Genomic DNA, 72,089 nt, shown 5'->3' with positions numbered 1-72,089 from the left:
GAGTATAGTTACGCTGGGTCTAAATTACTCAAAATCACCACACTGTGCCCCCCCTCTCCCTGAGTTTTTCTATCCTCTCATCTGCTGTCAGAGATTCCCTTCTTTGTTTCACAGATATTGCGCGGGGCTGAAATCAGCCCATAGTCAATATAGCCTTAAGCAAGACATAGGTTTGAAGTATGATTTTAAAATTTTTTATTAATTACAATAATTACAAAAGATGTTTGTTTGAAGTTTGCATGATACACAATGTTTAGGGATTTCCACAAAAATAATTGTAACCATTGGTATAGTCATAGAAAGAGCAATGGATTATGCAGCTTACATTAGGGGCTAAGACCCACGCACCACACCGCTCTGACATGATATCTACTATCACAGTTTACTTTTGATTGCTTATTACTGATTGCTAAATTGCCAGTAAGTTGTATGTAGGTCTCGAAAGAGGGATCCCATTATTTTGTTTTACCAATATTAGGATTATGTTCCACAGCGTGTTGCTGTGGAAAAAGAGGGTGTAGAAATATATTGGGTTTAGAATAAGAATGTCCTGTAGCCCGGGATGGCCTCGCTGTCTCCTCCTGTCTGGCATGTGTAAGATAAGACGGGTTCAAATTTAGTGGAGCAAAAGGGCTCCTGATTAGTTTAATAAACAATTGGAACAGAATGCCCCTAATAAAATCTCTTAAAGGAACAGACAATCTCTAGCGCGCAACTTCTCTATCTTCTGGGAGACAGAAAGTCTGAGTGATATCCAACCAATTGGCGGCCCACACGCAATGGCGGAAGGAGGAACCTGAAGATGATTAAAAGAATAGGGAAAAGGAAGGTCCGGTGTCAGACCCGGAAAGACTTTGTTGGTGGTTAGGGAGAGGAAGTCTCAAAGGAGCGGCTGATCCATATGCATATGAAATATCTGTTCGCAATATCATTTTACTAAAGATTGTTATAGTTTAACTGAACGAATCCTGAGTATTCATTTCTTGGTCTGCCTTTCAACGAACACGATAAGTAAAGGGGAAACTTTGAGAAGTGACCGGTGGTTCTTAAAAGACTCTGGCTTTTGAAGCCTGAGTAGAATCGGTCGCTTTTTTTCCTACAATTACAACACCGAAAAGAGATGCAACAAAAATATTTATTAATTTAACTTATTTTTTAAAGTAAGTGCTGTAGAATAACTAGCAGGAGACAAGTAATAATTGAGGTAAGTTTGGAAACATTACCTTATTTAATCATTAAATTAATAAATATTTTTGTTGCATCTCTTTTCGGTGTTGTAATTTGTAGACAACCCTAAGCACTCGTCTTACAGCAGCAACAACAACAGCAGAGAGCAGAAGCCAGCAGGCAAGTGTTATTTACATCAACTTCTGGTGTACTTACAAACTTTACAATCCATCGTTTTATGAATCTATAACCTATTTGTACTACTGTAGACGTTTGGTATTATTTCGGGCATTATTAGTGGGATAATGTTAAGAGACACTCTCCCAATGTTCGACCCAGGTGAAAAAAGCTTCTGGGGGAGCGTTTGGCTCGAGGTCATGGTGCAAAGGACCCTAGGGTGAAATTACTCTGAACCATCACTTTAAAGCCATCTGAGCAACAATCCAGAATGTATGATAGCATCAGACAGTGTGGAATAAGATGGTTTGACAAGCATTAGGCTTCTCAAGGGGAAACATGTGAAAGGTTTGGAGGTTAAGTCTATACCTGACTCTCCTATTATCTGCTCTGTGCTCTGACGTTACGCTGACTGTCCACAGAGGGGAAGTGTTGCTCAGCAGAGACTCTACCACTCGCTCCACAGCTTGATTTGCTGTGGCTGTTTGGATCGAAATGTCTGTGCAATAACACAATCTTAATGCTGACAACGTATTCCAATTAGTATAGTAGTATGTTTTGGTAAAACAATTGGAAGTTGTAAAAAAAATCTGTAAAATGTGTTTCTGATGCAGGAGAAATAAAAGCTACACTACCAACTAAATGGGTCACTATGAACAGTTATGGTATCTCAATGTTGTCTTCATAACTTGTTTCTGTTGCTTAGACAATATCAATGATTCTGTACAAAAGGTGAAACATACAATACAGAACATTTTCTGTTAGGCCTATATACAATTATGTCATACAAAGCTGCTCAGTTATAAAAATCTGAAAATGTTGAAAACTTCAAAAATGGCTAAAGCGACAAACATTAAAAAAGCAGCTATGTGTTAATCCATGTGCACACTTTAGAAAACAGATCTGAAACATGTTTTGTTATTTCTTTGAGCTATGTAACTTAGCACAATAATTTGAACACAGCAATAGCGACAGACTCACTCAGTTTCATGATCCACGATAAATAGTTATTTTTCACAAGCCCAAAAAGCATAATGGTGTATGATTAGTTACAGCCTCACAATAGCTTACACAGCCTATAATAAGTTGGTTTACAGAATTTACATTTTGAAAAAAAAAAAAGAGTACTAGTGTAGGCATAACATAATCCTAGGAGTTATTTGAACCACTTCTGTATCAGAAACTATCACGGTTAATAAATAGGATTGTGTTAAGTCCCTAAAGTAAGGTTTGTCCAGGAAGATGCTGGGGTGGTCATTGGTGTTAGGCCCATCAGCAGACCAGCCATTCCAGTGATGGCTCAGAGGCCCCATGAGGGCCCTGCGACTCAAAACAGGCGACTCAAAACAGGGGTTGGAGGTAACGGAACAAAAAAAATGACACTGCCTAGTAGCTTCTCTGACTAAAAAAACCTAAACAACGCTGTGTGTACATCAGGACAATACTTATTTTTATTTTAGAACACGCACGGTGCGAAATGTAAAAATAAAATAAAAATACACTGCAAAAATCATTTTCACAAACAGCAAATATCCATCGGACTATTAAATTAACCAAAAAACCCACCGTGGTCTCCACATTTTAGATCGGCAGAAACGGTTTTTGCTTGTTTGGGATCCGACTGGCCAGCATATTTGAACAAGTTAAAAGCTAACTTTGTTGTCTTTTTGACATTTCCCCCCTGAGTGAAACGAGGCTCTAACAGCATCTCAAGCAGCACCAGCGCCTGTGTCACCTGAAGTGCAGCGCCGTGCTGTTGAAGTGTCTCCCCTCCCTCCCTCCCTCCCTCTACCCCCTTCGTCTTACCCTGATAATTCACCTCAAAACGCATCGAAAATGCAAACACAAGATTTTTGTGGAACTTTAATGAGGAATAAAGACTAAAAAGACAGATAACAACATTGAAAACTACACAAACAGAAATTGAATTTTTTCATTTAGGCGATTCATTTTTTATGGTGACACAGAAGGTGCCGGATCCAATAAAAAGGTTCCGGATCCAATGTCGGAGGTGCCGGAACATGTTCCGGTGTGTTCCGGCTCAGATTAAGCCCTGTTTGTACCACCGTCCCAACCTCCAGCACAGGGCTTGATCAGTATTCTGCAGCTCTCAGTAGGTGTAAACACTAGGTGTGTACTTTACACTTGTTTGTAATTGGAGTGCGCCTGCTGGCGGAGGATTTACTGCTGTGCCGATAGCGGATGATGGAAGATCAATCAGGGCTGGCAGAGCGGCAGCAGGTTGTTGTTGGGCCTGGATGACGGAGCTGTTCATTATCCACTGACCACTAGCCAAACCTGGCACCATGCCGGCGAGGAAATGTGAGCGAACAGTGATGAAGTGCACGCAAGAAAGATGTTAAAGTAGCTGCAGCAGGAAGATGCTGGGGGAATGAAGAGAACCAAAAGGGGGTTTGCAAGTTGTCCATCAGTTATGGTGATTTTTATGTTAACATTCAAACAAAAAAATGGCAAAAGTTTCCCTTTCTAAAAAAGGAAAAGACAACGTTTATTACTTTACTTTCAATGATGAAGTCTAGACAACATGCCGATCTTTTTGTCGGCCCAGTGTAATGAAAGGATTCGTTTTTTTGGTTGTTTTTATTAGGGCTTTCACCCAGCGTTGTATGTTGCTACAGTAACATGTCAGTTACTAGCTGTGACAAAAGCGTGTATCAATGGTTCAGAATGGAGATACAGCCATACTGTCTAATTTAATAGCTGCAAATGCATTTCCTTGAGAGGAACCTAGAAAACAATGCAGAGAAGGCGGGACATAGAGTTCCTGCCTGACTTGATCACCTCTATATCTGAAAGCAGTGAACTGATGTTGACACAGCTGATGAATTGACAGTGCACAGCGGCACTCTCACGTTAAGTCAATCTAGCTCAGACTAGACTCAACATACATGACAGCTCAGCATGATAGATAGATAGAAAGGATACTATGTTTCCTTTTCTTACCATTAAAGCAACATTCCTGCATGTGTCACTTATAATAAATACAAACCGTTGGGGTAAATAAGAAGATATCTTGGCATTGAAAATGTTTTAGAAAATGTTAAAGTGAAGATAAAGTTTAAAGTGTCATATTTAACCTAGTCTTGCATTGCCAGACCAATCTCCAAAGTGCTGGCTCAGTATTGGAGAATAAACACTTTGGGTTGTTAGTACTTTTCTAAACCAATCACAGCCGTCCTGGGCAGGGTGGTGGTGACCTTGCAGAATAGATTGCAGAAATAGCAGGAGGGGAGGGATTTCTGGCGCGTCAGGCTTGTTGAGAAAAATTTAGCTTTCTGAGTTTATTTAATTCATGGTTTACAGGATCAAAGGCTTTTTCAGGTCTAGGAACACTACTTCTACAACTTTGTCATCATCTAATGTATTCTTAATGCTTTCTGTAAAATAACATGTCGCCATTTCTGTTGAGTACCCAGGTCAGAAACCAAATTCTTTAGGGTGGAGAACCTGGTTTCTTTCAAGAAATGTTTAGTGAATGGTTTCAAGTTTGAATGACGTCTGTAGGTGACAGTGTGTAAAAAAGGAAGAAGGCTGAGGAGGATTTGAAGAGGGAGGTGATGAACATCTGGATGAGCGCTACGAAGGACACAGGAAAAAGGGGCCACTTCGAACACTCCTTAAAAACCAGCTGTGGTTATATAAAAAGCAGTCTAAAAAGGACCCAGATGTTAAAAGAACCAGTGGACATGACTGTTAGCAGGAGTATACAACTTTAAATGTACAATATGTAATATGTAACCAGGTTATAGGACGCCACTGACAGGTGACTAAAGGAAACGCTCCATGTCTGAAAATAAAATAACAGATTTCTCTGGGTTTGAACATTGTTGTAAACATTTGGGATAGTGTAAGTAGACAAGTAGACAACTCAACAAAATATATAACCTAGGTAAAGTCGTTTTTAGACATTTTAATGCAGAAATGTTACATATTGTATCTTTAAATAAAGGTTACCGGTACCTCCACACCAGCCCTAGACATAAATACCCTGGTGTCACAATATGGAAATCTATTCTAACCTTTAATCATAATTAATATTTTTTTAAAACAAAAATATTGTAAAGTAATAATTGAATTACTTGCCACTGGTTAAAAACAAATACAAATCCCATTAAAGGGTTAGTACAGTAAGTGCCAAAGTTAAGTGCTTGAAACATTAATTTAAAGCAATCCATAGAGTAAAACCACATTGTTAATCATGCATAAAAAGGGTGGTCTGTTATTACCATATTTAAGCATGAAGGCAAGTTTTTCAATATATAATATTGAAGATAAAAACCAAGACAATGAAAATAATTAATTAATATAGTCAGAATAAAAAGTCAAAGGACAAAGTCATTACTTAAATGTTTATTTAAAAATGTAAAAGGTCACTAGTTGATTAAATCCCCAAGAAAGTTTTTATTAGATCAGCTTCATGCATCATTTTTGCAACGTCAATCTTTCTCGCTCCTCTTCCTCCTCTTGTTCTCACCGATTTAAATGTATTGATTTTGTAAAAACCCAGTTGGATTTTCCAGGCGGATTTCAATGCATACATTCAAAAGTAGTTTTAGTCGTGCAACAGAAAACTCCGATTGGACAGATAGTCTAGCTAGCTGTCTGGATTTACCCTGCAGAGATCTGAGGAGCAGTTAACCATAGTCCTCACAAATCCACCAGAGGTTACACAGAGAGAGGGAAATTACATACTTTACATTTCTTTATTTGTGGTTGTTAAATACAGCCTTACTAAAAGGTTGTCAAAGACCAAGCAGTTAAACAATGAGGAAAACAGGAGTTTGTTGAAAAAGTGGGTTCTTATTTACCCAAAACAAAATGCACAAAACAATATAAACCAAGAACTTAATATCTAGGCCTCTAAAATAGGTCAACTCAATATAACTTAAGCAAAAATAGATATTACCTCAACAAAACTGACCTGCTGAATGAGACACAAGGGAACATATACACTAACTTGGCCAAACCAAATAACCACACAGGGGAAAACCAAAATAGACATAATTGCAACTAATACAAATAAACCCAACCTAAACCTAAATCCCCCCTCCAGCATGGCATGTGATGGTACGGCCCAATTGGCAGGCCATAGTATATAAGGGTCCTTCACCCTTGGCCCTGTCTTTTCTGCACTGGGAAGGACCTTACCACCAGCATGGTAACACAGACAGAAAATAATGAATATAACAAAAACCTTACAACGTAGAAAAGAGTGCATTCTATTTAAACCATCTAAAGCAAAAGGAAATAAAAGTGGATTATGAATTAACCAAACAGTGTAATGTGTTCGTTTTAATGTCGGAATTGTTTGGGGTGTGGCTGACCGCACAATAAATTAATGTGTACTAAAAAGCATGGGGTGAAATTGTGTACCATGTTACCATTGCTGGCTGTTTAACCTGTGTGGCTTAGGCCATCACAAAAGGTACTCACTGAGTCCTTCAAGTTTTTGTTGCTGTCATCGATCTAAAAATGAAAAATACACATATTGGCTAATAACTTCCTTCAGCAAAGAAAGGGGAGCATTACATACTTTACAGTAGTTTTAATTTTTGGTACTAAAGGTAAAGCCTCAGTAAAGGAAACTCTTTTTAGTTGGTGAATTGACCAACCGTTATGTCTTCTACACTACAAGGAAGTTTTTGAACAAACCATCAGAAGCTTTTGCTTAAGGTACCTTTTTATTCTTCTGGGCCTTTTTATTTCGTAGGACTATCATCCATAAACAACAAGAGTCTTGGGTTACACATGAGCTAGGATTTTGCAAGGGAAGTGGCCATTGCAACTTTGCATTTGGACTATAAACTAATACTCCAGCCAGCCCTAATATGAAATGCTTTAGGTTTTTCCTTAGAACGTTATGTGAAAATAGCTGATTCAACTTCACTGCTCACTTAATATACAGTTTAGAAAAAAACTAAATGCTGAGGGAACATTACGTTTTTTCATGTTTTGAAAAGCATAAAAAAAAAAAAGAAAAAAAAAAGAACAGATGGGGAGGGCCCCATGGCTGTGTTTGCCTTTAGCCCCCAAAATGCTAACGAGAAAAAGTTGTTCAGTCAATGTTAGTCAGGAAACTACATCATTGCCAAGGTTTCCAGACCAGTGGTAAAGTTTATTTATTTGGAAATACCACAGCAATTCAGTTTGTACTTGACTGTCTGTTCTGCACATTTCACAGGTGACTGCTTCACCAATCAGGCCCAGTTCAATGCCGGTTTCTCTAAGAAGCTACTAAAAGATTCTGCTGTCCAGTGACTGACTGGGAACAAAAATGGCATTTCCACCCACCAGCGGTCCACCGGGGGGGAAATCGCAGATAGAATTTTTGACGCACGGAAAGAACACGCACTTTTGATAGCCCCAGTGATGGTGAATGTAAACTCCCATGCTATAAACAACTGCACCAAAACATAGACACACACACACACACACACATATATATAAATGAATAAATCATCAGAGCCAGCTGCTCCATAATAATATAATATTCTGAAGTAGTCAAACTTCCTGTACCTACACTCCCTCCTGCAGCTTTGGTCTCCATCTGTTACTTCTGGTAATCCACATTCAGACCCACAGCACGCTTGTTGTTCTGTGTTGGTTAGTTCCATAGATTTGTTATGCATGTCTATCTCTTCATCCTCCTCTTGCTCGTTTTGTTCTTCCTCTTCCTCATATTCCTCACTGTCCTGTCTTTCTCCCTGGTGTGCTGGGTCAGATGTGTCGCTAACTTGCTAGCAATATTAGCGCTAATGCTAGCTAAAGCTGCACTTGATTTTAAAAACAAATCAGTTTGTAGCATTTTTCAACGTCAGCAAACAGTGCTCTCTTATATTTCTCTCTCTTTTTCTCTGCCCCCTCTCCCTCCCCCTTGTGTCGCTTGATGCCTCGATTCATTTTTTTGTCAACAGTAGGCTATAGCTTCCAACTTCCAACCATAGCTTCCAACTTCCATATTTTCAACTTCCAACAACCACGCTGAAGCAGACGCGGTCTACTCGATTCTGTCTTGAAATTCCCAGAGGGCATTGCTTCATTTTAACTTTTGCAAACAAATATTCAAATAAAAGAAATGCAGGTCGATTTGTTTTATGAACATCTTTTGCTAATTAATTAATTAATAATTTTGCTACAAAACAATAAAGACTAATGTAAAAGTTTGTGACTGTAGAGGGTAAACATAACTGTGATATTGAGAGACTCATATGTCGTATAAATACTGATCAGATTACATTATTGTTAGGTGTGAAGGATTTGGACAAGTTTGGTAATCATTTGGCCAACAAGCTTTGTTATTGATGCTTGAAAGGGGGCCGAGAGAAATTACATGGGCCGCTGTTTACAATTAAGTGGCCGCATGGCTGTGACAATCATGTGGCTCTCTGATTGGCCGGCCGGCCCAAACAGCCCATGAGAGCCCGCGGCCCCTCTGGCATCTGCCCAAATGCCAGATTACCAGTCCGTCACTGCTGCTGTCCCAACATTATTGGGTCCGACCTCTAATCCACAAACCATGAGTAAACTTCTCATAAATTTTAGGTTACATTAATGAGCCTGTATAATCTGAATTTATAACGTTAGCCTGCAAACGGTGCGGTTATGCAATGCTAACGTGTTGCCACTAGCTTTGATGGAATAACGCTAGCCGTTAGCTAGATGTTAACTTGCGTAAACAACTGAACCTTGAACAAACATGTGCAATGTCACACTTTTAGTTCTCGCAATGCGTTGCCTATTGGATTTGTACTAAATTGGCATCTATGAAGATAGTGTTGCTCTGCTAATGTTTGGACGGTTAATGCTGTCTGTAAATTAACAAAACAGAAGACGTTTGTTTTCCTAAATTAGACACCGGCCCTGGTGGTGGCGGTTGCTTTTGTCGAGTTAAAGACGGTGAGATTAAATTAATTCAGTCTCTAGGTCTTTTGTTTTGCTAACAGAAACTAACGTTTAGTGTACATGCATTACTTCAACTGTGAGACCAACACAGCGTTAGTTATCCATTCCAAACAGCAGCAGAGTAAAACTAACCAATCAGTTACTCCGTGTTTCACACAGGACTAGATTAACGTTAGGTTAGCTGACAGATTGAGTAAAGCCATATGTAATACCCCGTTTACACGTACATGGTTATTTTGAAAAACTGAGACATTTCCTCTGAAAATGATTCTTTCTAAAAACTCCGACCAGAGTGGAGATTTTGGAAAACTCTGTTTGCATGTAAACTGAGACAAACAGAGGTTTAGGCAGCCGAGAGACAGAAAGAGGAAGTGATTGGTTGCTGTTGTTGCTATTTTCGGGATTCTGATTGGCTAAAGTGGGCTTGAGCTTCTCATTACACTGCCACCTACAGGTGTGGTGTGCTCTTGACAGCATTGACAGCATGAAAACAGAGGTTGAAATGTCAGTTTATGATAATAGCCGGCCACGTGTAAACGTAGCCTAAAATGCCTTTTACTAGCAAGGCTCCTACATGTTGGATAGTAACTTACTGCAGCAAAGAAAGAGGAACTTGATACTTTACTTTTATTTTTGTTCCAAGGTACACCCTCAGTAACTGAACTTGTTTAATGTCATATAACTGCCTAATTGTCAAGTTTTCTAAAAATGAAAAATACACTTGGTTAAAAACTAAAAACACTCCTGATTATACAAGTATGTTGAAACAACACTACAACAAAGTTTATGTTTTGAACAAACCATGAGAAGCTTTTCCATTAGGTATCATCTCATTGTCCGGAGCCTCAGCGTGCTCATCCATCCTGTGAGCATGCATTACAAGCAGAGTTAATGCAGGTTATCATCATCCATCCATATAAACATCAAGAGTCTTGGGTTACACATGACCTAGGATTTTACAAGGTTGGTGGCCATTGCAACTTTGCATTTGGACTATAAACTAATAGTCCAGCCAGTCCTAATATGAAATGCTTTAGGTTTTTCTTTCACATATGTGACACCACATGAGTAATACTGTGTTATGCAGCGAGGAGGAAGAGACCACCTGTAGATAAAAACAGCTAAAGAGGAGATTAAAAAACCTGTCTTCATTTGCCCATTAAACATTCAGTAAAAGATAAACAAAGAAAAGGAGGGAGATTAAGATAGTTAAAGTCAGTGGTTAGTTAAAATAACTTAAAACTCACAGGGTCAGAGGCCTTGTAGTAACTTAAGATGTTGTCCTAAAAAGGGATCAACAGTCCTCATGTTCTCCAGTGGCCCTGAAAGAAAGCACAGAGACTAAAAACACGAGGTAACGCGGGTAGTAACTAGGGACAGGTGACATGAGGGCTGATCAACAGGTGAGACACATCAGGGCAGAGCAGACAATGGCTGTTTCTCAATCTCAAGAATGCAAAGAAGGACTTGTGTTCTTGGAGAGAATGTTCTTGCTGGTTGTTCTTGGAAGAATGAACTTGCAAGTTCACAAGCACACAAACCGCTGTTTGAGACTTACTTACCTTACTTACCTGCAGTATGCAATAACGGCAGGTTCCCGTTAATATTATGATGGACATGTGTTGTGATATTTAAACAAACGATCCATCACCGGGGAAATAAAAGCCTGTTATTTACGAGACCTGTCTGAGAGAGGTCCAGTTCACAGTGGGGTCTTCGAGCGTGACTGGCCAACCGACGAGCCAGCAGCCCCGGCGGGCGCTAGCTGGCTGTCGCGTCACTTTATGGAGCTTCTAAACTCTGAAAACAGCAGCGCAAATTGTCAATAAGCCATTGATTTTTGTAAGACTATATTCGAAATCTACACAGTTCATTTCTCGCCTAAAAAGTTTAGAATTCAGTTGTTGCAAGAAATGGTAAACAGTAGTGTTCAGATCGGAGCGTATTATCCCACGGGACTTCAGCGTGAGACTACAGCTAGCCTTCAGTAACGCTATTACTGTGAAAGCCACAGGCATCAATCGGAGCGTCAGTGTTCATTGAACGATAGTTCATGAACTCGTTCATATATTTGGGCGAACGTGAACTGAACGTACTGTATTACTGCCTGATGAACGTTACTGTGAACTCCTTCATTCTGGTGTCTGTGAACGGCACGCTCTCTCAGTTTCCCTTTGTCCAATAGGGTGCCAGATTTCTAGAGAGCCTTTCAGGCCAAAACACACCGTAAACAGGCCTTCATATGTAGCGGAAAAAACACCCAATCTGGCAAAACCAGCCACCAGTGTCTCACCGCCGCATGGGTCATCAAAACAGAAAGCAGCGTGGAGGCTTCGTATGATAATTTCAATGGAAAAAAAGGTCTGTGAGGATGCAAAAAATCTGACATTTCTGTTCAAACTTTTCCCGCCGGCTTTCAAAAAGAAAATCCGCACTTCAGTCCCATCTACAGCAAACCTGAAACGGCACACTGAACTGATTGGATATGAAGATGAAATCTGACGCATAGTTTCAGTGATAAAACTGATGAAATAATTGCTGTCTGTGGTTCTATATGGGCTGTGGCAATCATTTTGAAAAATAATAGCTTGCGGCAACATATGGAAAAAAAGAACTATGAACTAGTTCATTTTTGGAACTGTGAACTTAGTTCAAAATTTTTAAGTATGAACTATGAACTGAACTAGTTCATTTTAAAATTTGGGAACTGAACTTTGAACTAGTTCATGTAGAAAGTGAACTTTCCCAACACTGCGGAGCGTTTCCATGTAGTTACATAGTCACTGATGTGGTCATAACCACTAAAGTGTTCAATTACCTATTTTTGAGGAGGAAATAAACTTCAAGTTTTCGTTGCGAAGGTATGACCTCCGTGATCGACTCTTGTGGGCTTTCATTGAAGCGACCGATGGAAAAAGAGGTAGGGGACAGTACAAACTTTGAATTTAAATGGCTTCCTCACAATGTCTGAGTTAAAAACGCATCTTGTTGTCACGTAAGGGCCCTACATTTTAATTGCATTTTGTGACTATTAAGCGGCACAAAGACTCTTTAGAACATGCCCCCACAACTGGCATGTTAGCTAACTGGGACTCTGGCCATTAGCTGCAGCAACTCCATTTTGCTAGCACCAATTTTGGTAGTTTTTTTTCCTATCGACAGCACTCAAATCAAAATTCAGGTAAAAATCTGCCAGATTTCTCCTTTAATTGAATTAATTGGTGCTATTTAAATACACAAGGAACTGATGAAGTTTGGTTTCTGAGCCGGACTGTTTCTCATCCAACCAGTAATGAGGATCATTCTGGGAATGAAGAGTCTTCCCTCAACCGATTCTGTAGACACCAGACCCAGAAGAGACGAGGCAGAGGCTAGTCATGGCCAGTGTACCGGGAACAACATACCAGCTGGTCCCTCCTTTCCTATCTATGTGTGTTTTTTCTCCCCTCCCAGAATAGATAGGCAGTGTAGCCAGACCATTCTCCAGTACTGACACTGGACTGTGGAGAATGATATGGCAATGCAAGACTACTTTCATATAAACTTAAGTCAAGACAAAAAAACTGCATTGATTAGATCCAGAGTTAATTTTGGATCCTCAGCTTTTGTGGTTTAGACAGTTCTATCCCTGGAGCCACACTGCTAAAACCTCTGAGCATTCACAGCATTCTATTCTGTGTTTTCTTTCTGTTTGCTGGAACTTAGCCCACGCTGGGTGTTCAGTGGCAGGGCTGCCACTTATCTTGATTAGACAGGACTAGACAGGGGGTGAAGGAGGGGGCACTCATCATTAGGATTGTAATAAGACCATCATCCAGCCACATGAGGCCAGTAAAGGAGCAGAAGGCCCAGGAGGAAGACGCTGGAAAGTGAAGTGCCCAGTGTGGCTGCTGATTAATGCTGGGGAGCAACACAAACAGGGCTCTGGGCTTATTTGATTGTAGAGGTAGGGGAGAATATTGCATTCTTTAAGCCCTTTGCTTACTGCAGGTTTTCTCTGAAGTCCTGTGGGCCTGCATCCGCTGGTACTTTCTGCAAAGTTAGATAGTTTTTTGTTGCAGTCTGGAAATGTAAAATACACAGTTACAGCATCGACAGTTACTGCTGTCCAGTGAAGGGCTTCAGAGCAGACTGTGGCTCCACGAGAGTGCAGTGTTGCCAACTCTTTTCCAATGAAAGTAGCAAACACCAGCTCCAAAAATTTGGCAAATGTTGCAGGAAGAAGTCATACACTAATTTGCATATCGGTGATTCGGTGATTAATTTGCATAAAGCCAAGTGGTTGCAGTATGAGAGAAGACAAGATGCATGATTAACTTTGTATCACTTGTAAATATAAAATAATGTAGATTGAGTCACAATAGTTGAAGTTATGTGACTGATATTTGAATTAAAATTATTTTTCCAAGCTTAAAGCTTAAATACGCAATAATTATGTATAGCTGGAACAGGGAGGCAAATAGTCTAGCTTAGCATAAACACTGCAGGGGGAAACAGCTAGCCTGGCTGTCTTCTGAAATCATCAGTACAGAAATACATGTATCTGTTCTCAAACACAGTTTGTGGTTTGTGGTAACCCAGTCTCCTGATGTCAAGTTGTCACAATAAGATGCCAGGTTTGGTATTAGTGTGTGTACAGATACAGGGACCTCTACTAAAAGCTCAGAGATGTGTGTGGCATCGTTACACACAAGAATTGTACGGATGGATGAATAGTTTCTTATTTTAAAGCTACTTAAGTGGAAATGTGTTAAAGTGTTATTATGGGCTAAACACAAAAAGAGACACTGGTGCATCTGATGAAACTATCCTTTGTGTTATTTTAAATGTGTACCTATACAGGATCTTTCAATCTGAATTAGATCCATTTTGTGATTGGAGCATGTGATTGGATTTAATGGTGAAAGCTTTTAAGCATTCACATATGAAATTCAAGTCAAGCTTAAACTTGCTTCAAAGAATTGGCAGCACACTGCCCCAGAAGCCTGCAGCAAGTCAGTTAATTGTAATATGACCATGTTTTTCTTTGTCCATCTCTCAGATCAATGCCTAGCTCCTAGACAAAATATCCATGATGGAATTAAGTCATTGTAAAGATTTTATTCTAGATTAATAACCATCATATAACTCTATTAAAGTCTAATATTGTAGATGTTATTAGTTATTGCTTATTAGAACACAAATATGATGATTTGTGTTTAACTGCATTACAATCTATGAAACACATACACACACTTCCATGGACAAAATGAAATGAACTTTTCCAAGACTATCCTTATGAAGCATTGATAAACATTTTGATTGTGTGAATGTGTGATGAACCACTTCCTCATCCAGACAGTGGAAATTCCATTTGAGAAGTAATTTGAGAAGGATTTAAAGCCTGTCCTGTCTGCTCTGTGACCGGCTTGAATGAGAGCTGTCAGTGAAGAGGAGGTCCTGACAGGAGGGTTGAAGGTTAGGGCTGCAGTAAAGTGAGTTGTACTTTACTACAGCCTTTGACAGGGAGTCAACTCCCCCAGTCAGGAAGATACAGTGTAGCCTCCAGCTTCAATCAGAGATATGTGTGGGGAACAAAACACCTTGCAGAGCAAAGGATTTGCTTTGCACATTTCTGGTTGCATATGTCTATAGTCTAGTATATATAGTATATAGTATAGTTACACCACTCACCACACTCTCAATTGGTATAGGAGTTGTGCAGTGTGCTAAATAAATAACTGAATCAGTATTTGTCAGTGTGTAAGTATATGAGAATGTTTCAGATATAAACATGTCGGGAATTACTGTTTAGGCTTGTTACACTAATAGCATTACATTTTATCAGCAGTGGAAAGTAGCCTTACAATACTATTGAGTATTTTCATTTTCTCCTACTTTATACTTCTACTCCACTACAATTCAGAGTCATTAATTTATTATATCATAATATTATGAATAAATGATGATGTAGTCTATTAAAGTGGATAAAGATGAGACTTTAAGTCCCTGTTATGGTTTCAGTGTTTTGCTTTGCGTTTTGTTCAGTTTCTGTTACCTGTTGGTTCATTTCTGTTGTCTGTATCCGGTTTTGTAGATTTTGGTTTAGTTTTCTCCCTGTTTATTATGTTTATCCCCTATTGACTGTGTCCTGTGTTGTGTCACGTTTCTGTGTTTAGTTGTCCTCATGTTTTGTCTGTTTGTCCTGCTTCCTGTTTTATTTTGATAGTCTGGTCTTCTGTCTTGTCATGTCTAGCTTTGCTTTCTGTTCCCACCTTTGTTGATTGTCCTGCCCCGCCCTGATGTGCTTCACCTGTTGTCTCACCTGTTTCTGATTTACCCATCACCTCATGTATTTAGCCTCTGTGTTCCCCTTGTCTTGTGTCAGATCGTTTTGTGTCAGCACCTGTTTAGTTTGTAGCCATGCCCTTGTGTTTCCTCCCTGTGCCTTGTGTTTGTGCCTGCGTCAGTTTGCTTCTGCCTGTGTTTTTCCCATCAGTTTTGTTTTGTGAGTTTTCCAGTCTGTGTACTGCCGCTTTTTGTTTTCATTTAACCCTCCACATCAACGTTTGCCTGCCTGCTCTCTCTGCATTTGGGTCCTCACTCTCCCGCCACACACCACAACAGTCCCATGGTGAAATTCACAAGCCAAGTCAAACTTCTGCGGTTATTTTGGTCAAAGTAACTCAAAGGATCTCAAAAATATTGTAAAGCATTACATTTCAGAGACAGTAATATTGTAATATAACTAATTACTCTGAAATCCTAGTAATCTATAATGTATTACATTTTGGAAGTACCGTGCCCAACTCTGTTCATGTGGCAGTGATTCTTAAGAACTGGAACTGGACTGGTTTGAAATGTGACTTATGAAAAGTCTGGTTATGGCTATCAAGTCATGCTGTGGAAAACATTTTCAGTCACTGTCACAGTTGGGTTATGCAGATAGGGATTGGACCTGTATTCATGCCATCACTCGATCAGTAACACAATAGAAACATGCTGTGTATAGCTAAGGTTTAATGTAAATAAGGAAAGCTTTTTCAAAATGTAATGCTCCGTTAGATGACTTAGAAGTTGATGCAAAGTGAAACAGACGTTACATGAAGACATTATTTTCCCCTCTTTCCAAAATACAACCACAGCCTGACTGGAGATATCAGGGCAATCAATCCATCACCGTCATCACACTCAATCACACTCCCAACTGAGCCCTGGCAACCTTCACGGAAACCAGCGAGAGCAGCGGGGAGGCCACAGCGATGCTTATTAATAATTTCAACAGGGTGTCTCATTGATGACATTTTCATCTGGAAATCTCTTCATTTGTGTAATTTTGCTCTCAGGAAATGGAAATGGCTGCCTCAGTGAGCCAGCATGACGAGTCCAACTCGCTCGCCTAACTCCAATGTTCATGCTAATATGAATACAAGTCATTAAAGAGCCTCTTGACATCTGAGTTATCTCTTTGTGGCTGAGAATTTTCTGCTGTCTCAAAGTTGCCGTCACCCAACAAATTGCCAAGACTGACCTGGTATGACTCTCTGAGGTTAACTCTGCTCAACTCCTTTAATGTTACCCCCTGTTAAAAGTTAACAAATGGCCTACTGATGGTAGGTCTCCTGCTTTCTCCAATGCTCTTCCATCGTAGGGATCAGCACGGAGCTCCCAATGGATCAAATGACTGAGTATTAGAGGGGGAAATATCCCCCACCTCTGTGGTTCCTCTCAGCTGGAGATTTTTAGCCTTTTTTAGCTCATTGTTTTGGTTTTCTGCCAAACAAATTCCACTCCAATTAACCTACGTTCCAGCAAGCAGCTGTAATCTATAGGTATTATTACACTAACACAATACCTTGCACTTTATTCCCTATCATGTACATTTTACAAATATAACCATACAGAACTATTCATACACAGTTATTGCTACAGAAGAAATGTTTGGCATGAAGCAAAATCATGAATGTACAGCAATGACAAAGATTCAATCCTACCTTTAGGCAAAGAGAAATTTGAGGTTCACTGTCACATGATTTAATGTTTGAGAAATATGTCTCAGGGCTACAATGCATGAGCAAAAAGAAAAAGGAATGTTCTCTATGATTTTTACATGAATGGACATTTCCTACCTTTTGAGGTTGGTACAAATGCTAAGAAACAATCAAGATTACAACAAGAGTGGCAGCAGCTACTGGCCAAATGTAATTGTACAAATATAATATAAAACATCATAACATTTCAAATAAAAGCCAGTATTCCAATCAAATCTTGTCTAACATACTGTGTATTGTCTAAGCTGTTAACAGGAATGACCACAGTTAATGTGACAGTAATCTTGTGATATTTGCTAATTTGTGGCACAGCGATGAGTTGACTGCAAAACCAGCACATACCCAAATCATAATTTACAGTAATACAATAATTCACACCCAGAAAAAAAACAACAACAGCCCGCTGTTATAATGCTGAGGACAGTTTTAAAGTTGCCTGGTCCTTCCTCCTCACTTAACAGACTTCAGTCCAAAAACCTAGCCAGTCAGGATAAAACTGTCAGCTTTCATTTGACACAAAGCACACTGTAAAAACATTTGTACTATAAAACAGTGTTCTAAATGCAGTACTATTAGAGCCTATATAATGCTTTTTTGGATTTTCTCCGTCTTTTAGTGTGTTATATACTGTATAGTTGTTTGTTTATGGAACAGATGTATGTATGAAGAACAAAACACATTTCCCTCCAAATGGAACGTTGTCTTCCCCAGACAGCACTTTTTCTCAACTGTCTGAAACATCTCGCCCACATACCTGTTTGAAATTCCTCCAACAGTGATGTCACCGATGGAGAAATCAGGCCAGTTTTACATCTGTTCTGCCCAGAGGTGCTGCCTGAGCACCGCCCGCCCACTGGCTTTTCAGGAGGGCGGGGCCAAGAGCTCAGACAGAGGGCCTGATTTACTAACACTGGCGCAGTTTGCGCTGCGTCTGTTTATGCGAGTTCGGTAAATAGCGCACGCTATGCTTCCACATTTTGCGTAGTATTTATCAACCTTGACACCCATCAGCCAATCAGCGTCTTTCTCCGCCCACTATACCGTAAATTGCGTTGTAGCGAAGCGGTACTTGTGCTATGATACGGCTGAGTGCAGACTGCGATATTCCCACTGCTGATGCTAGGACTGTTTGAAATGATCCTGCTGCCGATATATCTGTAATGTAGCGAGGAGTTTAACAACTGCTGGAATGGGATGTGAACGCTGAGTCGGAGATTCAATGTCATCTTTGATTTCTTCCAGTAACTCTAATATTGCACGGCTGCTTGATCTGTAACGCTAAATGAAGTTGTGTTCACTGACAAAGTGTGATTCTTGTGTTAAAAATATTTTCAGCCTCGCCTATGTCTTCGTCTTGCTCAAATTACTGTTGCCATTTCACCAGCGGCATAAAGGTCTACGAGGAAACTCGATTGCGGCTGGTTCAGACCTGCTTTTAAGAGGCGGAGAATTTCCGCCGCAGAATAGAGACGCGCTCTTACTGACAGTCTTTGTAAATACCACGGAATATATAATTAGGTGCACTTTGCGCTTATCCTCCCACCTTTTTGGGTGGAACTCCCACTTTCCCCACGACCCTCCCATGAACGTATATTGAAAGCGCAACTTGTCTCTTCTCGCTCATGTGGGGACAATCTGCGATTTTACCCAAGTGCCCCCTGTTTGTAAACAGCCCGCATCGGTTACGTCCGTCTTTGTGACCGATTAGCGCCTGGAAACAGGCGCAAACGGCTTGATAAATCTAGCCCAGAGTGTTTTAGATGGAGGAGCTGCAGCAATGGCAGTATGAGAAACATTAAAGCATGTATAACCTATTCTAGTACACACCAAGAATACAAATATGATGCTGAAAAGTAGTATGACAGGGGCTCTTTGATAACATGTTTTACATCCTTACTTGATGTAAGGAGAGAACTCTAATGCTTTCATGTCCCAGTTTGGACCACAGCGCTCCTTTTAGAGACCCCATGTCCTCATGGATGCATTAAGATGAATAGTGTTGTCATCTGAATCCATAAAATGTTCCAATGCAAATAACCCTTCTTCCAGCTCTGCTGACTGCATGGCTCAGGAAGCAACAACAACACAAGACATGAATGTCCACGTCAGCAGTGACAGGGCTCAGTCAGCCATGTCTTCACTCATTTACAGTGTGCAGGGAAGCGTGGATATGAATGTAGGAAGATATGTGGAGGAATGACACGTACAGTATAGTTGAAATTCCTCCCCTGAATCACTCCTTCACTTTCATATAAATTAAACATTGATGATGTGTTCATAAACCTATCTTTGCAAACACATCTGCAGAAAGATATAAATTCAACAATAATTTAACAATAATTCATCAATAGAATACATGGCCACCTCAGCACCAGCTAGAGACGGAGCAATGTAATGTCACTCCTCCTATCTGACGATACATAATCAATACTGATCCCAGCAATTAGACTGTTCCAAATGGGAAGTAAGCTTAAAAAACATGTACTGTCAGTGTAAAGTAACTTTATGCAGCAGTTACGTATAACTATACCTTTATAATGAGTGTAAATATTGTTGATCTTTACAGTACAATTGGGGTAAGCACTTGCTTTGAAAAAATGCAGAGACTTTGGAATAAATACAGCTCAGGCCATTACTGCAGCCTGTGAGGAGACATGTGGCCAGTGTGTGTTCAGTCCACCCATCCATGAAGATCAGTTCCCTTTAATGATGTCATCAGGGTTCTCTGCCTGTGCAACTAGTTGGGGTTCAGAGTTTGAAAGACATGGGCATTTACCAGGCAGGGAGGGTGATAAAAAGACGCTGTCCAGTTGCATTGTGGGGAATGTAGATGATGATCCAGTCCTTTTGGAGTTTGTGGGGATTAAAAGTCAGGTTATATACAATTTTTCTAACAATAATGGAAGTGCAGGACTAGATTGCTTTGAGTTAACATTTCAACTCTAGAGAACGTATCCTGATGTTTAAAATGGGTATGGAAAGGATTGTTTGGCGACACAGACCATCATATTGTGATATTCACTGAAATGCTAAAAGCACTATATTAAAACTGTAACAACAACTTGGTAGAGAAGGAAAAACAAAAATGAAACCCTCTCCTTTGCTACTTTGAGTGATTCAAGTTCAGTAAATTCAGTAAAAATAAAGTATAATAATAAATTGTAATTTACTCCCAAAAAATGTGAGTAAATCTAGTGTTGAAATAAATGCAGTTTACTGTATGTATGCTATCAGCATGTATTTCTGTCTATGTCATGGTGTAGAGAGTCTGCTGTCATAGTCTCCACCTGCAACAGAGTGACAAACTGCAAGTACACTATGGACACAGGGTCAAATGTAATGCTGAAATGTTCTGAAACATGCATGGACACATCAGTCTGTTCGGCTACAGTTGACTTGAAAGACTAAGAAAATATAGAAAATCTCCGCTCTTCACACACACACATTAAAATATGACATCCCCCGACAGCCAGGACTGTCACTGAGGACGACGCTGTGTGGACTGTGAAGGCCTTGAATTCTGATCTACAGTATGTTGCCTACAGTGAGTACAATTCTTAGTATCAAACAAGATATATAACCTGAGTTAATACAACAGTCCGTACGAAATACTAATACATATATTTTAAGTTTAAAAAAGTTGTGTTTAATAGACAACTCTCAATTTGAATAGGACTAATTAAAAGTCTAGATTTTCACACGTGAGCATGGATAGAGATGCTGGAAATCTATTCTCTAAGGCTCCAGTAAGCACTTGTTTATTTACATATAAGCTCTAATTTCCTCACCTGACAAAGAAAATACTCCCTTCCTTATCAGCCTCTATCTTAAAACAACAGATAGGTTGGCTAAAGGCAAGAAAACGAGAAAGAACGAGTTCCTTCTGTTCTCAGCTGTCCCTCTTTGATTCTCTCTGAACCAGGGTCTTCTGACACATCTAGGCTAGAATGATGAGTCCCTCGCTTCTCGTCCTTTTTCTTGTCCCTCTCTTTCTCTTTTCTCTGAGAGATAGGCAGAAAGTGAAAATGGATAAGGGAGAAAAAGTAGACCGCTGGCTGACCGCTTCATAGGGGAACAAAAGACCCAACTGCCCTACTGCTCCAGCTTTGCCACAGAGCCCGTCTAGGGGCCTCTCGGGACCCTTTGACCAGAGGCCCTGTCACCGTACAGGAGGCCCAGGCGTGAGATAACTGGCCGACAAGCCAACCCAATGTGCATCAGGTCACAAGAGCTCGTCGTAGTCTAGCAGCTTGGAGTGCTGGCGGCTTTTCCACAAGCGGAACAGACGGAAGTCAAAGTACGTCTCGATCATCTGTTTGCCTGCAGCCAGAGGACGACACAGAGAAGACAGGATTATTAATGTGTTTGTGTTGGTGTAAGTGTATGTTAGAGACAAAAATAACAAAAATAAAATAAATGATGGCTCAATGTACGATTAGAATATTGGCCTGAACCATAAGCTGTATAAATAGAATGGAAGTAGCAGCAATGACGTCAGATTAGTTTTTGGACTGTTTGAAGCCTCCAGTTAACATTTTGGATGTCACCATCTTGGTTTTTTGAAGCCAGAAGTGACCATATTTTGACAAGAATGTGTAGCCGGGGAAGATGACACAGTCTAAAGGTTGGGAACACGTTATCATGGTGCACATAACTAGCTGGAAAAACTGAGCAACTTGTCCCACGGGTGCTGGTGACAAAGTCCCTCATTAAATATGTACATTGAAGCGATACTGTCGTTAAAGACCCGCTGATCGCTGTCCGATTCTCTGATATGAATGACCGCATTGCATTGTGGGATATGGGCCCTGAATGCGCCCCGCTCAGTGGAGTGTTTTGTGCACACTGTAATATTTCACTGCTTATAAGGCCGAAATAATATCATTCAAATAAAGCAATGAATAGCATGATAACATCTAAACTCTAAAGGCTCCTCTGCTGTAGCCCCGACTGGCAGAAAGAATCATTCTGTGAACATGAAAGATGCTTCCCATTGAAATATATTAGTTTAAAAACGTACTGACCACCACAAAAAAACAGAAAAATCGTGTCCGGGCACACAAATCAAAATAGATGAAATGATGTGACTATTTCACAAACTATTTCATCTGTCTGTGCTTACATTGAATATATTTATTTTGTACAGAGATCTCAATGAGACTACCTGTTTTAAATGACGGGTTACACAAAATAGGGAATAATAATAATAATAATAATAATAATAATAATAATAATAATAATAATAATAATAATAATAATAATTTTATAAAAATAATATAAATAAAAATATTTTAATAATAAACCAATAAGCATTGCATGATGTCGGGAACATGAGTGATGAGTGATGCGTTGAGAGCTCAGCAGAGTTCACACCTGTCTTGTATGTTCCCTAATGTGCTTCCTTCATAGTCGTGATTAATATTAATGTCCATATTAGCATTCAGTGAGTGTACAGGTGAGGCCCATAGCCACAATCAATACCAACACTGCTTTGTGTGTGTGTGCATGCAATAAACCTCTATGTGTAAACAAAGCATGTGTTTGAGCTGGTAACTATTTGCAATTGTGTGTGTAGGGTCTCACCCTCTGCAGACAGCTCTAGAGGGGACTTGAATTCGACCGAGGAGGGTCTCATCAGCTTCTTCAGAGTCTGAATCAGCTGTAGGGCAAGAGGCAGAAACAGAGAGGAAGAGTTACAGAGAGGAATACTTCATTCCAAATGCTATCAGGCATTCTGACATGGACACAAACCAACCAAGTGGTGATGGTGCAGAGATCTGAGTGCATGCAGAGAGCAGGAGGCCCTGCAGCATTTTGATTCTGTCCATGCAGCACTGCAGCTGAGTCTTTGTGAAAGGTCATTGTGCCACCAGCACGACAATAGCTGACAATAAGTGAAAGGCACTTTTGGTAACGTGTTCTGTCTGTTCAGATGCATATCTGTCAGAATGGATCTGCAGTGGGGTAAGGGCCTGTCAGAGCAGCGAGCTGATGAAGGAACACCATATCTTACTGGACCTACCGTTAAAAGCCCATATAGACCTTTGCCTTCTTAATTAGTGAGGTAATGCCACCGGCTGGAATGCTCTGGATGAACCAGCTACTGAGGACACTGATGGCTAAACACGTCTAGGGACAATAAAAGAAGTTTGGTGCTAACCAAACAACAAACCCAGCGACATGAAGGCCCTACTTTAAAGAAAAGGGCCTCCAACGTGTACAAAGAGAATTAAAACAGAGACTTGGAGAGCAAGGACTCGTACAGAAGGAAACTGGAGGAATACGTGCAGAGGATTAGGGCTAGGGATGTCTGGGACTACTAGAACACCTGAATATGTCTACATCTTTTTTATCTGGACTGATTCATCTTTTCTTTCCTCTGCACATCAGGTCTACCAGAACACCTTCACGTATCAGGATTGCTTTTAAACTGGACTTTTATTTTACTTGATTGCTGTTCGATTATATTCTTATTATTAATCACTTGGTCTTTGCACACTAGTATTTTTGACTGTATCTGGACATTATTCATCTTCAACACCACATGCCTTTATCTTGAACCTTATGTACAACAAGACTGTCAGTCAATATCCTTATCATTTCACTAGTTTTTCTGCTTATTTATTCTTATTTATTGTGTCATGTTAAGCTGTGTTCATGTATATGTTGTCATTTTCATGTATCTGTGTACAGGGAGAACAGCAAGGGACCCAGAACTCAGCCCTGGGGTGTCAGGCTATGCAGTGCATCTGTAAAATGAGTTTTGGTGTTTTTGGTTCTATTATTTATTATTAGGGGTCCAAGCCCGAGTCTGGAAGAACCGGCGGTAGCAATAGCTACGCCGTTCGCACAGCAGGGCTGTGGAACCCTATTGTTTTTCTAAGGATTTTTATTATTATTCCGATTCTTCTTCTTCTTCTTCTTCTTCTTCTTCTTCTTCTTCTTCTTCTCCGCCTAAAACTCTGACTGCAGCCTAAACCGTACATGGTGGGGGGTTGCAATTTTCTGGACATGTCCAAAACCCCGCAAGGACCTCAGGCGCAAAAATTGACCCATTTCCACCACTAGGTGGCGCTATAGCAGATACAAACGCGTTTGGCCCTATAACTCCCACATCGTACACCCGACATTCAAAAACCATACATCTACGCGTTCCCTGGATCCAACTGAATCACGTGATATAGGCCACGCCCATTTCTGCCTAGACTTTTATGCGTGAAAAATCGTGATTTATCAAAAACCTACTTTTTCAAACTCCTCCTAGACCGTGCGACCGATCTGCACGAAACTTGGTTTGTAGCATCTCCAGACTGACCTGACTAAAAGTTATGGAAAGAATTTTTATACAATAAAAATTGCGCATATAACGCACAAACAAATTTGTGTAGCTAACTATGAAAACACCAACTTTGCCATATCTCAGCCAAAATAAATGCTATCAACCCCAAACTTTAGATTATACTTTGCCATGCCCCTCTGGAGGTACTTCATGAGTTTTACGAAAATTGGTCACTAGGGGGCGCTACAACTACAAAAAGTTTATATCTCATGAACGGCTCATCCGATTTATACAAAATTTGATGGGTACCATCTGTGGCCAATCCTGAGGCCACCCCTAGAATGGAGTACCGAGGGGTAAAATTGGGCGTGGCCTATGGGACCCAATGTGACCAAACTCTAGATTCACCACTTACACTAATGTGAACAACTTTAAATTTACAGGGTAGATGGACAATGGGCCGTGGATCACACCTACCAAAAATTACACATGTGGACCACTAGGTGGCGCTATAATGTTTTTTTGTCATTAACTCCCACAATACACATCACACATTAGAAATTCTTAAATCCACGTGTTCCTTGAATCATGCTGAATTGCCTGATATAGGCCCCGCCCATTTCCGCGCAAACTTTTTTCGCAGTATCGCGCAACGTGCAAAACCAACTTTTTCGAACTCGTCCTAGGCCGTGCGACCGATCTGCACGAAACCTGGTAGTTAGCATCTCCAGATGGACCTGACAAAAAGTTAAGTAAATCATTTTGCTACGTTAAACTATGCCAATTTGACAACTAAACAAATTGTCCTAGCTAGCAACCACACACGTATCATATCATATCTCCGTTAAATTTAAAGTTATCACCAAATGATTTGAGATCCTTGTTCAACATTCCACTACGATGCTCTGTACCAAATTTGGCGAAGATTGGCTTTTAGGGGGCGCTATAAGCAACGTTTATTTGTTTCGCCCACTAACTCAATGCATTTAAATGGGAAATTTGCAATTGCAATATCTCTGCCACAATAGAAGCATCCATCCATCCATCCATCCATCTTCGTCCGCTTATCCGGTGTCGGGTCGCGGGGGGAGCAGCTCCAGCAGGGGACCCCAAACTTCCCTTTCCCGAGCAACATTAACCAGCTCCGACTGGGGATCGAGGCGTTCCCAGGCCAGGTTGGAGATATAATCCCTCCACCTAGTCCTGGGTCTTCCCCGAGGCCTCCTCCCAGCTGGACGTGCCTGGAACACCTCCCTAGGGAGGCGCCCAGGGGGCATCCTTACCAGATGCCCGAACCACCTCAACTGGCTCCTTTCGACGCAAAGGAGCAGCGGCTCTACTCCGAGCTCCTCACGGATGACTGAGCTTCTCACCCTATCTCTAAGGGAGACGCCAGCCACCCTCCTGAGGAAACCCATTTCAGCCGCTTGTACCCTGGATCTCGTTCTTTCGGTCATGACCCAGCCTTCATGACCATAGGTGAGGGTAGGAACGAAAACTGACCGGTAGATCGAGAGCTTTGCCTTCTGGCTAAGCTCTCTTTTCGTCACAACGGTGCGATAGATTGAATGCAATACCGCACCCGCTGCGCCGATTCTCCGACCAATCTCCCGCTCCATTGTCCCCTCACTCGCAAACAAAACCCCAAGGTACTTGAACTCCTTCACTTGGGGTAAGGACTCATTCCCTACCTGGAGAAGCAATCAACACAAAATTTGTTGTGCTCGTTCGGCATGGCGTTCCGAGGCGCTGTACCAAATTTGGCAAAGATCGGCCATTAGGGGGCGCTATAGTCAACATATGTTGGTATATACCAGTTTGGGCTTTTTAATCCATTCTGAGGTCGAGCATGTCGTATGCAACGCCAAACGGCACTTCTTAATACTAACTTTATAACTTCATAATCAGAAATAGTCGAAGCGTAGGGTCTTTTGGAGTTTTTCGGGCATTTTTAAATTGATCCATACTGTTATATCCAAGATTGATACACTGTGAGATGAAAGCCTACTGAGTTGAAAGCCTACTTTACGGCTTTATTATCGACTTAATAGGCGCGTGTGCTCGTGTCGGCTGCTGTCCATTTCCTAAGGTTCTGAAATGCAAACAACTTTTGACTACTTTACGTTTTTTTAAACGACGTGCGCATGCGAGCACCCTCAGAGGAAAACATCAATCGGCGCCTACGACACCATTTATAACAACCTGACCACCTGCCCTGCTCTTTCAAACACCACACCTGCCTCCCCCCCTCCACCCTCTCAGTCACTCTCTCATTTCTCCCTGCTGTCCCCTGTGGTCAGGGGGGTTAAGAAGTTTGTTTATGGTAGAGAATTGTTAAAGCTATTCTGTATATGCATGGAGAGTCACTATTAACTACTACATTTGCAACGGCAGAGTACCCCAGACCTCGTGCATCAAACCTCTCGATATTCACCAACGTTTCTCCCCCCTACGTAATGCATCAGGTCCCGCATTGGCGCAGCTTCGCGGGTCATCAGGGGCGACTGGCGCAGCTCCCCGGGGCGTCGCGGACGACTGGCATCGGAGGCGAATGGCATCGGAGGCGAGTGGCATCGGAGGTGAATGGCATCGGAGGCGAGTGGCATCGGAGGCGAATGGCATCGGAGGCTTGGGCCCCGTCATAACTGCTTGCAGTTCTAGTTATTATTATTATTTAAGAAATTTATTTTGTTATCTTGCAAGGAAAACTTTCAGCATTTAAGTAATTTCTTGAGAGAAACTTTGGGTATATTTCGGAAGATTTCAAGGCCCCTTCCCTTTAATATATCAACATTTTCCCTTATGGGGACATGTAATTGTACAAAATAGTTTTTTTCTTTCAAGTACCGTATAGCCAACAGCTGGTTAGCTTAGCATGAAGACTGGAAACGGGGGAAATAGCTAGCATGGCTCTGTCAGAATTTGAAAATGGTTGTTTTTCCAGCCAGGGTCTGGTCAGCTGGAAATCTGTCTGAACAAATAAAACATGAGCTGGCAGAATGCTCTGATTCCCAAAACTCAAAAGAATCCATAATGTGGTTCCTGTGCCCATGGGTCATCCTCCCTAGCACAGCTGTAACGCAGCACCACATCGCGACAAGATAAATGACCAATCCACTTTAAATCAAGTTGACACTGCAGACAACTATATTCTGTGGCAGATGTTCATTTTATCTTCTTTCTTTTCAAATGTAAATGTATGTGTTGGCAGTGTAGGCAGGCTGATGGAGCTGTAGGGAGTGATAAAAGGGTGGAGTGGAGCGAGCATCATCTGAAGCTAGCTCACTCAGTCTATTAATAGTGGCTCTCCAGCCGAGCCTGCAGGAGTGCAAACAGGCAGAAGCTGTCCCTGCATGTACAGTCCCTGTGGGACTTCTACATCACAACACAGGCTGTTGGAAATGTGCTACACGTAGCATTTAATACTGTCCATTCTCACATAGTGGCCTTTATTTAGCCGCAGAGGGTATCAGCTGTATTTAAACAAGGCTTATATTAGAGACATGCCTTTATGTTACTCTATTTTCATAAGTAGTTCTATTGATTTATTATAAATATGAATTAGGGCTGAATAATTTTGGAAAATATCCTAATTGCGATTTGTTTAACCACTATTGCGATTTAAATGTGATTATTTTGAAGCTCTTTATCTGCTGCATTATTTAACAAAGATAAACAATAAATCATTGTATAGTATGACCAGCACAATATTAGATAGATTAAACATAAACTGATCTTCCTGTCTAACAGGCCTGTATGTTATTATAGTAATGCAATTAGGTGAATCTTGAATTTATATGAATCAACTACTTCAATCACAGCCACTGATTTGTTGATCGTCCAGCCTTGTAAACATGTAATAATTACCATGACAACATAAAGCACTGACAGCCTGGTGGAAACATTTATATGAAAGTCAGTACCAAATCATGCAAACTAAAGTGCAGATTAAACTCTGCCTGTGAACTATACTGGACTTTAAATACTTTGGGCCCTATTTTAACGATCTGAAACGCAAGTATGAAATGCAAAACGCAAGTAACTTTGTGGGCGGATCTCGGCCGCTGTTGCTATGATACCGGCGGGTAAATGAGTCTTGCGCCCAACGCAAATCTAAAATGGGTTGGTCTGAAGTAGCTAGGTGGGGTTTGAGTGTAACGTGCAATAAACCAATCAGAGCGTCATCTCACATTCCCTTTAAGAGCAGGCGCGCTTGTTCCATGGCGGATTGCTATTATAACGGTGGATTTGTCTGGCGCACGCCAGCGGGAGCTGTCCGGGATGCGACAAAGTAATAAATGTCCGTCTTGGCCGGGTGGCGATGTTGCTGTGGCCTCTCGGGCTCATCTCCTCAGGTCTGGAGAGGATTGCTGCAGCCATGGAGCGTGGGCCTCCAAACGCACCACTTGCACCTGTTGTGCCCCTTCCTCCCCCCACTCCATCTCCATCCACCCGCTCCACCAGGAGAGCATCGCGCATTACTCCCGGACCAGATCCCGCAGTAGTGTCCAATCCCGCCGTAGTTCAACATCACGTCTCCTTAAGTCCTCTAATATTTCCTCATTTATGTCATCAACACTTCCATGATTCATGGAAATGTTGTGTAAAACACAACAAGCCACACACACTTTTTGAGGACTGTACTGTAAAGTGCCTCCTGATCTATCCAAACACCTGAAGCGCATTTTCAGTAATATTTTTCCTTGTAATTATGTATGGTTTGCAAAAATGGGAACTGCTGCGTCCGTTTAGATGAGAGAAGCAAGGTGTATGCGTGTTGTGCACACGCTACATTATGGCCAAGCAAGCGCCCCTAAAATAGCATCTGAATAACTGCGCCACTGACTTTAGACTAGTACCACTGACTTTAGACTAGTACCACTGACTTTAGACTAGCGCCACTGACTTTAGACTAGTACCACTGACTTTAGACTAGCACCACTAACTTTAGACTAGTACCACTGACTTTAGACTAGCGCCACTGACTTTAGACTAGCGCCACTGACTTTAGACTAGTACCACTGACTTTAGACTAGTACCACTGACTTTAGACTAGTACCACTGACTTTAGACTAGTACCACTGACTTTAGACTAGCGCCACTGACTTTAGACTAGCGCCACTGACTTTAGACTAGCACCACTGACTTTAGACTAGTACCACTGACTTTAGACTAGTACCACTGACTTTAGACTAGTACCACTGACTGTAGACTAGTACCACTGACTTTAGACTAGTACCACTGACTTTAGACTATCACCACTGACTTTAGACTAGTACCACTGACTTTAGACTATCACCACTGACTTTAGACTAGCGCCACTGACTTTAGACTATCACCACTGACTTTAGACTATCACCACTGACTTTAGACCAGTTTTTTCCTGGTCAGTGGCAGATTTGTTTTCTTAAACTGCAAAATAGCACCAAGTAACGTATGCGCCGGAACACGCCTCCTCTTTTCGCTGAACCTCCCCCGGGAGCGCAAATACATTCCCTAATTTACCGACGTGCGTCTGTGGAGGGAAAAGTCCGCTGTGCGTCGGGTGCAAAATAGGAATGATACATATGTCGGTGTACAAAGGCAATTGCGCTGAGTGAAAGATAGGGCCCTGTATGTATATGTGCACTATGACTATGGCCCTGCCAGTCATAGTGATCCTACGACGTGACCACGTCAGTTGTGGCAGCAAAAAAACTTGCAAAAACCTCATTTTAACATATCAGCCCTAATATTAATCTAATTCTCTACCACTAAAATACAACCCCAAATCAGAAAAAGTTGGGACAGTATGGAAAACACAAATAAAAAAAGAAAGTAGTGATTTCTAAATGTACTTTGATTTAGCACATAATTTAATGTGTTCCTCATGATTTTTTTTTTTTTTTTTTTTTTCCAAAAAACAAAATTCCTATTTTGGTTCTTGCAACACATTTCAAAAATAGTTGGACCAGTAAAGCATTTACCACTTTGTAATGTTGCCATTCCTTTTCACAACACTTAAAAGACACCAAGTGATGAAGTGTTTCAGGTGTAATTTTGTCCCATTCTTGCTGCTAACAAGTCTTAAGGTGGGCAACAGTACAGGGTCTTTGTTGTTGCATTTTGCGCTTCAAAATGCGCCACACATTCTCTATTGGAGACAGGTCGGGACTGAAGGCAGGCCAGTCAAGTACCTGTATCCTCTTCCTCCGCAGCCAGGACTTTGTAATGTGTGCAGAATGTGGTTTTGCATTATCTTGTTGAAATATGCATGGACGTCCCTGGAAAAGATGTCTTCTTGAAGGCAGCATATTGTGCTCCAAAATCTCTATGTACTTTTCAGCATTAATGGTGCCATCACAGAAGTCCAAGTTAACTTTGCCAAGGGCACTGACACAACCCCATACCATGACAGACCCTGGCTTTGGGACTTGTTGCTGGTAACAGTCTGGATGATCCTTTTCTTCTTTGGTCCGGCGCACACTGCGTCCATTTCTCCCAAAAAATACCTGAAATACTGATTCATCGACCACAGTACACGTTTCCACTGTGTGATGGTCCATCCCAGATGCATCCGAGCCCAGAGAAGTCGACAGCGCTTCTGGACACTGTTAACATAGGGGCTTCCTTTTGGCACAGTACAGTTTTAACTGGCATTTGTGGATGTAACTACGTATTGTGGTACTTGACAAAGGTTCGCCAAAGTGGTCCTGAGCCCATGTGGTGATATCGCTTATAGATGAATGATGATTCTTGATGTAGTGCCGCCTGAGGGATCGGAGATCACGGTTGGTCAGCTTAGGCTTGCGCCCTTTTTCCTTTACGCACTGAAATTCCTCCACATTCCTTGAATCTTTTAATTATGTTATGCACTGTTGAAGGTGAAATAAGCAAATGTCTTCCTATCTTTCTTTGAGGAACATTGTTTTTAAGCATTTCAATAATTTTCTCACATATTTGTTGGCAAACTGGTGATCCTCTGGCCATCTTTGCTTCTAAAGGACTAGACCTTTCTTGGATGCTGCTTTTGTACCAAATCATAATTACAATCACCTGTTGACATCACCTGTTTCAAATCACATCATTATTTAACCAATTTACCTGATTACTAGCCCTATATTGCTCCTGTCCCAACCTTTTTTGGAATGTGTTGCAGGTCTGAATGACAGGAAAGCATGTATATTTACAAATGAAATTAAGTTGACCAGACAAAACATGAAATATTTTGTGTTTACATTGTCTGCAATGAAATACAAGTCAAAGTACATTTAGAAATCACTACTTTCTTCTTTTATTTGTGTTTTTCATACTGTCCCAACTTTTTCTGATTTGGAGTTGTACTAACATACCACATGTAACATCATTATCAGGCTCATCAGACCCTCAGATATCATCCTCTGGTGGTTTTTCTCTGTAATGGCGCTTTTCCATTACATGGTACCTACTCGCCTCGCCTCAACTCTACTCGCCTTTTTTGGTTTTCCATTACGAAAAAAAGTACCTGGTACCTGCTAACAGGTACTTTTTTTAGTACCTCCTCAGTCGAGGTTCCAAGCGAGCTGAGGCGAGCCGAGAAGGTGACGTGAAACCCTGCAGGCTGCTGATTGGTCGGAAAGAATCGTCACTGATCACTGCATTGCTAGCGACAGACGGCATTTTTTAAAATAGTTTAGCCAGCGGTGTTTTTTTGCTGCTGGAGGCTCCCCGCAGAGCTTTCTCCGTAGCATACAAGTGGCCTGATGGTTATACTTGTGAGCTGGTGTGTGTGTCGAGTCGCCGTGTGTGTGTGTGTGTGTAGCTGGTGAGCGAGGGAGAAGTGAGAGAGTGCCGGCGATTAGCTCCGCAGCGAGTAGTAACGCTAGAGTCATTTTGTGAGAGAAACAAAGTGTCTCCCCTGTTCTTTCTGACCACGGTGGGAAATCTGGAGCAGGAAAAGTTAACTATCTTGTTGATTTCATGTTGTTTACGGAGAAAGAGAACCAGGAAATGAGTCGGGGGAAATGCAACGCTACCAAGCCACGCCCACGGCAGTCGCTATGACGACCAGCCAAGCTGAGGCGGTACTAACATCTGCAATGGAAAAGGGACGCACAGTGCGCCGAGTCGAGGCGAGTCGAGCAGGTACCATGTAATGGAAAAACGCCATAAGTGTCTGACCTCCCTCACAGCTTCACACTGCATTAAACACTTCATTTCAAGCACGAGGTGAACACAAACATACAGTATGCATCTAATGGCCTTTTACCCACAGTAGCCCTGAAATATTAATACAGAACTATAATTCACTTAAGATTTCAGAGGTTTTCGTGAACTGGGCAGAAGAAGCTCTAAAAGTGTTTTCTCAGAACAAAGGTTGAAACAGCAGTAAGCCATCTTAAGAAGCAGTAGTACAGTGGTTCTATCATCAATATTTCAGTGTGTGGGCATGTTCCTGTCCATATGCTGTGTGTGTGTGTGTGTGTGTGTGTGTGTGTGTGTGTGTGTGTGTGTGGGTGCCTGCATATAGTGAGTGTGTATCAGTCTCTGTGGGGGCTGAAGGGTCGTGGCAGGAGGAGCTGTGTGTGTAAATGTGTGAGCGTGTAACTGCAGCAGGGCTGAGTGGGTGTAACTTCATTAAAGGGGTGTCAGGAGTTTTTTTTCTGTCTTTCCAAAGTGCTGCGTTTGTCCTCCCCTGCCTGTGCATGACAGCAGGATCAGAGCTGAAGATAATTTATACACTCGTCCCTATGATTTATAAGAAAATCACTTCCTTGTATAAAAACTGCTCCCTCCTTTATAATTGCACCATGCATATGCTAAAATGCTCTGGCGCCTCATTAGAGAGACTGTGTGTGTGTGTGTGTGTGTGTGTGTGTGTGTGTGTATGTGTGCATATTAGAGATTATGAGTAAGCATGCTGCATGTAGACCTTTAATGTAAACGTGTGCCCTAACTAGTGGGGTCTTATTTGTTGTTGCTGCTTGTCATGACACCAAAGAGAAGTACCTTTTCTCCGTTAGCGCTGCCCAACACATAGCAGCCCATGATGTGGATGAGGTTGGGCTTGGGATTGAGTTTACTCATCAGCCTGCTGAGCCGCCGCCAGAACCTGCAGACGTTAACACAAGCAACAAGACATGGCTGAGCGGTTAGAGTCCAAACCGCATAACAGTCACAATTCTGAATACAATGTGGAGGCACTTTATGGTTAGAGATTTCCATCACGTGCTTTATACCAGCTGCACTCATTCAAATGTAAAAGGTAAATCTGAAAGGGTGAACAAAGGAACCATCTATCTTATTCTTAGAAGTTTCGGATACACTTTACTTTTATCTACATAAGAGTGACATGACACTGTCATGAACGTGTCATAAACACTATAAACAAGTCATAAACGTTTATGACATAACTTCATAGCTTCTTTTAGTAAGTGTCATTCGGTTTTTGTCATGACAAGTTAGGGCTAGAGTTAGGGTTAGAGTTACGGTTAGGGTTCATGTGTCATGACTGTGTCATGACAGTGTCATGTTACATTATGTAGATACCTTCAAGTTAAGTGTTACCAAAGTTTCTAACGGAGTGTGGTTGACAGGAATATATAAGTATCTATAACTTGCTGCATGTCCAGAATAATTTCTAAACACACACTACAGTATACTGAACATAATGACTAACTCACTTCCTTTCTGTCACTATTTATGTATGAACATTTAAACAGGATAATGCCTGCTCTTTGCCCTGTATCATGATGATCGGTGATAGAGGTCCACCTACTGGATCATGTCTTCTTCCTTCTCCACTTTTGCAAAGGTGGCCACTTTATTCTTCAGCAGGTACAGATGGCCTGGGCCTCCCTGGGGAAAGGGGTAGCTGTTACTCTCTCTCTCTCTCTCTCTCTCTCTCTCTCTCTCTCTCTCTCTCTCTCTCTCTCTCTCTCTCTCTCTATATATATATATATATATATATATATATATATATATATATATATATATATATATATATATATATATATGCAGTATATCATCTAGGCAGCAGGAGATGTGTTTTACTGGCGAGAGCCTGGTAAAATAAAAGGCTGCAGACAGACGGCGAGCTGTTGGACTAGTAGGTAATATTAGCTGGCTTGCTATATAGTTATTGCAGTTGCTTGATGTTTTGGCTGTGTCATAAAAACTGTACGCGTACAACTGTCCATATTTACCACAGCGGTGTAGAAGTATAGGGGGCTATAAATCACAAAAAATAACAATGTGACACAGTGATGCTTTAAAGGCTCAAACTAAGGGATTTTTTATTTAAACTGCCAAAAGCAAATATTTGTCCCAAAATATAACATGAAACTTAAAAAAATGTGTCTCCTGTCACTCACCTGGCAAAAAATGAGCATGTTCCAGATCTTACAGCCTTTCCTGTAGCCAATCAGCTTCTTCTCTATCTCCTCTGGGCCAGGGAAATACACACACACACACACACACACACAGAGAGAGAGAGGTGTCACTTTTCCCACTCAGACATAATGGTGAGAAACATTAATTGGCTGTCCCTTGACACACACACACACACACACGCACACACACACACACACACACACACACACACACACACACACACACACACACACAGTACAAAACTATGAGTCATCTCTGCTCTCCAGCAAGCTGAAACTTATCCCACCCTCATCTTTTCCACATTTACACTGGGAGAGTAACCTTTCTACTTGAGAGCTTGAGAACATTTCAAAACCCACACATGTCACACTCACCGAGGATGTCATCAAACGTGGCATGTTCATGGTCCTTCGAATGGAAGATTAAAGTTAGAAGATTAGCGTTATTATTTCATTAATCACTACTGAACAGAACAGAAATGCAATGATTTTCTACACCGAACGTTAGCTCATCTACAGCCATCACTGTAAAGGAGTTAAAGTTGGATATATCTATACGTATATATTCTGAGAGTTCTCATTTAACTCATACTCACAATAACAATCCATTACATTTTTGATGAGTGTTTTTAACAACAGCAAAATACATTTAAATTCCTCAAACATCAACATTACATTGCAGCGGTTCCCAACCCCTGGGATGGTAACAAGGCAAAAATCAGGTTCATAAGGTGACTAATAGGATAGGAAAGCTGAGAAAAACCTCTATGCAACACAATTGTATATCTATTGTATAACTAATCTGTTTTTCTTGTGGATTACTGGATGATTTGAGATTTCTAAGGGTCTGAAAACAATTCTAATGTAATGGGAAAGAAACCCTGAACTACTAAGTGTAAGTAGAGAAGTGAGACACAGTATTAGTCTAAAGCCAAGACAGTTTGTCTTGTGTTGGACCCCTTCACCAAGGAGATGACTAATGGGGATCCTTTATAAACACCTAAGCCATGCTAGTGCATTGTGTGACAATGCTAACATGCTGATGTGTAATGTACAACATTTACCATGTTCTTGATCTTATTTTAGTATATTTACATACTATCATTTGCTAATTTATTCTAACAAAGTCCAGCTGAGGCTGATGGGAACGTCTGTAGTTCTGCAGGTGTTTGGTCTCAAATCAAATTATTATTATTATTATTGAAAACTGATGATGATGGCGCCAGAGTCAGAGGATCACCAAAGTCAATACAACTCATCCTGAGGTAAACGTGAATGTCTGTTCCAAATTCCATGGCAATCTATCCAATAATTGATGAAAAGTATATTATAATTATGTAATTATAATTAACTTTGCAGGATTCGTGACTGCCTGAACAAAATGTTGTGCCAATCCATTTAGTAAGGCAAAGCAGCAGAAAAGTGAAGCCAAAGCTGAAGCTCCTTAAAGCTGCATTCTCTCTAACTACCAGGTATGGGGCGACTCCTCTGGCTCCAAAAAGAAGTCTGTTTCTATAGAAGTCTATGAGGAAATGAGCCTATTTCTCTCTTGATTTATTACCTCAGTAAACATTTTCATAATTAGTTCATGGTCTCAATCTCTAGTTTAAAGTCTTCTTCTATAGAGCATGATGTTCATTTAGTAGATGATGGTCCCATTTATTTTAAAATAAAGGATGAAGCAGGGGATGCTATAGGACCTGTCAGTTAGGACTGAGGCTTAGCAATGCTTATCCATTGAAACCATTGAGACACTGGTTAAGCTACGTCATCCCCAGCTCCTCCCTCTTGTCCATGTATGGTCTGTACTGGTTCCATAATACCAAAATAGTGACGACCAAAATGCAAACTCCCGGCTTCAGAATGGCACACACACAAACCAATGATCACTGATGCTACGTCCACTATTTTTTACAGTGTATAGGATCACCACAGTCAGAAGCCTGGGACCATGGGGACCATGAATGTCTGTATCAAATTTGATGGCAATCTCTTTAATCGTTGCTAAGACATTTCCATCTGGACCAAAAGTGATGGCCCAATCAACTGACTGTCCACAAGACTAACATTGCCATCTTTAGCGTGGCTAGCAAGGTTGCAAACTACTGCTCTCTAATGATATATAATTTTTTAATTGTAATTTAGGTTCATGTTTTATTTTGTAGTGTCTGTTTCTCCTGTGTCGTGTCTTGTTTTACTTCCTGCCTTGTGTGTTTTCCTGCCTCTGTGATTGTCTGCTCTGCCCTGATGTGTCTCACCTGTTGATCAGCCCTCATGTCACCTGTCCCTCGTTACGACCCTCGTAGTCTCGCTTTGCCAGACTAGCAGTGGGCGGTGCTAAGCACCGGAGAAAAGCTGCGGTGCCACTGCAAAATAGGCTCGGAAGGAACTGGTTTTGGTGGAACGTGTACATTCCATTTATTTATTTGATTGGGACAGTGCATGTTAATGAACAAACATGGAATACATGCATGTAAACATGCCGGATTGTAGCCAAAAGCTAATTTCCATCCGTAGTCCCACGGGCTAAGATCACACAGGTCACAAAACATTGCATAATAAAATTTACATCTACAGTAAGTACATCGTCTATCATTTATAAATTAACAAAAGCCCTATATACAGTATTCACATAAGACTTAAAAATTCATTCAACTTCAAATATCCATATACACATTACAAAATAAAAACAATTCAGAAAAAGATACAACATACCCACTAATGTGTGCAACTTTGGTTTGCCCATAGCCATTTTTTTCAACTGAGCTTTAAACGAGCTATATGTAGGGCATTCTCTCAATGTTAGAGGAAGACTATTCCACAGGTTCCCACCTCGGACAGACAGAACCGTCTGACCGAAGGTGGTACGCCTGTGGGGTATTATCAGGTCTCCTCTAGTAGAGGCTTGAGTGGTCCTCTGCAAATTTTCTTTAGATTTGATAAAGTCCTTCAATGGTGGAGGAGCGAGGGAGTGTAGAACCTTGTATATCAAACAGGCCATTTTCAAATTGATCATATTTCGAAAATCCAATAGTCTATGTTTTTTTATAACATGCAAAAGTAGTTTAAGTCGTGCAACAGAAAACTCCGATTGGACAGATAGTCTAGCTAGCTGTCTGGATTTACCCTGCAGAGATCTGAGGAGCAGTTAACCATAGTCCTCACAAATCCACCAGAGGTTAGAATGCCAACACAAAGAAAGCCTAAGGCAACGGATATCCGACCTAAATGAGTGAAATCTGGCTGATTTTCCGGCGGCAACGGGGCGTGTTTTTAGTCTCTGTGCTTTGTTTGTCTGATGTCAGATCGCCGTTACTCCCTGCATCATTCCCTGTGGCGCTCCCTGTGCAGTATATTTCTTATGGGTGTTTGCTCTTCCCAGTTTTCAGGGTTTTCAGTGTATTGATTTTTGTTTGGATCTCTGTTGGCAGTTTTTTACCTGCCTGCTTCAGAACACCTTTCGTTTGTAAGCTGTTTAAATTTATTAAACCTTTACAATCTTCCTGCTGCCTCCTTGTCTCCAATCTGCTTTTTGGGACCAAGTCTGCTATTGCACATCCCTGACATACTCTTTAATATAATGTGACAGCTGTTGAAATATTGTACATACATGCATGGCCCCAGATGATGAATCCCAATAATGTTGGTGATAACCTGACTTCATATAGCGGAACCAACAGATCAAACTATCCATTTTTCCAACACAGTGCATGATAGAATACCCTTTTAACGGATCAAATTTCCAAGAGCCTCAGCTCTTCTTCCCAGCGGAAGTTGACAAACTACAGTATAGGCTAAAGAAAGTGTAATCAGGTGTGACAATATAGAGCTACGCCTGGCAGACTGTAGGTGACAACCTTCTCTCTGCACCACATTGAGGCCTAGCTCATGGTAAGGACGTAAGGATAGCATGTTGTATCTTTGCAACCACTAAAGGACTTATTAAATGCATACAGCACAAATGCCTTAAACCTAAATATAGTGGTGGTGTTTAGCTGTTGATGGCTGTTACTCACATAAAGAATGGGGATGATGGAGGGGTCGTTCCTACGAATGATATTAGGAACATATTCAGCCTTTGGGACCTTGGAGGATATCAGCTGTGGAAAACAGGAATCATGCAGAGAAATGTGAATACCCCTGGCTGCATGACGGATATATTTTGTTGAACTTCAAAGTCAAATTGTAAGTTGATTGCCAAGATTCTCACCATGATTTTAGGTGGGATAAAGTCCTCTCCTTCACAGGCCACTCTCTCCATCTCCCTCTCCTCCTCCCAGTCGGCGTCCTCGTCCAGCCCTTCATCTAGTGTCCCTGAGGAGGTTCGAAGCTCGCCACCTGGCACACACACACACACACACACACACACACACACACACACACACACACACACACACACACAGGAACAAAGGGTGAGATGAAAGGATAACATATAACAGGATTAGAGAGGGGGTGCTCCATTTAAAAGTGTTGCACCTGTTATTTCATCTTTCCAGCACAGAGGGGAGGGACTGACGGAGGAGTTAAAATGAGACAGCAGACCAGACAAAACAACACAATAACACTCTCTTTATGCATCCAGCCAGACACAGACAGCGACAATGTGTGTTATAGGAAAAATACATCTAAAGGCATGTGCTTATGTGTTTGTGTCAGATGTTCACAAGTCATTTTTTGGAAGTCAAAGTTGCGTCTCAAGTCTTTGAGCTTGAGTCTATGGAATGCAGTTTTATTCAGAATTAAATAAATGAATAAATACATAAATTAATTAATAAATACATAAATACATGAATAAGTAAATAAATAGATGGATGGATGGATGAAATAAATAAAAGAGGCAATAAATACATAAATAATTAAATTATTTCATGGTACTTTTATTTCATAAGTCCACATTTATTTATTTCAAGAGACTTTTATTTTCCTAATTCCACATTTATTTATTTCACCTTCTTATATGCAAATCAGGGGGCGTGGCTATCTCTCACATTCAGAACAGAACCGTGGGCAAAAAAAGGCTGGCGAAGTGAGAGTGCAACTGCAACCCTATTCTGGGGTAACTAGACCACCAACTAGCACTGACCTGACAGAGCACCACAACAGGCAGCTCGTGGTGCTCTGTCCACTGCAGGTTGACACGACAGCTGAGGCGTTGTTAAGTGAGCTAGCGGGCAAACGACTGCTCTAATTCATATTAAACTGAACATTTCCGTTGAAAGTGAAGTGAGACAAGGTGAATGGGAATTTTTCTCGAAGAGAAACGGGTATCTCTCTCTCTCCCCCGCCTGTGCCTGCTGCGCTGTGGCCGTGTGTGTGTGTGTGTGTGTGTGTGTGTGTGTGTGTGAGAGACCTCCAGCTTACATTGGGTTCTCCCATTCTCCGAGCGACGAGCTAGCGGCCCTGGCAGGCGCTGGCTGGCTGGCTAATTTCTCACCTAAAACGTTCTCAGAAGTGAATTTAGTGATGAATAAGATGGCAAAAATTGTTAAAATTGTCCTGTTGTCGGTCTGCCAAAGAAGTCCCATTCACCTTGTTCTGAATGTGAGAGATAACCACGCCGCCCGATTTGCATATAAGAACTGGAAATAAATAGAGAGGGAAATAAATAAATGTGGCAATAGGAAATAAAAGTCCACGGAAATAAATAAATGTGGATATACAAAATAAAGGTCTCTTGAAATAAATAAATGTGGACTTATGAAATAAAAGTCTCTTGAGGCTCAGACATCCATGGCGCACAGTAGGCAGGGCTGGATGATTTGTAGGTTATTAAAGGTCCCATGGCATGAAAATTTCACTTTATTAGGTTTGTTAATATTAATATGCATTCTCCCAGCCTGCCTATGGTCCCCCAGTGGCTAGAAATGGTGATAGGTGTAAACCGAGCCCTGCGTATCCTGCTCTGCCTTTGAGAAAATGAAAGCTCAGATGGGCCGATCTGGAATCTTCTCCTTATGAGGTCATAAGGAGCAAGGTTACCTCCCCTTTCTCTGCTACAGACACAGAAAGGGCACATCCTAAGGAAAGCTCATTGTGGGACTGGCTCTCACTAACCTCTCCTCCTCCCTCCCCCACATAACACTTTGCGATGGTTAGCTTGTTACCTGTGACGATATATGCTAAATGTAATGTCTCTTCCACATTAACAAGTGACTGACCTATCTGGGTGCGTTTGGAGAAGCCTGGTGAAGTCCGACGTTCTTGATCCGGCATCATTTATCTTGGTGCCACACACCTTGCATGTAGCTGTTCTCTTACTGCCACTGTTTACCAAGTTATTGAAAGCAAAACTAATGATAAAAGGCACAACTCCGGGAGGACTTCGCCATCGTCAATGCATTTTTTTATATGTGAGTGCGCGCACATAAGGCATAGCGCATGTGTTACGTTATGGCAAAGGGCAGGGGACATGCAGCTCATCATACATTTCCCCAACGTATATGCGCCAATAAAAGAAAATAGAAATATATGAATAAAAAAGCAATAATTGCATGAAAACAGGTTGTGACATGTCTCAAATCTCAAGACCGAGTCAAGTCTGAAGTCTTTTGGGTCGAGTCGCAAGTCAAGTCTGAAGTCAGCTGTTTGTGCGACTTAAGTGCGACTCGAGTCCGAGTCTCAGACTTGAGTCCCCATCTCTGGTTTGTATATCTGTATTAAAAGCCTGCATGTGCACTAGAGTATCATATTAAGTATATTGTATTGTAAAGTATGATGTTGTTAGTGTGTAGGTGATTGAGAGAGCATTGACTCACTGTCTCTGGAGTCATGCAGTGAGTCAGGCTTGACAGGGGTAGGGTCACTCCACGAGCGGCTGAAACTCTTGGCCCGGCGCTCGGCAAAGGCTGATGGAGTTAGAGGGGGAAAAAGTCACTCTCTCTCTCTCTCTCTCTCTCTCTCACACACACACACACACACACACACACACACACACACACACACACACACACACACACACACACACACACACGCACTCTCTCCAAATGGTTCATCAAGCCCAGAAACCAAGGGTTTCGCCTGTTCCACCTGCTTTGACCCAGTGGGGGTGAAGGACAGTCCCTGTTAGCTAACTGGCCTTGGTGCTTTATGTTTACAACCACGTGGTCATTCAATAATAGCTTTTTGATTTTCATTAAAAGATTATTGGGTGCTCGGTGTGTCAATGCATCGTGACATCACTGCTGGGTGTGCCAGTGCATCGTGACATCACTGCTGGATGTGTCAGTGCATCATGACATCACAACATCTTGTCTGAGCAACAGTCCAAATATATTTGATTAAATGTCACATAAGACAAAGAAAATCACATTCTCACAATTACCAATGTGGAACCAGCAGCTGTTTGCCATTTATGCATTGAAAATTCAATCATGATCATTAATGTCACCAAGCCTCATTCAAGGGCTAGACTTAATTAAGGTTCCCTTAGAAGATAACTAGTTAGGCTTACTGTGTTTTGCCAGGCATTATAGAGTTGAAGGAAACTAACACATTTCCTTGCTGAATCATTTTCTAAGCTTCCTAACTCCCTCCCTCACCCAGTCATTTGGTTGTTAACATATTCTGCCCGTTACCCAAATAAGACAAAATCTTCGTGTTGCATAGAAAGGGACTGTCAGACAACGTGATTTGTGAAGTTTCCAAAATGGTGAAATATAATGACGAGGGTTGTTCCATAAGTTTGATTTAAATCAAAGGTGTCAGAGATACAGCAAACAAACTAATGTATAAAGTGTTTAGTTTGCCGGCCCTCAATTTATCACTGTTATATACAATTGGCCTTCGAAGTTTTCAGTACACAATTATAATATGATAAAAAGGACAAAAAAATTTCCTGAGGTGAGGAAAATGTGAGTGAGTGCACAGTCCCAGTAACAGACACACATCAGTTCAGTAGGCTGACAGTAGACAGAAGGTTTTGATGGCATGTCAGATTCATAAACACACTCTAACACCATATTCCGATAACCATGCACAGTACTGTTGCTCCATGCATAAAGCACAAACAAATTCTGATGAAAATCAATTCCCATGTTATGTTACAGACTGTAGAGCATGAATGCATGACAACATACTGACATCAGCATGCTTACATACTGTACATGCTGCAGATCCTGTGAAAGACTTACTCTGGACCTTCATCCTGCGGCTGCCCACAATCCTAAGGTGTGTGCGGAAATTTCTACCATTTTAGGGAAGAGGAGGAGACAGAGACATTAAAAAAAGGAACAGAGCCAGAGAATGAAAGAATGTGTCCAACCTACAGACACAGATGGGTAGATAAGTCAAAAGTAGAGCCAGAGCTGTGACAAGAAGATCGGTACCTAAATCAGATCTGAGCCTCCAGTAGGTATCCATCTTGTGCACATGCTAATGTGTTAGCATACATTATGCTAAAGAGTACCTCAAAGTCTCAGTTTGTGCCACTTATACATTTAAAAGCATACATTTATTCTGCAATACCTAATCATCTGGCTGAAAAAAATATTTAATCTGCTGCACAATTAAAAAGTTTTTCAAAGTTGCAACTCTATTTCCTAAAACAATGTTAGCTGGAAATGACATATAGTACTTGCTTAATTAGTATATTGTGAACCGTACAAAACAGGTAAGGACACACATTTCAGCTACCTCGATAGAAAAGAGGCTCCTAACTTGGGAAACAGGTCGAAAATCTGTTTTTTGGGCAGCAGGTGGAAAAACTTTGTTCTTTCTGATATGGGTTTGATTTTTAATAACTTCATAACCAATTCCAATGATAACTAAGTGCAGTATTTTAATGTCTTACTGTCAATGTCTACATACTGTGTGCTAACATGTTAGCATTCAAAGAGGACACAGCTATATATACATGGGGCCAGTGAAGTACTTTACATTATGAGTGTTTGAAGTTACTCAGACATGTCATATCAAACTTTTTGAAAAAGCCCTGCAAAAGAAGAATTCGGTCTTTGACTCATTTAAAGAACTATTGTAGAGAGGTTGCATCATTACTGGGAATCTCAGACTGAATTCTTGTCTTTTAGTTGAGTCTCTTCCTTCTCCATCTTTACATTCTGTCGCTGCTCATTTGCTGCCTGCCTGGCATTACTTTCACACAGGGGAATGTCCCTTACTACAAACAATGCCTGAGTTTTAGTAGGCATTGCATGATTTATTCGTACCACTGGAGAAAAAGAGTGGGACAGAGAGAGATAAAGAAAACAGAAACAGGAGACAGCCCTAAGTGGAACAATGTGCGGTCTAAAACACAGCTTTTTATTATTCATCAGCTCGTCTGACTCTGATGGTTCAGTGCAGTGCAAGAGGGCTTCACACTCACTTTTATTTTGGTGACTGAATAGCTATCTGCCACTTCTCATACATATCCATACGTATAATGCATATCTTTTTATTAATAGTTTTGTACTTGCACCATCACTTATAATGTATATGTGCACTCTTTCCTTTGTACTGCAACTGCTGCACAACAAAAAATAAAGTTCTATCTCATGTTATCTTTTCCTCGTTAAGTGGAACTATAGTATGAAACCGAGAGCTTACTGAAAGTACACACTGCATCAGCTGGAGTATTGCAAAATGGCGATGCTACAATGGAGACTTGATTAAAGGACACTTTACTCATAATTGGCAGCACTAATGAGCCTGTGGGAACAGCTGGAAGGACCTTCAGCCCAGTGATGTCATCAGAGGTCATCGCAGCTTGGACTTAGAGTCTACAAATTTGTAATGGAAAGTCTGCGTTACAAACTGGGGGCATGGAGTTTACCAGACAGGGAGGTTCTATCTATCCCTGAATATCCAAAGCGAGAGCTGTGTCTGGGTTCTTGGCAGTAAGTCGGACTCATTCCAGGTGGGGTTGGCCTCCGTCAGGGCTCCCTTTGTCACCAATCCTGTTTGTGATATTCATGGACAGGGTATTGAGGCTTAGTGGTGATTCGGTGGGCTGGGGATCTCATAGCTGCTTTTTGCAGATGATGTAGTTCTGATGGCATCATTAGTCTGTGACCTTCAGCACTCACTGGATCGCTTCACAGCCGAGTGTGAAGCGGCTGGGATGAGGATCAGCACCTCTAAATCTGAGACCTGCATCAAAAGGAAACCGATGGAGTGCCTACTCCGAGTAGGGAACGAGTTCTTACCCCAAGTGAAGGAGTTCAAGTACCTCGGGATCTTGTTCGCAAGTGAGGGGACGATGGAGTGAAAGATTGGCTAGAGAATCGGAGCAGTGGGGGCGGTATTACACTCACTTTATCACACTGTTGTGACTAAAAGAGAGCTGAGCCAGAAGGCAAAGCTCTCAATCTACCATTCAGTGTTTGTTCCTACTCTCACCTATGGTCATGAAGGCTGGTAATGGGTTTCCTCAGGAGGGTGGCTGGCGTCTCCCTTAGAGATAGGGTGAGAAGCTCAGTCATCCGTGAGGAGCTCTGAGTAGAGCCGTCAAAACCGCACATTGATGATAGCTGGCTACATGAACCAACTTGAGTCATGACCTGTCAACTGCAACATGAATAGTTACACTACATGCTAACCAGATACAAGTGGCTAGCTGTCTCTGGCTATCTTCAAGAGATTCTAACAATCACATATACAAGATAAAGCGACTGAAACAAGACAGATCTGCACTCTGTATTTGTTGATGAGCATCATCTCATGTCATGAGAGGTAAAGCCAGAGGGGGTTCGTCTAAACAGCTGTGTTAAAAAGTGATGAGGTCCGTGACAACTGACATGGCTGGTCCACGACCCCACAGCTCATTATTTTTAATACGACCCACCTGTAGTCAGTTATAGCTAGCTTTTCCCACAGTCACTGTTGTTTGTGCCATTACATAACACCGAAGAGCATCACTGTCAAACTAAAGGCCTTCTTCTCAATAATAACACTAATATCAACCTGATATATTAGTGTAACACCAACCAAACAGCAGCAAGGTTCATCTGTGTCACAGTGAAATGCAAAGCACACACACTCCCACCTGCATTTATTTTTTCTAATCTCAAGCTATTTTATATCCAGAGTGCAGTTTGATGCATGCCAGGGTTGAAGCAGAGCCTAAAATAGAGGGATGACTCAGAGGAGAGGGGGATCCATGAGTCAGCCAGTGTTGTATTTTCATACTGAGTGACAACAGCCAACACCCGCGCATCAACACTACCCAGTCAAATTCATGTCAGTGTCTGTGAATCAATACTTGTGTGTGTGCAACTATCTCACCAAACCCTTTCATTGTGGCTAGGACCTTTCCAAATGCTTTGGAAAAAAAATTATTGCTTATTCAAACATGCATAATTCAATTTGTGAAAGTAACTGAGATGCACCTTTCTAATAAAAGCACATGCAGGCACGCACACACACACACACACACACACACACACACACACACACACACACACACACACACGGATTGGTGGCCCTATAACAGCAGTTGAGGACCGGAGTGTGTAAAAGCATGGTAACTGTTCACCAAAATGTCGCTGCAGTGGAACAGGCTATCATAAGGTTATGTAGGCAAAGATAAATGCATGTGTTACATGCGTTTGTGTCAAGAGTTAGTGTACCAAAGTGTTGCATAAATGGAGTGAGAGGATTTAGATTAGTGAGTCATGTTGTCAGTGATAGGATTGACAGAAGACATGACATCATTTTAATTACTTTTAATGGATGACCTAAATGAAGTCAAGTTTCAATTAAGTCTTTCTCTTGCCTCTGTAGGCAGTGGTGTTAGTTATAAAATGTTTCTGTAACCCATAGCTGGCTATCAGGAGGCGTTACACACCAATGCACTAAAGGCGGGATGGCAGTAACGGTGGATTGTGCTGCTGGCAGCATCATCAGACCGACAGGAAGCACTGTCACCACTGCTAGCTTAGGAGCTATTGTAGGCAGCTAGAGTTGATTGATACAAAAGCTTAAATGAACAATTCAATTGGGCTATCCATCCATCCATTTTATGTCACTTACTGGGTTGCATCAATGATATGATGTTGAATTATTGTTATATACTGCTGGGACAATGTATATAATAATGTAAGCCATAATAATGTAATGGTCCCTACTGGTTTCCATCATGCTCTCATACTTTGGCCACTTTGACTGTCAAACAAAAACTATTTTCATTCTCTGTGGTAACAAAATGTTTTTAATTATATTTCAACGACATCTTCATCAGCAGATGGGGTTCACTCACTTGTCGTCATGTTACCCAGCAACTGAGCCATCTATCCAGAGAGGAAGATTATGAGATGGTTAAGTCTAAGTAGTCACATCAATAGCATGGACAGACTTCCAGCTCTGCTGAATATGTTGAAAGATTACAATGATTATAACTAAAATGGTGATTGTTATTAGTAGTGTTCATTTTTTGCTAGTTGGATTACCCACATAGAAGTTCAAAATGAGTCACATTGTTCACAACCTGGAAAACGTTTCACTTTAACCTGATCTCCCTGTACTGTACTCACCTTCCTCAAGTCCAGCTGCCAGCAGTCAGAAAGCAGTATTTCTCATGGCCATGGTACAGTACAATGGTGTGTGTATTGTATAGGCCACATACATTCTCAATTAGCTGTTAACCAAGTAATGCTGAGGCAGCACAGAAAAATAAAGGCTGGTCTCTTATCAAGTTCAGGTAAAACATGGAATTACCATAATGTGCAATGTGCTAATTCTATCAGTAGTCAGATGTTGGACGATGTTTCAAATTAAAAGCCTACAAGCAACACAAGCTTCTCTCTGCATTGGAGGTAAATAAAAACCCTGTCACCATTGGAAAACGTACAGTAAATGTAGAGATGAGGTTAAACATCAGCCAAGTGGTCCATTAAGAAAAAAAGCATTTTGATGTTAAGAGGGGTATTTTTTTGCTGTGTCATAGGGGAACTGTAACAACACACAGGACAGAACAGGACAGCCAGGACACGGTACCTCTCCATCATGGTGGCTGCGTCCTGCTCTCTTTTCCGCCTCTTTCTCTCAGCAATGCCTCGGAAAGCCCTGCCAGGACGTCAAAGCGGTAAGTGAATTTTTGGAGAAATAAAATGTTATGTTTTAGCGGCGCCTGACCGAACACAAAAGAGTTTTTGTCGGAACCCAAACTGACCCAAGAGGGTACATAACCTTTACAGAACGTGTCTGATTTAGCTCAGACATTTTCTTTTTTTCACCTTTTATTGTTACTGTCGGCCTTACTTAAATGCCACAAAGTTGAGAGAAATTAGATTTAAGCCCTTTGGGTCTAGTTGGGTTCGGGCATAAATATAAAATTCCAGTTAGGGTGGCTGGGGAAAAATAAAGGTGAGGAGGTTAAAGTCCATAAGGGTTACTGAGGGGTTTGGTTAGTTTTCTGAGTGGTTAGGGTTTGCAGCACACAGACGTTGTATCCACCAGAGGCAGAAGCCGTAGATATATTCTCAAGTAGTAAACAAACACACACACGCACGCACGCATGCATGCACGCACACACACACACACACACACACACACACACACACACACACACACACACACACACACACACACACACTCTAACACTAAGATCAACATGCAAGAAAGGGATCTACAAGAAGACACACTAAGGAGTAACCAGGAAACTCATCCTGCCTATCCAATGTGAGTTAACTATATTATTAAGTCACCAGTATCAGCAAAGCAAATCCTGCTGAGTGACTGTCATTTTTGACCATCATTATTTCATATCATTCATTTCACAATGATATCTGACCATGATATATTTTGGTGTCCATTACTTGTCATTCTGCCAGTGTGTAAGTTGGTCAACATGGGTGTGACAATAATGGCTCTGACAGGATGTCAGACATAATGAGAATCATCTGTGACAACGCATGTCAGAAATTAAGTCATGTCCTGCAGCCGGGTTTTGACTGACAACCGATAGGCTGAAGTCACTTGAGTCAGTACAGTGGTCATTATCCAACAGCTCTGCCACTATGCTGCACTGCTATTATATTTGTTTTCCCTCATGAGCTCTGTCACTCTCTGTTCCCTCTTCCTGAACAAGATAAACATGTTGGATGTGCCTCCTCCTTCAGCCTGTCGCTCCTTCCACCATCTGCCATCACCAGAAACTCTAAAAGCTAAGAGCCCTCTTCCTCTTCTTTTCCTCTTTGTTAGCAGTGCTGTGTGGAACGCGTGCCTGTTTGGAACGAAAGATTGCTTGGTTCCCAATATTATAATTTTTTTCACAGCTTAATTGTGTCAATTATCACAAACGTGACACAAAATGCAGTTATTAAACGCTTGGTTCCTGGTGTTGCTGCTTGCAGGGTTGTCGGGTGGCGTGAACGTTGGAAGCGTTCCTTGAGAACCACTCATACAATGGTAGGCTAAATGGTACATTTACTGTAGTTATATAGCACCTATCTACCTTACTGGACAAAGCGCTGTACAATTTGCCTCTCATTCACCCATTCAACCACCCATGCATGGCCCTGGCCCACGACAAGACGCCCCCATCTCTGTGACAGTCGCAACAGAGAAAGACCTCGCAGAAGTCTCTCTTCTACAGAACATCGTTAGATTTGTCGCTAAATTGGCAACACTGCCCCGCCCCCGCTGCTGTACAGAGGCTCCTACAACAGCATGCTGCTTGTGACGTCTTTTGCACTTTAAAGATACACACACACACACACACACACACACACACACACACACACACACACACACAGTCCTCGATTTATAGTTAGATAAAGCGGTCCAGCACATTTCCCACCAAAATCACATTATGTCTCAGATCCATATGGGAACGCTTGCATGCTGTTAACTTGCAATATGTTTAATGAGTTCTGAAATATTTCCATCTATACAGAGCCGTGTAAATCAGTAACATCAATTACAATAGCCACCTACCAAAGTTATACCCACCAATAAACTAGCTTAGTGCTACTGATAAACAGTTTGGGTAAATATGTAATTTCAATTACAATGACAGTATTTCTTGTAAAACAAGCTCAACTCAAAGTTGTACGTGGTGGTCGACATTGTGTTAAACGTGATAAGTGGTACCAATAATTATAAACTTAGCTTCTTCTTGTTTGTAAGAAACCAGATAACACAATGCTGCTGATGTTGATGTCCTCCCAGGGTTCTTCTTTTTCACACCAGTCAGTTGGAGCAATTCCTAACTAAGCTTAGCTAGCTTTCTTTTAGTTACCAATTTAGCTCACTTTAACTAAATCTTAAGATACCACATATAAACTATTCCGTAAGATTTAATATAAGATTAACTGTATTTGGCATTATAAAAATGATTAGCTCTACACAGTTAGATTTTCTCACATTGCAAACGTTTAGATATCTTACTGATGATCCTGCTGTCAGATCTGCTCTGAGCTAACGTTAGCTTAGATTGTTAACGTAGAGAGAGACTGACCACTCTGTTGTTCTTTTTGATCTACAAAACCATAATCAACTTCTACCTGTCCAAGATTGAAAGTGATACAGAGTGGTGCTTCTTTTTTTCTTTGGAAAACAGTTTTGGCTCATTGTCGCAGACATCAACATGCAGAGCTTGTTACGGACAATATTAATTTATTTGACATCACTGACGATTTGAAGGTTACACGTATCCAAACTTTTAAATGATGTATTGTTCACACATATTTTGTGCTAATCCAATTCTGTCTGTATCATATATATATATATATATATATATATATATATATATATATATATATATATATATATATATATATTGTTAATCAGCTCGACCTGTGTCTATCTTTAGACTGAACCACAATGAAGTGGCTGTGCTGGAAGCAATGCTTTGCTTTGACCAACGTGCTTTTCATGATGGTTGCAAAAGCTAGTAGCTTTAGGCATACATTAACTTTGTGTAATAAGTCATCACTGTGTTGCTGTGTAATATATGAAAGACACTTCACTTAAGCAACTGTAATTTTTCAGAGCAGGTACACCAACACTTTAACTTGATAACTTATTTGTGCAACTCATGAATGTAGGATACTCATTTCATTCCCATGGTCCCAGTCTCATGGCAGTTCGTGATGCTATCACCATCTAATAGATTTCTTTTCGTGACACCATCACGAACTGCCGTGAGACGGTACCTTCCCTGGACTTTGGTTAACTATTGACTGAATGTATAACTTGAAACACCCAGTCCAGCAGACAGTGAAGGACACTGCAGACTGAATAGCACAAAGCCACACGAGGAAAAGGGCTCAACACATGTTACCTAACTGACAGTGTGAGAAAAAGTAAGGAGGAACAGTGGGGGCAGTTAAATGAGTTACTCACGATATTCTACAGTCGTTGTTTGGAAAGCCGCCACGTAGAGAGAAGGGTAGAGGAAGGAGAAAGGACAAAATGAAAGAGAAGTCAACAACAGGGCCACTCACACACATATCAGAGACTGCTTTATGTTGCAGGTCTCACTTTCACAGAGGATACAATGAGCATGAAAACTCACCTTGAGTGGTAACGTCCTGACTGTAAACTCAAAATATCAGTGAGAAAGGACAGAATCCCTGTCAGTCTCATTAGGACACACACATTGGACATCAATGGTGAAGAGAAGGGAGTAACAGTACAAGACAGATGATGATAACACCCATACCCAGCTGATCTGATCAAAATGTCTCATTAGCAGCAGGCAAATAAACTGGTCAATTCTACAGTAAAGGTGTAATTTATTAAACTGGAACAAACCCATTATATTAGAGGTGAACGACATTAAAGGCCAGTGTCAGGCTCATACATTGGACACAGATGGAAACAGATGGAAACAGAGAGGGAAGACGCTGAAGGGGGATTGTGGGAGAGACAAGGGAAAAGATTATGGTGGCTGAGCTTTGTCTGTTAGATGGTCATAATTATAGGATCTGCATGTTAGGTGATAATTAACTAGTCATGAGGAGTGCAGTGTGTGTGTGTGTGTGTGTGTGTGTGTGTATGACTAACACACGTTTTCTACTTTCTAAATCTGGTTTATTGGGAGCAATTTAATGTAAACAATTGACCTGGTCACACCAGCATTTGATACAGCCCAATTTTGTGGTAAAACTCCAAAGAATATGCAGGATTAGTAGGGAGGAGTGTGGGGGATTAGGGAGCTATTGGGCATGACTAGCACTAACAAAGTGTTACATATTAACTCGCTAGTCACAGCTAGTCATCAACTAGCTCTGCGAGTAGTCACTACGTCACCAACGTTCAACAACCAAATATTTGGCTAAGACACACAGCAGAATTTTGCTATATGACTATCTGATTCCCAAAGGTCTATTCCAGAAAGCAGGTTAAACAAACTCTGAGGCTTCATTTACATGGCTACATTTTGTTTTTTTAAGCAGAGTTTTGAGCCAAACATTTTGAGCCCCAGTAGAGGAACTAATCTCCTCAGTTAACACGCCCAAACCTCATATCTCATCAACATTCTCGTATACTGGGCATAAACAGGAAGCAGCATGTATACTCCGCCCGCTGCTGGTAGTTGCCATGGTAACGCTATTGGCTTAGGCTCAAAGAACGAGACGTTGTGACTGATAAGACTCATACAGGCGGCAAAACGTTGGCATCAGTGTCGGTGTTGCCTTTTAAACCAAAACGTAGCAATGTAAATATAGCCAAAGTCAAACCCTGTGCTCTGCTTTGATGAACTTGCATGTCCAGACTTTCCTCCACAGCGCTGCGGAGGAGGGTCTGGCTAGTCCACACAGCATTCCTGGATGGTAGAAAAACATGCTCTGGTTTATTGGCATTTCTTTAAACCAATCACAATCGTCTCGGGGGGTGCTAAGCTCCGGACGGAGCCATGGTGCCTCTGCTAAATAGTCTCAGGAAGGAACTTGTTTTGGAGGAACGTGTACATAGGGAGGCGAGCTCTGGAATTTACTCAAAAAAAGTTTCCCAAATCGACCAGAGTTTAAAATGCCAACACAAAGAAAGCAGAAGGTGAGGGACATCCGGCAAAACCACTGGTGGTACTGGAACAATCCCGTCTTCGATATACACTAATAAACCCTGAACTATGACTTAATGAAGACTGAACTGTGTGTTTTTTAAATTTGAACGCTGGGTTGATTTTAGTGGAACTGTTCGAACAAACTCCAGAGTGTCCCTCAACAGTTAACAAATTTAGTTGTCACTAAATCTGCTTTCTGGAATACATGGCAGAAAAGCCATGAAATAGCATGCATGCCATCATGTGAAAACTTTCAGTAGAATCCATAGATTAAGATTATACCTAGATATACCCAGACAATTATTGGTTTAGCAAATCATCTTTTTGCTTTGTCTTGTGTTTATGATAATGCTGTACATGAATTAGTTAGTGTTAGATGTTTCAATATCTTATTGGAACAAGACAGGATATCGCTGAAGGGCACGCATAGACGAGACAAACAGTATAATCTAACGTGCTATCTGTTTTGTTCACAATTATGATTAGATTTGGCACTTATGCTAATTTTTGTAAATTGATCAAGGTGGTCAGTATAGCAGTCTGTGGCTGCCAATAGATAATAAAAATAGTAACAATAATAATAATAATAATCATCATCATCATCATAATCATCCATAATACACCATACATTTTTTAATGGATTTGTCAACAGAATTACTATTTTCATTAAATTTTCATTTTCTAATACATTTTACATCAATCTGAACATTTTATTTCAATTTGTTTAAAAAAGTAATTTCAGTATTAGCAGCCAATGACTTGCGTAGTTCAGAGACAAACAAATAAATATAAAAGGTGTCCATAAAGTGGACTGGCTTCATACATTGGTGAAACCGACAAGTGAGAAATGTGTGAATGCTCATTAAGGTTTTATCGTACAATGCTACATCCTGGAAGGAAAAGGTTGGGCCATACCCTGCCAACATGGTGCTGCTGCAGTCAGACACTGTGATGTACAGAACGGGAGTGAAGGCGGATTTCTTTGCAATACTCACGCCTGCATGGTGGTGGTGGCTGTCTGAAAGCTGAACATATTCTCTTTGGGGAACCAGCTATTAGGATTATCCTCTGCAATCACAGAAAACAAAAGCAAGTTGAGGTATCAGCACGTAGAGTGCTCAAACAAGGGCTTTACAATTAGCGGAGGAGGCTAGCAAAGGCATGATGACAAGAGAGTGGGAAGTGAAACATGATGATGGTGGTCACTGCGTGAAGTACACCTTGTTTTTACTGGGGTATATTTAGGTATCTTAAATATGTTTCACAACTATTATTTTACACATTGTACTGTATGCGAACACATTAACTCTGTTGATATGACACATGTTTATATCTACACTATATACTATCAGTGAAAAACATGGAACTTCTTGTTCCATGTTTTTATCTTTCCTCGCTTAGACTGCTGTAAGTCCCTCTTTAAGTGCATTACCCAGTCCTCTCTAGCTATCTGCAACTGGTGCAAAACGCAGCAGCTGGACTGTTAACACAAACTAATCGTTTCCTGTTCCTTTGTCAAACCCAGAGGCTCAGGGGAGGATCTACCGGGTGGCATAGGGTGGCAAATGCCACCCTAAAAGAAAGCCTTGCCACACCTGCTGCCACTCCAGTTGGCAGCAACAAATTAAAAGTTATGGCCAATTTGTCAATTTACGAGCGCGAATCTCCAATGTCCGACTGCAGTGAATGCAGCACGAGATGACGCCAGAGCAGCAAGAGCCTGATTTGTTTGGAAAACTGAGTGGCGTGAAGCGAGGGAGCCAGGAGTCGCGAGGAAAGAGGTCAAAACAGATTAACTATCAAGAAATGAAATTATAATGAAAGCACAGTGCTAGCATAGTTGCGATGCTGATTTTGAGATGATAAAAATCAGGTTGAAGAATGTTATTTTGCTAACCATACATATAATGTTACTTAGGTCTGACGTTTGTTCTGTGTAAAGTAGGCTACAAAAGCTAATATTGATTCAACGTCTGTCAAGGAAAACATTGTAAAGTTAATTTTAATCTTACAGAAATGAAGAGGAAAGGTAGCATATGTAGTTTTTTTCTCACCAAAGAGAAAGGCGAAAGAAATAGAAAATGAACAACTGAGCAAGGTAGATGGAGAAGATGAGGTGGAAGGAGAGCGAGAAGACGAAGACGAGGTGGAGAGAAAAGGGCAACAGAAACGTGACAGAGATAGAATACAAGGCCAAGGCGACCAGGGCCAGGAGGAGGTGGGAGAAGACCACAGACACAGCGGTGAAGATATGGAGGGAGAGCATCATCAAGAGGAGGAGGGAGAAAGCGAGAGACGAGATAAGGTGCAGGGCTCAGACAGTGAAAGGGAAAGCAGAGTGCCTGGGCCATCACCAACAAGCTCCAGTCGAGCTGGTCCACGGTATGGAAATTGTTGCTGTTTATATTCTAAGTTACATATGAATAAGAACAACAAATGACAAAGTATGACATTAATAATTAGGGAAAGTTGTCAGTGTGAAAGTGTGATGAGATGGGGAGATGAGGTTTTATATTTTGTGTAGAATGTATTTTAGATCTATTGCTCAGATTAAATTAAAAAATGTAACAAATGAACCTAAAAATACTCTCCCAGGCTAAAATGTTAGTGTGTGTTAACGCAGTCTGATGGTTATAAATAATCAATGACAGTTCCTAATCTTGTACAAATGCTGCCTGCATTGCGGCCTCTCTGACACAGTCAAAAACTGTTTGATTCCCCTCTCACACATCTCCCACTCATCACCTGGGTCTTACCTCAATGCCTTTCCTGTGATAAAGCCCCTTACTTCTATCATACTTCTATATCTCCTGTTAAGTGAGATCACATTGTATGGTCACTTATTCCTAATATACTTCTATCATACTTCTATATGTCCTGTTAAGTGAGATCACATTGTATGGTCACTTATTCCTAGTAAGAACTGTTTCAAATGAAACCTCAAATGCAGGACATTGATTGCATGAGATGAAGTTTGTCTGTATGAGTTTGTAAATGGAAGCCTGTGCCCTTTTGTAGTTTGTACATACTATTTCCCATCAAACTGTGATAAAATTCAGTATACGTCTGACATATGTTGCCACCCCTCAAAAACTGCTGCCCCCCTCTCGCCACCCCATAAATATTTTTCTAGATCCGCCCCTGCAGAGGCTACAATGCTTTTGCAGTTGTAGCTCCTAAACTTTGGAACAGCCTCCCTTTTCCATCAGATTCCATTTTGTAAGCATAGAAATAAAAATGATAGAAAGGCCATTCAACTGTTTTCTGTGGTCATTTGATTAGTATAAAACAAGACAGCGCTTGCAGTTAGTTCTCCTGGTGACAAATCACGTCAAGTAAAGTGTGTTGCAGCCTGCTGGGAGGAGAACGGCACGAAGAAGCTCGAGAGACATCCTCCGGACCAGGGGGGACAATTAGGCGCAGCGGCAGCGGGTCAGCGGGTCAGCGGACCGAAAGACCCAGCCCGCTGTTTGGCTCATTTTTTGTAACCAATGCAGCATGCCGCTGTGCCCCTCCCCACACCCCACCGGTCACAGAAAACAAGCCAAAGAAAGTTGTCACTCATCTGGTGACAGTGTTGTGCTATGTGCTTTGTGTAGGTGAAGCATGAAGTTAATTTGACTCATTTAGCGGCTGGCTCTCTGCCTCGTAATGTTACTACTCCACTGCTCGTTGTCCGTGTCCACTGCCATGGCAACAGTACACATAAAAATGGCTGGGATTCGAATGGCCTTTCTCTCCATTTTATTTCTAGGATTTTAAGCGGCTGCATTTCTATAGTTTAGCCTTTTCATAAATCCCTGCATATGTATATGTAAATACATATATACATACATATACAAGTATATATATATATATATATATATATATATATATATATATATATATATATATACTTGTATGTATATACACCAGTCTTCCCATCCATCTGTCTTTACCCCTGTCATCAGTAGACGCTCTGTCCTCGCTGTACATCCTCTCCAGTTTCTTGCGGGGCTTCCTTCCATCCTGCGGTGAGGTATCCAGGTCCAGGGAGCGCTGGCTTTGACACGGAGCCCGAATGCAGGCTACGCAGTCTGGGGTATAGTCGTCCCGCGACCCCCCTCTCCTCATCCCCCAGTCCCGGATGTTGTTGGCGCTCCCCGAGTTCTGAAGTGGCTGTGATGATGGCGGCGGGCCTCCATGATGTTGGTGGGCATGGTGATAGTTGCTGCGGTGATGGCTACTACGGTGATGGCTACTGCAGGCGTCTGTGGCGGACGGCTGGCTGGTGCAGGACAGGTTGTGGTGAGCAGAGGCAGAAGCCTGGGACAGAGGCTTCAGCACCTCCAGTTCCAGGCTCTCCTCGCTGCCACGGCCTGCCGGGGTCATCCCTCCTTCCCTGGTGATTGTATACACCCTGGCTGGCTTCACCACCACGCTCCCCTCTGGACACCTGGCACCTGGTGGGTCCTCTAAGGAGAGGCTGCGCTCAACCAAGAGTTGACGTTTGGAGGGGCCCAAAGGTGCCTGGAGGGTGTTAAGCTGATGCGGAGACTGGAGATGAGCACTGGGATTGGATTGGCTGGACTTTTTGGGTTCAGATATGGGTAAACAGCGGCTCTGTGGTGTCGGATTGTTATGCAAGCGGATGACGGCTGGAGAGTCGCAGTTCTGGTTGGGGAAGGTGTCAGACAATAGATGATCTGGCGATAAAGGGGAAAGAAAAATACAGGAGATGGAGAGAAGTAACAATAAATCATGTGGTCTGTACTTTATACATGTATTGCTTTGGCAGCAGAATGGTAAATATTTGTGAGCCAGCAAAGCTTTCGGGAGAAGGAGAAGGGAAAGCAGAGAGGTGGCTGAGTGATAGAAAAGAGCAGGATGCGCTTGTACAATGCATGAGGGCAGGGCTTAATTTGAGCCGGAACACGCCGGAACATGTTCCGGTACCTCCGACGTTGGATCCGGAACCTTTTTTATTGGATCCGGCACCTCCTGTGTCACAGGAGAAGCTACGTAGGCAGTGTCATTTTTTTTGTTTCCGTTACCTCCAACCCCCATTTTGAGTCGCCGGATCCACCCCCCCTCTGCGCTCCGGGACCTTCTACTTTACAAATTAAGCACTGCATGAGGGGCTTTGGCCCCTTCATCCTGCAGGGTCATTGAGGAAATGTGCTCCTTCTCACAAGGGTAAGCATGTGCAATGCTGCAGGCTAGTTTCTTCATGCTATCTGTGCTGTGTGTGGGACAGAGTGAAACTGAAATAAACTGAGCAGACGTCAGATAACAAGGCCAATTATTGATATGTTTACTTTCCAACACTTCTGAATTCCATTAGATGTCTTTTAGTTACATTTTACGTAGTTTGATTGCAGTTTTAATATTTGGGGTATGGGTAGGTATAGAGCCTGTGTCACACCAGAAAGTGGTACAGCAAAGTTCACCCATGCAGCCTGTGTTCTCATGAACGGGTCCGTATGATATAGCACAAAAATGTATGCAGACCAATATGTATGATATCCTGTGAAAACTAAGCGACCGCCGGCTAGCCACATGACAATGGCTACAGAGTTCAGTGACACAGAGCGTAAGTTGCTGGTTGTGTTTAGCAGCAAGAGAGCTCTGTGTCACCAGCTACAGAGCTTTGTCATATCAGCAGTAGTTAGTAGTAGTTACCAGATAAAATGTGACTTTGAGCCGAGTAAAGGGCAATGCGAGCTGCTGGTAGTTTCGGTGGAAATTACAGTTAAGTTTGCGAGACAATGAGTGAGCGTCATACGGCGACAACAATTATGTTCAGACACCTAGTCAAGTTCAGACCTAGTCTGAAAGCATTAGGTTTTATGACCCACAAATAACAGTGCTTAACTTTTCGTAGCTATATGTCAATATGGTTCATGAGAACAGGCTGAATGAAAGTCCCTGCTACTACTACTTCAGCAGAGTAAAAATTGACAGCAATAACCATTTTTCCTGATAAAATACTGACAGTGGCTCTGGGTTGATGGACTAGAAGCTCTATAAATGACAGAAATAATTGTAACATTTGTAACATGAGAAGTCTAAAGGCAAACGCCCTCTGCATCTCACTGTCACAACTGCAGTGATGAGGTCCCTCTACCGAGTATTCTTCTGGATAATAAGCTGGAAGAGCTCAGGAGCAGGAGGGATTTTCAACGCCACACTAACAACTCTAACCTTCTAGATTTCACAGAGACTTGGCTCGACCCTTCGATCCTAGGGCATTTTTTTAGAGAGGGTCTTCACTCACCGCCATGATGACTCTAGTTTAGGAAAGAGGGTTACTTGGAGGCACTTTTGAAAGACAACCGAGATGGCTGGAGCTGTGCCACTTTCTGTTCAAGTACCATTTTTAAATTCTGAAAAGGCAACCCTCATTCACCAACAAGTTGATAATACACCATCACAGCTCATCTCTGCTCGCTGTAGTCGGTTGACATTTGTACGTCGTTCTGTCCGTCGTGATACTGGATGGTGTAGGACTATGTTAGACTCCTGGTTTTGCTGTCCCTTGTCGGTGTTCAGTGTTATGTTCGATAATGATTTTAATGTTTCCCCTACCTGCTCCGTTGCAGTTCTCTGGATTGGTATTGGACAGACATTCTCCAAATGCTCTGGCTGCTCTGTAGAGACAAAACAAGTGCAGCATTTAGGCCTGAGTCATTTAGCACAGCTGCTATGGTCAAACACAGAGAAGTTACTCACAGAGAGTCATGATTCTCTCCACATAAACAGTCTGCCCCAGCTTTTTATCAGCGAGGCCTTTTCATGAGTGACTGCCATACATGCTACCAGTCAGGTAGATTACACTGCCACAGCAGTCTGTAAGAGTGTGCTGACTCCACACTCTGTAACAGCTTGTTCTTATATACAGTGTAGTGACAGCTTGAAGCTACAGCTTGCCTCCCCTGCACAACTAAGGTCCTATAGGAGACTGGGACATCACATGTGCCAGCCATAAAGCCAAGAAATAAATGCAGGCACGTATACACGTTATGAAAGCTGACATATTGGAACATTGCTGTACACTGGCGTGTTGTGCAGAATATCTATGTGGCAAGACTCTTTTTAGTATGTAACACATAATGAGAGGACTAATGTTTCTCAGATCATTCTCTCAGCACTGCTGCTACCTTTAGCCAGGTTTCATTGTATGTGTGACAAATAAATCAAAACTAAATCCAATTTCTGGAGCATCAAACCCTTTTTGAACTAAAACAAAAGCACCTTCAATTAATAAATTAATCTAGATGGCAGTTTCATACATCAGTTTTTCTGTTTCCTATTCATTTATAATAACGCCAAATATCCATTCCAGTGTTTCCCCTGTTCACTCTGAGCAGCGCACACCGGGAGTCCATGCAAACAGCAGTCATAGACTATCTGGTAAAGTCAGTTGAACAGGTGAAGATCACGTTGTCGGTAGCCTACCGGTTACAAACAGGCTAGGTAGTGATCTCTACGGTAACATGCTGCAGATCCGTGTTTTTAGCTGAGCTAGACAGAGAGTATTAACTTCAAACTGATCAGTGATGCTGTTCTGCCCCCATTCTTCTCTTTTTATGTGGAGTGACTGCGTCAGACTCCATTTCAAAAACACCACTTTAAATGAAAGTGCCCTTTCTCCAAGAGTTTCCAATGGTTCTGTGTAACAAACCTCATGTTCATTCCATGTACCACCTCTGAAAGGGCCAACAGCATTCAGACCTCGGCTCGCTCCATTTATTCAACACCTACTTCAGCACATAATGGGGCCAATCATCCTTTATATCTGCAGGAACTGTACACTGGGTTTGTAAACAGGTTGCAAGGGATTTGACTCATAAATGAGGCTCTAATTAGTTTATATTTCCTTACACAAAAACTGAGGAGCAACCGAATTTCAGTTCAACTTATCTTTGCTTAATGACCACCAAGCCTCTTCATTGTTCAGTGTTAATCACAAAAGGTAAGTAATAACCAGCTGCTGTACTATAGTATGTAATATTTTGTTTTATATTCAGATACAGATTCAGTTGCTGAAAGACCCACCTATTCATTATAAACACATCATCTAAGATACAGTATATGCCACACACAGCTATAGAGAAGCAGTAAAGCCTATATAATCACTCTCCTCCCACTCACTCCGACATGGCATTCCTGCTATCTGCACACACACACACACACACACACACACACACACACACACACACACACATACGCATGCACACCCACCCACACACACCCACACACACACACACACTCCCACATGGTCAGACTACGTGGAGCAGGGAAATAGGCCACGAACATTGACACAGGCTTGACTCTTTGGGTGGCAGTGTTGAAAGGGAATTGCTATGTTGTTGCTGTGGCCTATATGCTGCCTGCTGCGAGGAGAAGGAGGAGGAGGAGGAGGAGGAGGAGGAGGAGGAGGAGGAGTAGGAGGAAGAGGAGGAGGAGGAGGAGGAGGGTCCTGGGAAAAGCATTCCTGATCTATCCGCTTACTTTCACAAAATATTTCATCTGCTATGCTGAGAGAAAAGGAAAGTCATAACACGAGTTTTGTTTACTCTTGAAGACTTTTTTCCATGCCTATGGAAACGTCTCATCAAGTCTTCAATTCCACTGCACTGCTGCTTTAAGCAATAAACTTTGCTTTATCAAACTCTTCATGGGCCTTTAAATAAAACTTAGCAAGTTCCTCTGAGTCCTTCATTTAGACACCAGATGAAGTTGATGTTAAATAGAAAAATTGATCTTTATTGTCATTGCATATATTATACAACAAAACTATGTGAGATCAATCCAATTTGCAGCATTAAAATAAGAAATAAAATATATGCACACTCACACACAAACAGACACACATACACACCTCACTCATACAAATTCCTACCCATAATATACAGTAACTGATGAAATGTATTTTTCCATTGCGGGATTAATAAAGTATGTCTTCTTCTTCAATGAACAAGTCATGACACAGTCTTTAGTGCATTAAGCCCAGTGGTGATAGTTCTGTCTGTCTGTCTGTGTGTGCGTGTGCGTGTGTGTGTGTGTTGTGTGTCTTTTGCACAAACAGGCATGTGCATGCGTGTGCGTGTGTAGGAGTGGTGTGGTGGGGGGTGGAGTTGCTATGGTTTCTGCAGCCTTTCCACAGCTCTATAATTCTAAATGGTATATGGTAATATGGAATTATTGTCCAGCCCTAATATAAGGTTGAGAGATAATGTAGCATGAGCCTTGTTACTAAAGAAATCAATCACTAGCAAGGACCATGCCACAACATGTCGTTTGAAGACCTAATGAATGCTTGATAATATTGAATGTGAACATAGGAATAGATGGGGGATGAGATTGAAAAGGGGATGTTGTCTGGTTGGTTGGTCCGGGAGGATGTACTGGAGACCGGGTGGAGTGAGGCTCAGTGTGGGGGTTCAATCTCAGGTGCTTTCAGACCCCCAAAGTGTGAGAATGAATTGTACTGATTTGTGTTTGAGCTTGATGGAGGTTGTTAAGATTATTGTGGATAAAAGAGCGATATGTTTGGACTGAGATGCCCTGTCTGGCTGATCTGATGCAGCCAGGGCTCTGTGTCGATGCAGAGCGAATTGCTTGAATAGTGTTTAAATGAGATGCCTGACAGGTGGAGGACTTTCTGCAAATGCTTCTGGAACCAGAATCAAGTGGCCATTTTTCAATTTTCAGTGAGGAAGAGTGGATGTTGTGTTGATACTCAGTGTACCTGAAGTTCAGGTATTTGGTCAGTGGCTTGTTTGGGCTGAGATAGGAGTTGAAAAGGACTAGGTAGATAGGGAAGGAAACTCCCAGTTGGTCAGTTTTACTTCTCAGGATCGTGAATATGAGGTCAGATAGTCTGGGATGATGAGAAGGGTTGTAGGTGGAGGAAGTCAGGGCAAATTAAGAGACCCTCAGGAAGCCGAAAAAAGCAAACAAGAACATGTATTCTACGGTAAAGTTAACCATAGGAGATAGGTAGCCTGATCGAAGGGGATGCAGAGTCTGAGAAGGTAAGCAGTGAGTGCCAAGCATTTTCCTGTGAGAACAGGTTCCTATTTTTGTAAGCATTTGAGTAACATAGTGATGTGCAAATGGGAGGTAGAAGCAAAAGTGGAGGCCGGTGACTAATTTGATGAAGAAATTGATACCTGCCAAGTAGGTCTGGATTGTGGAGGACCTGATTTCTGAATGGCGTGAGCATGGGTGATGAAATTGCTGCGAAACTGTAGCTGGTATGAAGAGTGATATGCCTTGAAGCAATTCCAGCTTGTTAGGTAGGCTTGGGGTGAGGCTGTTAAGGATGGCATCTTGTGATGCATTTGTGAGCTGTTCCAGGAAGGACTGCTTTGGGATGGAAATCCGATTCTGGGGCCCAAAGAGAGGGGGAGATGATTTTGGAGTGACTAAAGGCCCAGACACACTGACCAGACGGCCGACCCTCGGCAGAAAAGGCAGTTGGACTAATCAGTTTCAAAAACGTGCCTTAGAACACACCAAAGCGACGATACGTAATACGTCTCCATAACAGCAGGCGGCAATAATCTGTATTGTCGTGCAAAAATGAAAACCGGCAGCTGATTGGACGAACGCGCCACATGGGTCTGGTTTCTCTGGTTTTCTCAAAGACAGTTTAAAAGATTTTCGTCAGATTTTGAGAGACTCTAGTCACGCTCATTCCGCTCCCCGTTGCCAGGTTAGAACTCTACCAATCAGATGGGTCACTTGAGTCCGACTGCCGGCAGTGCCCGCCCCGCCGATTATACATGTCAAATCGGCCAAAATGAAGGCCGACCCCTTGGACGGACAACGGCATGGAACACACCGAACAGACTTGAGTCGCCGACCTCGCCAGACTGTCCATTGGCCAATTATCGGCTTGGTGTGTCTCGGGCTTAAGAGAAAATGATCCAGAAGATGGAATATGTGAGGGAGTTTATGATTGTTTGTTAGGCTCCAACACAGCACTTCTGAAAGAAAGTCAAAGATCTTGGGACTGCTCTTGCAGCCGAAGGTGAGGGTCAAAAAAACTAATTGCTCATTTCCAACAAACTCTGAAGAAATGCCAAAAGTCTGAATAGATGGACAAGACTTTGAATGCGCTGGTGATGTCTGCTTTAGAAAGCCAAGCTCCATGGCCTGCCATACGGATGAGGGTGATGGCGTGGATGGATAGTTGCATATTGCATGGAGAAATGGTTTACGCTTGGAATATGTGAGCCTTGAGGGGAGGACAGGTCTATTATTAGCCTCTTTTTCCTAGAGTATTTCTGGGTAGCTACACTAATTGGGCTAATACAAAAACACAAAAAAATAGCCTTGTCAAAATGACATTTCATGAGTCCTTCCATTAGTTATTTGGCTAACAAAGTGTCGGCGGTGTGAGGTTCTGCAAGCGCAGACTGAAAGTTGCTGCAGAAGTGGGAAGTGTTGGGAAGGATGCCAATGCCCAAATGGAAACCATTTGTGAAGCCATTGATAAGAAAGTCAAGAAACTCTCCATCTGAATGATTTTGCAGAGCGGTGGCGAGAGCTTTGATCTTTATAGGTGTGCCAGGTTCTGTGCTAGTCATTCCCCAGGTTGATCACTCGGTATGGTTGGATTATGTGGGCCGGTAATTATCATGTGATCACCGCTGCAAAAGGAGCAGACATGCAGAAGGCTACAACTGGAAACAGAGCAGCCCCAGTGGTTGAAGTTGCTGCACACCATCCTGCCTCCCTGGTAAATGATTGGCCTTCACAGTTTTTCTACTCCCTTAGGCAAGGAAACATTAACTAAAGGGTGAATGTTTACAGGCCTAGGGATAATTGGAGATGGAGGTGCATCAGATGATAGCTAGATAGATAGACGTTCTCTTTCTGCAGAAAGACACCTGGTGGAACCAAATTATAGGTTTTTCAGCTGTTTTTGCAGGGACAATATCACCCAAAATGTGTCATGTAAGCATTATATTGTGCTAACTGATATAGCAGCTATTTCTCTTACTGTGCAGCTGTGTCATCATGTAATCTGTGACTGAATGTTTCCCTGTGACAGCAAGATAAGTGCATCCCAGCTGATGGAGGAGGTTTGTTTTGAGCCCACTGTGCCTTCCATGTTCCAACCGCTTACTGGTGGTGATCAGTGATACAGACCATAATTAGTCAGATCAAAGGGGGAGACTGCTGGCCATCTTACTGCTCACCTGCCTGCTTCTATCATTAACAGGGAGTCATTATAGCCCACATAGTTGCTGTTATTAAAACCAACAGGCTTTGCCCTCTAGACTATTGAACAAAATATAATGGAAAGAGGAAAAGTGAAATGGGTAAAGCGGAGTGGGAGAGGAGAAGAAAAGGAAAACGTGGGCAGAAGTCACATAAAGGTTTAAAACAGGGAGAGGGTAGTGAGATTAGGTGTTATAAATGAAGAATCTTGCAGAACCAAAACCAAAGTTAGGGACATCTGTCGATATTAAAGGAAAATATGGCACTGAATCATACGTTACATCTTGCTTATCTAGAAGCTATAGATTTTAAGTTGCATAATTGAGCAACAATATTCTCTCTCTGGCCATTGAGGCTGTCAAACATAGAAATATTCATAAGGAAAATAAACAGAGACGTGTGATTAGGGAGAAGTGCAATTTGAGTCTCATTTCCTTTTGTATTTTACATAAAGATTTATAGTTTTTCACAAAAAACTAACTCATGTGCCAAACCCCTGATGCCATTCTACTAAATTCCAACATGTCCTGCTTTACACTCTGACTGCAGCTCTAAACCACACTTTTTCAAAACACTCCACACAATTCTTTACATTTGGCACCATGCTAATAATAACATCTCATATTCACATGCAACACACAGAAATGCTAAATGTAATGTTCCTACTGTCCACTCTGACTCCACACATGGGCATGTCACTCAATTTTTCAATTAGCAATCAAAGCTTTAGCAATCAAAGGGCCACAGGGGAGCTCCTCTGTTCCAGAGCAATTGATGCCAACAGCAGAGAGCGAGGCATTTATGGGGAGTGGGAGGAAGAGGGGGAGGAGTAGCAAGTCCAAGGACAGCCTTGACCTCTGATGAGATTCGGGCCACTTTGGTTGACCATGTGCTCAACCATGGTTTAACCTTTTTTTCTGCCCGGAGTCGGAAAGGCTATGAGCGCAATCCCCATACACTCCATGGATTATCACGGGGGCAGCCGCTCCAGCAGGGGACCGCAAACTTCTCTTTCCTGAGGTATACTGACCAGCTCTGACTGGGGGATCGCGAGGTCCTATACCTGGCTCTTCCCCGAGGCCTCCTTCCAGCTGGACATGCCTGGAACACCTCCCTAGGGAAGCATCCTGGGGGCAGCCTTACCAGATGCCCGAACCATCTCAGCTGGCTCCTTTTGACGCAAGGAAGCCCCGACTCTACCCCAGCCACCCTCCTGAGAAAAACTATTTCAGCCGCTTGTACCCTGGATCTCGATCTTGCAGTCATGACCCAGCCTTCATGACTATAGGTGAGGGTAGGAACAAACACTAACTAGTAGATCGAGAGCTACTCTCTACCATCACCAATGTGTAGCACCCACCCGGCAGCCTTACGACGCCACACCCTCACCACACATCAGCCCTGTAGAGAGGGAGGGATATTGGAGGCAGGTTATTGGTTGAATCAGGGGCAGCCTCAGGCACAGATAGTGGGAGACCTGTCTGTTGGGCTGATGTTGGCTTTTATCAAAGGGACACTACCTACAATGGTTATTGCCCTTTAGTAGTAAATGGCCATGATATATTTCTTTGGAGGGTAGGCAGGTTATAAGTTTGTAGCTTTCAAAACTCACTTTCCCAACCTCATCATCAACTAAAGTTTCAGGATGCTTCCAAACCCCCTACACAGAACTCTCTGTCACACACACAGACACACTTTTCAAATTATTGCAGAAAAGAAAGAAGAAATTGAAGAAACCTGTATCATCTTCTCACTAAACATGTTTTTTGACATCTGCTCTAAAACTAGATTACTCGCACTGTCAACAAGCTTTCACTGCCGTTGTTGTGGTACAGATTGTGGTTACTGTGCAGTGAACAATCTTTGCAAATCGGTGTCGGGACACAAACTCTAGTCTCGCATTAAAAGTTGAACTCCCTGCATGCCCATGCACCATGTAAGTGCTACTCAAATGTTGATCCTTTCAATTCACACCAACTCTGAGCATCACTGTCAGGAACTGTCCTGTCAACAGCACAACCCACTGAGGAGCTAAAGGGACAGCAGGCAGACAGACTTGTCTTCACCAGGCTGAGTGATACTAGAAGGTTTTTAGACAAAAATGTATTTTCAAAAAGGCCAGGAGAAGGGCCAGGAAAAAAACGGTATCCTTTTTACTTATGGATTCATTATTGTAGTGAAATCAGAAAACCAGTGCACCCAGGGGTCTAGGAGAAAGGGATAGGGCACGTCCAGCTGGTAAGATTTGTTGTGTATTGTTTCTGATCCCTCTCCACTCATTTCCTGCCGGCTATCGAATAAGGAATGAAATGGCCATAAAAACAATTAAAAGTTGTGAAATTTGAAATGCTGCTAATGAAGATTACACTACACTAAGCACACCAGAGAAAACGAAATGAGGTATTATACAACAAGTACGTCCGAACAGGCAATCTATAGGTGAGGAAAAAAAGGTTTTTAATAATAAATAATTATCGATTTTCAAATATTGCACCTGTCAATACAGAACGAGATAGTCTGTAGCCTATTTTGCTGTCAGGTGGCTTATAAATCACTAAAATAGCAGTGACAGCACCGATTGGCTTAGTTATCAATGCCGTTAGCATTGTGGCTAACAGTATTGCTACTTAGTTTATGACAAATGGTTTCGGCTGTGCTTTCTAACATGATGTCATTATGCTAACCGATCATTAGCCTTTACAACAGAGCCAGGCTGATGTTGGAAGTCCCTCTAGTGGACAGAATGTGTAACAACAACCACATGCTTGCGTAGTCATGCCTGAGTAGTGTAGTACATATTTATAACAGGCTGCATTTGAGCATTAAATATTCAAATATTATTATATAATTTATTATTATAAAAAAATAACAAATGAAATTTAAATGGTATAGAGGAAGACTGACAGCTCTAATGTACACCAAGTTTTCTTCTGGATAAACAAGATTAAACAGTAACGTGTAGGATGAGTTTAGTTTTGAGTTTACACTTCAGTTTTCATGAAAATTATGATTTGAAAGGAAATATATGATTTTATATGTTTTAAAGGCAAAAATTCAGAGGAAAACAACAGTGAGGAAAAAGCTTTTCTGCGTCCGCTGACATCACATAACGTATTCAAATCAGTTTTATTTATATAGGCCAATATCACAAATCACAACTTTGCCTCTAGGAGTTTAACAAACTGTATACAGCATACAACAACCTCTGTCCTTCACATCAGGAAAACATATCCCTTTAGGTGTCTTTAGCCGATGCCGGCCAATCATTGAGACACCTGACCAACTGCTTCTCCTCTTACCCTATAGCTTCATTTCTCACTGCTGGCTCTGTGATTTGTCCTTATTTTTGTCTGTTGCCAGTCGCTTGGAGGCCCAGAAGGTTCATAATAATAAGGCTGTGGTCCGTCAACGTTTATGAATATGTATTTTCTTACCTCATCAGTGTCAAAGGTAGCACTGAGATCCATTTTTCTAGTTGTTAAACTTGATCTAGCTTGGCCACTCTCCCTTCTGTTTCACCATGGACATGGAAATTATCATCTGGAGTCTAGATGGTACTGTGTATATATAAATCTATCTTTTTTAAAAACCCAGTTTATAAACCCTTTTCTCACACATAATTTACTTTGGATGAAAAACTCAAATTTGCTTTTTAGTGGTTTTCCGCAGTCAACCTGCAGCTATATTACCAAGTGCTGGCTACTGATTGCTGCAGTGTTGTCAGGGGAAACAGTTCACGGAGTGACACTGTGTCACCGTCCTGATCTGGCGAGCTCCAGTTTTCTACTCGCAGATCAGTCTGCCATCTTGAGATAGAGAAGATTTGGAGCCGTTCGCCAAACGACCGACCAATCAGCGTTGGTTTTGAGGTTTTGAGTCTAAACAACATGGCAGCTTCCACGGATGAGATGAGTGTAGATATCGCGCAAGTTTATCCAAATTAGAAAGTATTCCTTCATTGAAAGAAGAGCAAAAAACGGCACTGGAGGCTTTTCTCGGAGGAAAAGATGTTTTTTCTCTTCTCCCCAAGAGTTTGATCTGATTGGTTGATTTGGCCCATCTATCACCATCATAGGTGGCAATAGTCAGATGGTTTATCCAATCAGCTAACCAGTACAGAACAGAAAGTTCCCAGATGGATATGCCGAGCAAATGCGAAGCAATCTATCTGGTGGAGTCAGGTCAGACTGTGTAAGGTACAGGGTCAAAAGGAGTGCGGAGACAAGAGCATCCTATTAAACCAGCTTACTTAAAGTATACTCCCTCCACTGCATTACTATTCACACTCCCACAAATACAAACACATGGAGTTAGATGTGTTAGAGAGGTGAAACTGCATGTTCATTCATTCATTGTGCATTGAATGCACAACAGATAAACTCAGATCAGATCTAGACAAACGACTGATCCCAGCTCTGCTCAGACTGGATTCAGGGGAAGTGCTATTGTTCGATGAGAGCCATTAAACTCCTTGTCAACTGGAGTGTGGCTCACCATCGCTGATAGAGCAGGAAATGTGTTCAAGCACAGTCACCTCGGAAACAGTCCACATGTGTGTCTGGGAAGCTGGCTGCGATTTATGGAGAGTTAAGCCTGCGAGGTGACAAAAGGCAGGGAGCGAGGTGATAAACAGATAAACAGCAAAAGGAAGACAGAGACAAATAGAGATGGGGAATGTGTGCATAAGGGAGTGTAGTGGGGACTGTGGAAGTAGATGGAAAGGTCATATGTTGTGCGCTTAAGCATATGTAAGTTTGTTATATTGGCGAGTAGCTGTGCACAGAATCAGAATGAAGGTGTATGCACATATGACCGAGAGCAGAAGTGTTTCAGTGGTCTGCGTTGTGGCTTCTGAGGTCAGCGAGTGGGCGACACAGACCGCATCTCCAACCAAAGAACATTAGTCATCAGGCAGCCTTCGGACCGAGAACAGCCTGATCTGACACCCATGACACAAAGACCTTTCATGGCATGACTCATGCATTCACAGTTAAATGTCATTAGATTATGTCAAAGTCCAGTGAGCCCAGCCGTACGTTTGTAGATGGCCCTGTCACTGAAGCCAAGGAAATACATAAAACAGCAGGACAAAGCTTTTTCTCATGTCATAATCATATACGGTGTAGTTTAGAACATTTTAAATATGATAAAATGCTGGAACTAATGATTAGGGCCGGGACGATTCATCGATGTCTTCGGAGTATGCAGGAAAAGTTAGCCACAGCCGTGCGACCGATGTGGGTCGCTGCGCCGTGTAGTTTTTAGTCATTTCTTCCAGAGGCGCACGCACGTCTCTCGGCAGTGGCTTGGCTTGGTCTTTGCATTTCCCCCGACTCATTTCCTGGTATTTTTCTTGCCCCACACTGATCCAAAAATACATTTGCCAGTAATTATCTGAACTGCATATTACTCCAGTGATGAAATAAATCCATGTCATAGCCATTTGAAGTTATGTCAAGTACTTAGGTCCACATACTAATTATCCAAAATTCAGTTAAAGAATCTTTAGAATAATATGCAAATTAATCATTGGATTAACGGAGGACAAAAATAATCGTTAGGGACAGCCTTATGATTCTACTGCTATGGATTAGTCTGCAGATAAATCATCTTTAGATCTAAAAAGATATCCATCTGAGGTTCCCAGAGTCCAATCTGCTATTTTCAAAGGTCTAGTTTTTTTTCACAGTCCAAAGCCCAAAACCTTGACTTTACAAAGATGTCAGACTAAACAACGTTCAGCTTTCAGCTGGTTGCAGCGCGACATGCTTTTTCTCATTTCAATAGCCTATCATATATGTCATTTAAAAGTATAATCATCATTTTAAGGTTATAATGCGGACACATGCATGGCTAAATTGACCCAAACGTAAAATGCATATTAATTTAAAAAAGGAGAGAAAGAGCTTATAAAAGGTTTGCTTTGAGACGAATGAAAGGAGTGCAATCCCATCTTCAACGTCAGGAAGATGTTTTGCACAATTCATACTTAATTACTAAAATAATCTGCGGAGAGAAGAAAAAAAAAACAAGCATTTCGATTTAAGATTAGTGAAACTCAAAAAGGAGCTGCGCAAAAAGCATTCTATATGTGGGAATAAGAGCAGCGTCTCTACTTCTATTGTTACTATAACGAGTCTACAAGCATCGCCGACCCCTCTCCAGCACATTCTCCGGACACTCACCTAACTTTTGCGGCCACGGAAGATATCGCATCGCTCCTCAGATTCTTCCTTTTGGACACCGCAGTTCCCATGCTGAAGGGAAAACGAGCCAGGAGAGAAAGCGCAGACCATGCCACAGACTGAGCGCCGAGGGAAACGCATCCGGATCCAACTAGAAAGCTGTCCTATGTTACATCCTCCTGCAGGTCCAGACGGTCCGGCGGGGCGCAGAGCGCAGCGCTGCTGGAGGACGGACCGGGGATGGAGCGCTGATGAACGGACTGAGCCGTTCTGCTCTGCTCTCTGCCTCACACTGAGCTCCAGGAAGGAAACGGAGACCATAAAAGGCCTGCTGCCTGCTGAGCCCCGCACGGCAATGGCTCATTACATGAGTGTTTATTGGATGCGAGGAGGTGTGGACACTTGAGTCCCTAAGTAATCTTACAGTTGAGCCTCAGTTGTTGTCAAGCAACAAAGCGCTGTTGGCATATTTAATACATGAACAGGTCATATTTTACTTTACAGTTAATCCTCAATATTGTCACGGTTTTATAAGCCCATTTTGATACCATTATGGTCGACATGTTCTTCTGTGCAGTCAGCAATTATCTTTATGATAGTTTTTGTTGGGAAAACAAACTTGAATTACCAGTTCTGTCTGTATATTTGGAGTAGCCCCACAACATCCTGGTTCCAAGGCAGTAGTGGAAGTATGTCAATGCTTTACTTAAGTCAAAGTACAGTACCAGTGTGTAAAACATACTACAATTAAAAGCCCTGTGTTCAGAATATTATATAAGTAAAAGTACATAGCCTAAGTATATCAGAAAAAACTGC

General features: G+C 41.8%; 1 protein-coding gene across 1 annotated transcript; it reads right to left on the bottom strand.

Moving 5' to 3' along the window:
- Nucleotides 1-20,880: 20,880 nt before the first annotated feature.
- On the bottom strand, nucleotides 20,881-71,518 carry nsmfb (NMDA receptor synaptonuclear signaling and neuronal migration factor b). Its single transcript, XM_028578757.1, has 15 exons — nucleotides 71,274-71,518; nucleotides 59,440-59,501; nucleotides 56,811-57,557; nucleotides 53,868-53,940; nucleotides 47,856-47,924; nucleotides 43,055-43,107; nucleotides 41,681-41,770; nucleotides 39,136-39,263; nucleotides 38,942-39,025; nucleotides 35,301-35,334; nucleotides 34,908-34,978; nucleotides 34,313-34,392; nucleotides 33,544-33,646; nucleotides 22,881-22,956; nucleotides 20,881-21,617 (listed from the first exon to the last, which is right to left on the bottom strand). The coding sequence occupies exons 1-15, from the start codon at nucleotides 71,342-71,344 to the stop codon at nucleotides 21,520-21,522; spliced, it is 1,839 nt and encodes a 612-aa protein (XP_028434558.1). The 5' UTR covers nucleotides 71,345-71,518; the 3' UTR covers nucleotides 20,881-21,519.
- Nucleotides 71,519-72,089: the final 571 nt, after the last annotated feature.

The sequence above is a fragment of the Perca flavescens genome, chromosome 5 (genome assembly GCF_004354835.1).
Source record: "Perca flavescens isolate YP-PL-M2 chromosome 5, PFLA_1.0, whole genome shotgun sequence".
Classification (NCBI taxonomy): Eukaryota; Metazoa; Chordata; class Actinopteri; order Perciformes; family Percidae; genus Perca; species Perca flavescens.
The sequence above is the reverse complement of the archived record's forward strand: the minus strand, read 5'-3'. Positions and strand labels throughout refer to the sequence as shown.

Coding starts and splice junctions, on each gene's coding strand:
- nsmfb (XM_028578757.1), bottom strand. CDS start 71,344: ATGGGAACTGCGGTGTCCAAAAGGAAGAATCTGAGGAGCGATGCGATA. Junction 59,502..71,273: donor TCCGTGGCCGCAAAAGTTAG/GTGAGTGTCCGG, acceptor TTGTCTCTACAG/AGCAGCCAGAGCATTTGGAG. Junction 43,108..47,855: donor GCAGCCACCATGATGGAGAG/GTACCGTGTCCT, acceptor CTAAAATGGTAG/AAATTTCCGCACACACCTTA.